The sequence below is a fragment of the Camponotus floridanus genome, unplaced genomic scaffold (genome assembly GCF_003227725.1).
Source record: "Camponotus floridanus strain SB8 unplaced genomic scaffold, Cflo_v7.5 scaffold235, whole genome shotgun sequence".
Classification (NCBI taxonomy): Eukaryota; Metazoa; Arthropoda; class Insecta; order Hymenoptera; family Formicidae; genus Camponotus; species Camponotus floridanus.
This window is the reverse complement of record NW_020229365.1, coordinates 115812-178032: the sequence shown is the minus strand read 5'-3', so window position 1 is coordinate 178032 and position 62221 is coordinate 115812. Positions and strand designations below refer to the sequence as shown.

The 62221-nt window shown below is 44.6% G+C and overlaps 5 protein-coding genes across 5 annotated transcripts; 2 read left to right on the top strand and 3 right to left on the bottom strand.

Moving 5' to 3' along the window:
- Positions 1 to 10826: 10826 nt before the first annotated feature.
- Positions 10827 to 11852, bottom strand: LOC112638008. The gene is made up of 3 exons (XM_025408855.1): positions 11629 to 11852; positions 11439 to 11544; positions 10827 to 11367 (listed from the first exon to the last, which is right to left on the bottom strand). Exons 1-3 carry the CDS (start codon positions 11772 to 11774, stop codon positions 11278 to 11280), a joined length of 342 nt encoding a protein of 113 aa, XP_025264640.1. The 5' UTR covers positions 11775 to 11852; the 3' UTR covers positions 10827 to 11277.
- Positions 11853 to 20608: 8756 nt separating this feature from the next.
- On the top strand, positions 20609 to 22133 carry LOC112638004. Its single transcript, XM_025408853.1, has 3 exons — positions 20609 to 21049; positions 21229 to 21810; positions 22107 to 22133. The coding sequence occupies exons 1-3, from the start codon at positions 20609 to 20611 to the stop codon at positions 22131 to 22133; spliced, it is 1050 nt and encodes a 349-aa protein (XP_025264638.1).
- A 4456-nt stretch (positions 22134 to 26589) lies between these two features.
- On the bottom strand, positions 26590 to 28233 carry LOC105258697. Its single transcript, XM_011270135.2, has one exon. It carries the CDS (start codon positions 28231 to 28233, stop codon positions 26590 to 26592), a length of 1644 nt encoding a protein of 547 aa, XP_011268437.2.
- Positions 28234 to 29120: 887 nt separating this feature from the next.
- On the bottom strand, positions 29121 to 29489 carry LOC112638003. The gene has a single exon (XM_025408852.1). The coding sequence runs from the start codon at positions 29487 to 29489 to the stop codon at positions 29121 to 29123; it is 369 nt and encodes a 122-aa protein (XP_025264637.1).
- An 8050-nt stretch (positions 29490 to 37539) lies between these two features.
- Positions 37540 to 41685, top strand: LOC112638002. The gene is made up of 3 exons (XM_025408851.1): positions 37540 to 37677; positions 38072 to 39015; positions 39084 to 41685. Exons 1-3 carry the CDS (start codon positions 37540 to 37542, stop codon positions 41683 to 41685), a joined length of 3684 nt encoding a protein of 1227 aa, XP_025264636.1.
- Positions 41686 to 62221: the final 20536 nt, after the last annotated feature.

Here is a 62221-nt window from a genome sequence, read left to right as displayed (position 1 = left end):
GACAGTTGTTTTAAAATTTCTTCAAACGATCAATTTAAAGCCTGACAATCCATCGTCATGACTCAGTATTCGTTCGACATGTCACTGACACTTACGTTGACTGGCAGAAGCAGCGTTCTCGCTGTAAACTATTTCCCCATTATAGATTTGACCGATGCCGATGAGCTCGGATTAACGGATTTTGAAACTTATCATACGATCCGAACGTAAATTTTTCGAATAATAAATTTTATTTTGGCAACGACGACAAGGAAATTACGATTCCCGAAGGATCGTACGAATTGCACGCCATAATGACTATTTCAAACGCGCAATTTTGCGAGATGAACACCTATCCAGAGATGTTGAAAACGATTATGATGAGGAATATCCAATAGTGCTCCGCGCCAATCACAGTACGCTAAAGAGCGAAATCAAATGCACCTACAGAATAAACTTACCAAATCAGACAATGTAGGATCCTTGCTTGGATTCTCGTCGAATCGTATATTGCAACCTCGCAAGTGATATGAATCGGACGAACCTGTTAATATTATAAACGTAAATATTATTCGTATAGAATGCAACGTGACTACTGGTGCGTACAGCAACGATGCGCGTACACACGATACATGAATTTTCACCGAGCATAACGCGAGGATATAAGATATCGGAAACGCCGGCACAGATCATTTATCTGCCGATCGTCGTACGGAGCATTACGGATTTAACGATACGTATTGTGGATCAAAGAGGTCGATTGCTAGATTTTCGAGGAGAGGAAATTATCATAAGATTGCATATACGGCGGCGACAAACATACTCGTAGTATGCTCGTGCTGAATGAAACGGAGCACGCGAGAGACAATACTTTTACGCGGGACAATACTATTGCAGTAAGGCGAGCGGTATCGGGTGACAATAATAAGATTGCCGTTGAAAAGAAGCTGCGCGCGTTGAATCGTGAATTTTTGAAATTATTGGATTCATCGTACGAAAAGAATAATTGATGTTTTGAATATCGGAAGTGAGCCAGTCTTTGACGATCGCATCGTCAAGATTGAGACTCATACGTACAATCCGTACGCCAATACGACGCTTGGATACCAGCGATGAGATACGAATACCTATACAACATCAGGATTTGTACACGTTACCGTGCGAAAGCTTTCTTTACATCGAGGGAAGGTTTAATGTGCGTAAAGCGAATGATGAAATGAAGGTCGTATTGGGAAACAATTGCGTCGCATTAATGTTTGATGAGCTTCGATACGAACTCGACGGAATAGAGATTGATCGCAACAGAAATGTTGGAATAACATCGACGCTCAAAAATTATGTCTCTCTAACGCACCAGAAAAGTATAAACTTGAAGAACGCTGCGTGGGATTTGACGTACAACGGTGACAAAAATTATTTCAACTTTTGCGTGCCGCTCAACATGTTGCTGAGATTTTCCGAAGATTATAAACGCGTTTGATTAACGCTCGTCATGAATTGATTTTGATACGTTCGCGCAACGATAATAATTGTCTATTCGGACATCCGTCGTCGGAAGCGGAGATTGAATTATTCAAGATACAGTGGCGTATGCCTCATGTAATATTGAACTAGATTAATAAATTATTCAATGTTGCGAATGTTGGTAAGCGGACGATACTTGAACATGAGTTTCCGATCTTAAGATTTGTACGAATTTCCTCTGCTACATAACACGACCAAACATTCGTGCACCGTGAAAGCCGCCTCCCAGCTAGAGAAACCGCGATACGTGATCTTGGCATTGCTGGTAAAAAGAATTCCAGTGTCACAAGATGTTACATTGTTCAATGACTGCAAATTGACCAACGTTACAGTCTATTTAAACTCGGAATTTTATCTCTACGATGATTTAAATTTAGATTTTGAAAAAAATAGATTCGCCGTCCTATTCGACATGTACTCTCGTTTTCGCAAATCTTATTACGGATGCGATAATAGTACCGCGCTATTAACCATTCCAAAGTTTCTACATTGCGGTCAAAACTGCTGCCGTGGACGTGAGAATAGAGTTTGAGTGCAGGGAAAATATACCGGCGAATACTACCGCCTATTGTCTCATCTTGCACGATCGGGTTGTCGAATATAATCCATTGACTAATGTAGTCCGCAAAATTACATAGGTCAGCAAATATCCCCTCCATTGCACATGAAGAAAAATATAAAAGATTCAGATGCTTGACGGTCGACATCAGTCTGCGATCGGATCTTGTCATCATGGCTGCGCCAACGTTTGTGGATCTGCAAGGATTTATCGTTGGGAAAAATTTTGTCGTGAAGGAAGCTGCGGTTTTGAGAAAAGGATCCGTACTTTCTCATTACATTTTTACATGTCCGGTACCATGGCACACGCTCACAAAATCTGAGAGATGCCAGGTTTTATGGCTGATTAAAAACTACTATGGATTATTGGAATGATGGACACGTTTTCATATTGGAAGTCGAAACGTTTAATCACAACGGCGGTGATAGGTGCAACGGAGGAGAATGATGCGTCACCTCTCGTGTACGTAAAGGACACGAAAAACGGCAATGATTGGCCGATATACTGGACGATGATGCGAGAAACGATGTGATTATTGAAACTTGGATGCAGATTATGAGGAGCTATGAGTAGCTTCTTTAAATAAGTTAGATGTTAAGAATACTATGCGTTGTGAAAATCATGTAAAAAATTACGCTTTACAAAATGTATTTAAGATTTATAATTGGTGGTTGAAACATCATCATGATGATTTCTTCGAATCCATATTTATAATAAATTGATTAATTAAAGTGATCAGTCAGGCGTAGAGAGCTAACCAAATCAATAATGTAGAAATGTTAATCAAAATATATATTAATAAATCATAATTACAAGCTTCAAGTAAGATAGTTATAATATATAAAGATGTTGAAGATGTGTGCGGACGTTTCGACTTACTTTTAAGTCATCTTCAGCGCAAAAAATTGTAACGGAGACAGAGCATATTGTAAAAGTCCATATAGAGGGAGAACATTAAAAAATATACGCAGAAAGAGCTAGTGAAAATCTTATAGGAGATGCAACTCCATACGCAACGGTAATACATGGTTGATTATCAACAGCTTACTGATTTTTTAAAAAAGAGATGACTCCAAACGTAGCGGTAAAACTAGATAGTTGTAAGCGGCCTCCAAATATTTCCATATGGAATAATACGACTCTAATTTGGGTTGATAGGCCCAAAATTGAGCACGATACCCTGGAAAATCTGTGATACCGCATAACAAAAAAAGAGAAAAAAAAAATAATAAATAGACAAAAAAATATATAAAACAATGTAAGTGTATATGAGGAGTTAAAATAAATACATAACGGTTGAGATTGAATACTAGGTTTAAAAAATGGATAATAAAAAATAAAAAAGAAAAAGAAAAATAATAAGTCAAAAGTATAAAACAATGATTGTCATTGGTATAAAAAACAAAAAATAAAAAACAAACAAGTATGCGGTCCATTAGTAATTAGTTAATTAAAATTAAATAAAGAAAATTCTAAGAGAACATAATAAGAATGTGCGAAAAAAGTAATTATTATATTATCAAATTTGTGCGGAAATTAACCGTTAATATGAACATAAAAATAATATTATGATAAAATTAACTTACATCGCCATGAGGAACAAGTGAGAAAGTGTGTCGCTAACTCGTTTGGTGAACAATTAAAGTTGACAATTTTAAAAAATATATAAGAATTATAAAAGTAAAAAATCTCCGTCTGTATTACTTTCTATCTTGATGACAAGAATAAAAGTGACAAGAGTAACGAACAACTAGTCGTATAAATTTTCTGTGTATGACCCTCAAACGTTAGGAAGTTTATTTATTATATCGTTGTAAATGTCAGGAAAACATTCCGTATCCGTCTGTAAATTCAAACCGTTAAGTTGTCGTTTAATGCACAGCATTTCGGAAAACAACCTTTTATTATAATATGGTTCTTTATCTAAAATTTTAGATAAAGAACCATATTATAATAAAGGAGGCCGCTTACAACTATCTATGTTTACCGCTACGTTTGGAGTCATCTCTTTTTTTAAAAAATCAGTAAGCTGTTGATAATCAACCATGTATTACCGTTGCGTATGGAGTTGCATCTCCTATAAGATTTTCACTAGCTCTTTCTGCGTATATTTTTTAATGTTCTCCCTCTATATGGACTTTTACAATATGCTCTGTCTCCGTTACAATTTTTTGCGCTGAAGATGACTTAAAAGTAAGTCGAAACGTCCGCACACATCTTCAACATCTTTATATATTATAACTATCTTACTTGAAGCTTGTAATTATGATTTATTAATATATATTTTGATTAACATTTCTACATTATTGATTTGTTAGCTCTCTACGCCTGACTGATCACTTTAATTATTGAATTTTACAGAGAGCTTTATTATTATTTTTGTTAATAAATTGATGTTGCAATATATTTTTATCGTCTTTCTTATTCTCTCCTTTCTTTCCCCATCCCTATCTATGTATGTGCGCAGTATCGTATTTCCGTACGTGACACAGCTGCCACATATATTATATTTCGATACTACATTGTGATACATTGTAATACATTTAAATAATTGTTTGATAATTGAATATAATTTTACGTTTGATTTCCGTTCAACGGACATTGATTTTCGTTCAATGACTGTTCAATTACCATTCATTTCCGTTCAAAGTGCGTTCGACGGTCGTTCATTTCCGTTCGATGATCGTTCGTTTCCGTTCGATAATCGTTCAATGGGCATTCGTTTCCGTTCAACGGAGCGTTTGATAGCCGTTCAACGGGCGTTCGACGACCGTTCAATTACCGTTCGTTTCTGTTCGATGACCGTTCAATTACCGTTCGTTTCCGTTCGATGACCGTTCATTTCCGTTTGATGACTGTTCAATTACCGTTCGTTTCCGTTCGAAAAGCGTTCAATTATCGTTCGACGGTCGTTCATTTCCGTTCGACGGTGTTTGACAACCATTCGTTTCCGTTCGATGGCCGTTCAATTACCGTTCATTTCCGTTCGAAGAGCGTTCAATTACTGTTCGACGAGCGTTCGTTTCCGTTCGAAGAGCGTTCAATTACCGTTCGACGATCGTTCGTTTCCGTTCAAAGAGCGTTCAATTACTATTCATTTCCGTTTGATGACCGTTCATTACCGTTTGATGGTCGTTCATTTCCGTTCGATGACTGTTCGAAGAGCGTTCGAAGAGCATTTGATAGCCGTTCAACGTGTGTTCGATGATCATTCATTTCCGTTTGATCAGTTGACGCATTACATTATATCGTGCTAATTTGCATGGGAACATGTATAGTTTTGTCTTACGACGTGTTTTTGGCAAAGCGATAATGATACGTCCCTATTCTAAAGTTTCGTACCGAGAAGTTTGTCTGCTCACAAAGTCGCGATATTAATATTATATTATACCGCGCTGAGTTGCATGGGACCGGGTGTACTTTTGTCTTACGACGCGTTTTTGGCATGGTGATAATGCGGCATCTCTACTATAAAACCTCGTGCCGGGACTTCGTTGCCGCATCATACAGTTTCAGAGAGTGCGCGAGTAAAGGTGAAAGTTGAAATACATATATAAAATGGAGTATATTTTCGAAAACTGCCCAGGATGGAAGCAGACCTTTTCGGACCTGCTCGCGGTCCTGCTAGTGAAGCTGGCATTTCATTGGAATGTAAGTATTGATTTTGTGATTATTTTATAAAAATTTGTACATCTATAATAATTATATTTTTTATATTTTTACAGTCCCAGGATGAAATCGAAATACCGGGGTCATCAATATCAGACGCCGGCAGTGGGTGCGGGTGGAACGGCGGTGGAGGAGACAGGACCTCTTTTTCATGTGGGGTGACGCTCCGGAGAGTCTCCCGGATGAAGAGGACATCTTTGACCTTCGGCGGTTCTTCGGAGAAGAGCCCTACATGGAGGAGAAGATTTGGGTGCCCGGGGAGATTCGGGCACCCAATGGCATGTGTAATGGGGAGCACAGATATAAGTATTTTTTATAAATCTTATTATAACTATATATTTTTACTATATATATTATAACTATATATTTTTTCTGTTACAGGAGCGATCATCTCTCTGATCCGGCTCCCCTGACCCCCCACCCTCGCACCCCCGCACTCTCCAAATATATATTTTTTAATTTTATATTATTACATTTTTAATTTTATTATAATCATAATTTAAGCACACACACACACACACAAATATGTATAAAACACATACATATTTTAAAATAAATTTATATCTTATATTTTAATTTAAAAAATCTAATTATTTACGCGCGTATCATTATGCGTTCCCATCTCTGCGTCTCTCTTGCGCTAGTTTTAAGTATCGTTATCTCTCATGTGTTAATCTCGATATTATCGTTCTCTCTTTCGCGCGCACTAATTGTAAGTCTCGCGGTATTATCGTTCTCTCTCGCACGCGTCGTTTTCGCGGTATTATCGTTCTCTCTCACACGTGTTGTCTTTGCGCTATCGTTCTCTCTCGCACGCGTTGTCTTAAAATATTATCATTCTCTCTCTCTTTCATATACTCGTTGTTCACTTATCTTTGCGTCGTCCTTCTTCCACCTATATGTCGTCCTTGTCCTACGTTATCAAGTATTAAGAAAATACTTGACTGTGATTGGTTAATTTTTTTACCTTGCGCATGCGCACTACGATTATAAAATTATTTATCGCAAATAATTAAGAAATTATTAACTCACAAACAATTATATTGATATATTTATAAATCACAAACGATTTTCTATCAATTACAATTATCAGTTATTAGAAAATCTATTTATTACTAAAATGTGTCGGCTAACATCATGCTTAAAATTAAATTGTTAATTACAAAAAATCTAATTTGTCACAAACGTTAAAAACAGACTCACAATCAATCACGAACGATTTACAAACGAAATATATTCAGAAAAATTAAAAATGATCATATTTAATAATTTCGGTCGGCTAGCTTCATATAGGTAGTCTATTCTATAAGTCTATGGCCCTAAGGCTCTACTAGAGCTCTAAAGCCTGGAGCATATAAAAAAACTTAGACAGTAAACTTAAGACTTAAATGAATCGACCAATCACAGTCGAGCAATAAGGCAGCTACTGCGATTGGTCGATTCGTTTAAGTCTTAAGTTTACTGTCTAAGTTTTTTTATGTGCTCCAGGCTTCAAGCGGCGTCTACAATGAGATTTTAAGGAGGCTTAAGGCCGTGGCACATAAAAAAAATAAGCAATAAGACTTAAGCATAAGCAAATCGACCAATCACAGTCGAGCAATAAAGCAGCCATTTTAAAACTTAAAACTCAGAACGTAAGGTTGAAATATTCCACAAGGATGAAATTCTAAGTTTTAAGTTTTACGGTGAACCAATCATAAAGAAGTTACTAGACTCGGTGATTACGCAGCACTTCGATTTTCTATCTCCCGAAGAAATTGAATATTATTTATATAATATTATTTTATGTATTCCTAAGAAATTTTCCTGAAGAAATTATTATTAAACAAAAAAGTAAGTTTTGTTTTATATAAAATACAGTAATTATATAGATAGTTTAGATATCTCATTGTGTTAATGAAAGTTATAGGTTACAGAGGTTTAATAACAAGAAAATGGAACACGCATATTATTCTCAAAATTTCCCGGATGATATGAATGATCAAATCGATGAGGATGATGAAGTCCCTCAATTTGATGAAGGAAACGATAAAACAAACGATGAATTATTAATCGATGCAGTTAGAGGATATCCTCATTTGTATGACACTTCTTTAAAAGAATATAAAGATACAAAAATAAAAGAGAATTCATGGAGGGAAATCGCATCACTTATGAATATGTCAGATAATATTTTATTATTTATTTTAATAATTTTCTGAATTTATATTTATTACATTTATATGTATGTTTGTTCATTGTGGTTGATAATTGTCAGACTCGTTGGCTACGTTTGCGTGAAAGGTTTAGGAAAGAACAACGTCTTCAAGAGATAGAAAATCGAAGTGGCAGTGCAGCTAGTCGCCGACCAATATTTATTCTTTATAACAACATGATGTTCCTAAAAAAATTTATTAGACGGAGAAAGTAAGTTTTTTAAGTCATTATAATACAGGTATATATAAACATCACATTGTTTTATACATATATGTGTATTATACAGTGCATAAACATAGTCAGTACAATATATACCAACAAACAGATATATAATTGTTATACATATGTAATATAATATGTTCGTTACATGCAACGTATATGTTAATTGTAACTACAATGCAACATATTATATTACAAATGTTCCATTTATGAGTGGGAAATTAACCTTTGCGTTGCATGTAACATACATATTATATTATGTATTATATAACAGTTATATATATTTATGTTTGCTAGGTACATTGTTATATAAACATATTGTTATATATATGTATATGTACATTAATTTTAAATTTCAGATCATATACCAATGTGGTTAATTCGGTTATTAAAAAAAAAAGCAGTTGATATATCAAATGTTTGTACCGATAAGCACAATTTTAGTAAAAATACTTTATTGCATGCACATGTAGACTCTTATTCAAATCTTTCTCTTATTTCTGACATTGTGCCCGAAGAAACACCGAAAACAAACTTTTCTCGTAATCGGCATTTTCAAGAAATAAATCAATTACAAACTGCACAGAATGCGGTAGATCGTTCTAGCACTTTACAAGAGATCAATGCTATTGAAACAGGCTCATCTGATCGATCATTACCACCATTCCGAAGATTTCAAACTGTACAGAATGCGGTAGATCGTTCTAGCACTTTACAAGAGATCAATGCTATTGAAACAGGCTCATCTGATCGATCATTACCACCATTCCGAAAATTTCAAACTGTACAGAATGCGGTAGATCCGCCTAACACCTCACAAGAGATCAATGCAATTGAAACAGTCTCATCTGATCGATCATCATCACTCCGAAGCGAATCTCGCAATTCTTTAGGTAAAATAAAAAATAAAAATATCTCACACTTGGAATCGTCCATTGTATCTCTGAGTAATACTCTTCAAAACCGGCTTGTTAATCCACCGTGTCCTACTAACAATAATCACACTGATTGGAATTTAAATAATTTAACACCAGAGAAAAGCTTTGGTTTACTAGTAGCAATAGAATTAGAAAAAATACCTGAGCCGGAAAAATGTAAACGAAAACAAGCAATTGCAGAGATTTTATGGAAACCATGTATACAATAATTTCAGTTATTTGAATGTTATGTTTAATGTGATACTTGTTTTTTTTCATGATTTATTATGTGATAATTTGGCGCCTAAGATAAATTTTTGTTTCACGTCTTTTATAATTCATATATTTTATTTCATTACATTTAGCGTCTAAGACATTTATGTTTTAAATGTAAGATATTTATATTTTATTTTTTTCATGATTTATTATGTGATAATTTGGCGCCCAAGATAAATTTTTTGTTTCACGTCTTTTATAATTCATATATTTTATTTCATTACATTTAGCGTCTAAGACATTTATGTTTTAAATGTAAGATATTTATATTTTATTTTTTTCATGATTTATTATGTGATAATTTGGCGCCCAAGATAAATTTTTTGTTTCACGTCTTTTATAATTCATATATTTTATTTCATTACATTTAGCGTCTAAGACATTTATGTTTTAAATGTAAGATATTTATATTTTATTTTTTTCATGATTTATTATGTGATAATTTGGCGCCCAAGATAAATTTTTTGTTTCATGTCTTTTATAATTCGTATATTTTTTTACTTTCATTACATTTAGCGTCTAGATAAGATAATTATGTAAGATATTTATGTTTTAAATGTAAGATATTTATGTTTTATTTGTTGAGATTGAAGACTCATCCTTATGTATATCTATCTATTACTTAGAAGAGTTAAATCAAGTTATAAAAATAAATTATATGGAAATTTATTAAAAAGGTATTTTTTATTTCAAAGCGCATTTATATATATTTATGTATTTTATTTATAATTAAATATATTATAATTAAATTCTATTACAATCCGTAAATAATTTGGTAACATAAAATATTTTTGGTACATTTTCGAATAATATTCTAACTATTAAATCATATTCAATCGTATTCAATCGTACTTGTACTATGAAGAATTAATTGAAAAGTGGTAAACTCTGTGTAAATTCTACATACAGTAAGTGTATGATATTCTTCTATTATACAAACCAAACATATGTAAAAGTTAAAATATTTAAGATTAATTTTACATTTTTTTCTAAAATATATAATTGGGTCAGAAACAAAATTGTTAGCAAATATAATTAATATTTTAAATTTCTGCGAATTATTTAGAATATGATTCATAACATTAATTAATATTCTCTATTTTAAGAACTTGAAAAAAGCGCCAAGGATTATAAAAATAGTAAAAAATATTAATACATATATATGAAAAATTTTCCTTATTCTAAATAAAAAAAACAAACATAATATTAATTCTTTACTCCATATCGGGACAATGTAAGCCTCTACGAATGTAAGAGTACTGCCATGGAACTTCACCAACAGCACTCAAAAAATAATCTGCAATAATATCCCGTTGTTTATATGCTTCAATCGTCGATCGGTGAGCTGTACTCGATCTGATACACTGAACAGCTGTACTATATTCATTTCGCCATGCTCCAGAAACAATACTTCCATCTTCTTGCTCTGTGTCTACGAAGTTGGGTGGACAGTATATTCTGTTTTTCATTGACGTTAAATCATTTATTGTTTTCAAAAAATTATGCAAACATATTGTCGCCATTACTATTGTGTCTACAGTTTTTGGGTGCATACAAATGGGTTTTCTAAATATTCGCCATCTTGATACCAGAATTCCAAAACTATTTTCGATAACTCTTCGGGCTCGTGATAATCTGTAGTTGAAGATTCTTTTTTTTGATTCCAAATTTCGTCCAGAATATGGTCTCATTAGATTTGTAGATAAATGGAATGCTTCATCCGCGACAAAAAAACATGGTGACTTTTTATCACTTCCGGGTAAGATGCTTTCGCCTCGTGGTAGATGTAAATTGCCATTGACTAAAGCTTTATTAAAATCGGACCTTGAAAATATCCCTGCATCATTACTACTACCATATGATCCGCAGTCTATCAACGTAAATTTGTAGTCACTATCACATGCTGCCATCAAAACAATACTAAATGTTTTCTTATAATTATAAAACAGACTTCCAGAATTTGGCGGTGCTTGTATTTGAATATGTTTCCCGTCTATTGCTCCGCAGCAATTTGGAAAGTTCCATTTCCTATAAAAGCCTTCAATTATTTTTAGCCATTGTTCTTCGGTAGGGGCTTGGAGATATATCGGTGACAATACTTTTATGATCATAGCACAAGTTTCCTTAATTACATTTCTCGCTGTAGATTCTCCAATTCTGTATGCTAACGCAATAGACAAGATTTGATTTCCTGTGGCGAGATATCTATAATAATGAACACAGATCGACTAAATCAGTATGTTAACACTTCTTTTAATATACATTATAGTTATTAAAAGAGATACAAACCTTAAAGTTAAAGCAAGACGTTGCTCTGGTACTAAGGCACGATGACTCTTTTTGGTTAAGAATGGTTTCATTATTTCTAATAAGTGATTGAAAACATTTACGGACATTCTGGTATATCTGAAGAACATATAAGGATCAGTTTTCATTTCTTGTAATAAATGATCAAAATCTCCTTGAATGGGACGTCTTATATTAATTGGTCGCACCCAATATTTTCTATTAATCCAACGAAAAGATGTTTGTCTTTTTAATATATATGTACCAATCATTAGTACAACTAATACATACGCTAGATTTCTTCGTTATCCATTGTCTGTAAAACAAACATTACAAATTGTAGCAATTTTGAATATCTTTGAGAACAATGATATTATATTTCTATTTCAAATTGTTAATATCATCAAAATATACACACACATTTCTAATTAAATATAGATAAATGCTTAGAATTAATCTATACTATATAATATTTTCTTTCTTTTTATATATTGTCATCCCGATAAATATATAATTATTTTCCTTTCATTTAGGTTAGACACTTTAAAATATTTTTTATGCTATCGCATAAAGTGTGTTCTAAAACTCATCGAAAAGCATTGCAATACTGTGATTGGTAGAAAGTAACATATTAAGTTTACTGTGTGCCTTGATTCTACTGCTTACGGATTACTGCTTAAGTCTTACTGCTTATTTTTTTTTATGTGCCACGGCCTTTAAGGCGTAAGACTTAAAAAATTGATCAATCACAGTCAAGTATGAAGAGAATACTTGACTGTGATTGGTCAATTTCTTAAGACTTATGGCCTTCACACATAAAATTCCATAAGCACGTAAGACGTAAGCAGTAAGAAAATCAACAAATCGAAATTCTTAAGGCCTTTGCACGTACAAAAATTTTAGTCGTAACCGTAAGGTCGTAAGAAAACTGACCAATCATAGTTGATTATTCTTTTATCGCAGAAAGAACACTCGACTATAATTTGTCAGTTTTCTTACGACCTTATGGTTACGACTAAAATTTTTGTACGTGCAAAGGCCTTTACGTTTTAATATGGCTGCCTTACTGCTCGACTGTGATTGGTAGATTTTCTTACGCTTACGTCTTACGTACTTATGGAATTTTATGTGTGAAAGTCATTTAAATTACCTAAATTGTAGACTCGGCCTAATATAACCTAAAAAACGCCTACAACGCGCATTGCGTTCGACACATAGGTGTGTTCTAAAATTTACTGCTAGTTCACGTTATGTATAGATTTCCCTAGTGACAGTAAATTTTGAAACAGCCGTAATAGCAAAGTTCTACAATAATAAAGGCCTTCGCACAAGATGTTCCGTATCGCATTACGTTACGTTAAATATAGATCGTAAATTTAACTCCGTACGTAAACTTAAATTTCAGTCAACGCACAGAAAAAATCGTAACGTAAAGGTAAGTCTTTACGTTACGATTTTTTTTGTGCGTTGACTGAAGTTTAAGTTTACGTACGGAGTTAAATTTATGATCAATACTTAACGTAACGTAATGCGATACGGAACACCTTGTGCGGAGGCTTTAAGAGTAAACATACAGTATATTTAAAAGTAATGAAAAAAGATATTCGAATATTTGAATGTTTAAAAAGAATTACATATATTTTATGTTTGTCCTAGAAAATACCATTATTCATAGAATTTTTCCAGGACAGTCCTGGAAATCACCATTGTCCTGAAAACTGCTATTATGCAAGTGTCTTGAAAAATTTTTTAAATGTAATATTTCAAAAACGGAAAAAAATATCTAATTTTTTAAGATCAAAATGAGTTTGAATCTTAATGCTTTATTAAAATTCAGTAAAAAAATATCAGATTTCTAAATGTACCGGAACAAACCCTTTGACATATATATATATATATATATATATATATATATATATATATACAATATACAATGTGGGGAAAAAGTATGGAAGCAAACAATTATTTCCGAAACTATTCATTTTTCGACAAAATGTCTTAGACATAATTTTTATGGTATGAAAAGATGTATTATGTGGCATAGACGGCATGATCTTGAAATGACCCTTACGAGCTGCATACAAATAACGTAAAAAATTTCAAATGGAACTCGTCAGTTTTTGTTACAGATTCTTGTAGCTGATGTCGAAACGTTTACAAAACATTGCATATGAGCCCCATTCCCTTAAAAACACTCCCAGTTACGAAACAATTGTGATAATTCGTATCGACGAAATTGAAAATAGACAGCGTACGTGTGATTACATGAATGTGTGTAACGCGACTGAACGTCATTATGAGAGATCAGTACAACGGTAGCGATTACTGCAACAAATGGAGAATAACCCGCTTCGATCATTTCTGCCGATACGAAAGACACGCGAAGTTCGTAGAATCAGTTAAGGCGTACATCGAACCGTACTCAAGGAAAGAGATTGCGTGATTCATCCAACCAGTTAAGGTAAGATAAGTGCGATTCATCCAACCAGTTAAGGTAAGATAAGTGCGATTCATCCAACCAGTTAAGACAAGATAAGTGCGATTCATCCAACCAGTTAAGGTAAGATAAGTGCGATTCATCCAACCAATTAAGGCAAGATAAGTGTGATTCATCCAACCAGTTAAGGCAAGATAAGTGCGATTCATCCAACCAGTTAAGGATGTTATTAGTGGACGCAACTGAACGTCATGATGCGAAATCAGTAAGCAATGTCAATGTGCATACAAATTGTTTGTATCACAATTGTTTCGTAACTGGGAGTGTTTTTAAGGGAATGGGGCTCATATGCAGTGTTTTGTAAACGTTTCGACATCAGCTACAAGAATCTGTAACAAAAACTGACGAGTTCCATTTGAAATTTTTTACGTTATTTGTATGCAGCTCGTAAGGGTCATTTCAAGGTCATGCCGTCTATGCCACATAATACATCTTTTCATACCATAAAAATTATGTCTAAGACATTTTGTCGAAAAATGAATAGTTTCGGAAATAATTGTTTGTTTCCATACTTTTTCCCCACCCTGTATATATATATATTTCTTTTTAATATTTAATATTGATTATTAATATTTTTATTATAAAACAATTAATCCGAATAACGCACGCCTATGCGACGTACTAACGTGAATTAAACGCTTTTTTTCAAAATAGCATGCGATGATGAGAACTACTGAACTAAGCAGAAATGAATACTTTTAATTCGGACAACGCACGCCAATGCGACGTACTAAAGTGAATTAAACGCTTTTTTTCAAGATAACATGCGATGATGCAAAGTTCTGAACTATGTAGAAATGAATGCTTTTAGTTCGGATAAAACACGCCTATGCGACGTACTAACGTGAATTAAACGCTTTTTCTCAAGATAGCATACGATGATGCGAAGTACTGAACTATGTAGAAATGAATGCTTTTAGTTCGGATAAAGCACGCCTATGCGACGTACTAACGTGAATTAAACGCTTTTTTTCAAGATAGCATGCAATGATGCGAACTACTGAACTAACCAGAAATGAATGCTTTTAATCCGAATAACGCACGCCTATACGACGTACTAACGTGAATTAAACGCTTTTTTTCAAGATAGCATGCGATGATAAGAACTACTGAACTAACCAGAAATGAATACTTTTAATTCGGACAACGCACGCCTATGTGACGTACTAACTTGAATTAAACGCTATTTTTCAAGATAGCATGCGATGATGCGAACTACTGAACTAACCAGAAATGAATGCTTTTAATTCGGATAACGCACGCCTATGCGACGTACTAACGTGAATTAAACGCTTTCTTTCAAGATAGCATGCGATGATGAGAACTACTGAACTAAGCAGAAATGAATACTTTTAATCCGAATAACGCACCCCTATGCGACGTACTAACGTGAATTAAACGCTTTTTTTCAAGATAGCATGCGATGATGCGAAGTACTGAACTATGTAGAAATGAATGCTTTTAGTTCGGATAAAGCACGTCTATGCGACGTACTAACGTGAATTAAACGCTTTTTTTCAAGATAACATGCGATGATGCGAAGTTCTGAACTAAGTAGAAATGAATTGTTTTAATTCGGATAACGCACGCCTATGCGACGTATTAACGTGAATTAAACGCTTTTTTTCAAGATAGCATGCGATGATGAGAGCTACTGAACTAACCAGAAATAAATACTTTTAATCCGAATAACGCACGCTTATGTGACGTACTAACGTGAATTAAACGCTTTTTTTCAAGATAGCATGCGATGATGCGAAGTACTGAACTATGTAGAAATGAATGCTTTTAGTTCGGATAAAGCACGCCTATGCGACGTACTAACGTGAATTAAACGCTTTTTTTCAAGATAACATGCGATGATGCGAAGTTCTGAACTAAGTAGAAATGAATTGTTTTAATTCGGATAACGCACGCCTATGCGACGTACTAACGTGAATAAAACGCTTTTTTTCAAGATACCATGCGATGATGCGAAGTACTGAACTAAGTAGAAATGAATGCTTTTAATCCGAATTACGTACGCCTATGCGACGTACGAACTTGAATTAAACACTTTTTTTCAAGATAGCATGCGTTGATGCGAACTACTGAACTAACCTGAAATGAATGCTTTTAATCCGGATAACTCACGCCTATGCGACGTACTAACGTGAATTAAACGCTTTTTTTCAAGATAGCATGCGATGATGCGAACTACTGAACTAAGTAGAAATGAATGCTTTTAATCCGAATTACGTACGCCTATGCGACGTACGAACTTGAATTAAACACTTTTTTTCAAGATAGCATGCGTTGATGCGAACTACTGAACTAACCTGAAATGAATGCTTTTAATCCGGATAACTCACGCCTATGCGACGTACTAACGTGAATTAAACGCTTTTTTTCAAGATAGCATGCGATGATGCGAAGTACTGAACTATGTAGAAATGAATGCTTTTAGTTCGGATAAAGCACGCCTATGCGACGTACTAACGTGAATTAAACGCTTTTTTTCAAGATAACATGCGATGATGCGAAGTTCTGAACTAAGTAGAAATGAATTGTTTTAATTCGGATAACGCACGCCTATGCGACGTACTAACGTGAATTAAACCCTTTTTTTCAAGATACTATGTAATGATGCGAAGTACTGAACTAAGTAGAAATGAATGCTTTTAATCCGAATTATGTATGCCTATGCGACGTACTAACGTGAATAAAACGCTTTTTTTCAAGATACCATGCGATGATGCGAAGTACTGAACTAAGTAGAAATGAATGCTTTTAATCCGAATTACGTACGCCTATGCGACGTACGAACTTGAATTAAACACTTTTTTTCAAGATAGCATGCGTTGATGCGAACTACTGAACTAACCTGAAATGAATGCTTTTAATCCGGATAACTCACGCCTATGCGACGTAGTAACGTGAATTAAACGCTTTTTTTCAAGATAGCATGCGATGATGCGAACTACTGAACTAAGTAGAAATGAATGCTTTTAAACCGAATTACGTACGCCTATGCGACGTACGAACTTGAATTAAACACTTTTTTTCAAGATAGCATGCGTTGATGCGAACTACTGAACTAACCTGAAATGAATGCTTTTAATTCGGATAACTCACGCCTATGCGACGTACTAACGTGAATTAAACGCTTTTTTTCAAGATAGCATGCGATGATGCGAACTACTGAACTAAGTAGAAATGAATGCTTTTAATTCGTATAACGCACGCCTATGAGACGTTGTTCAAAACGCCCTCGCTAAAGAGAGCGAGGGTCCGAGCGATCATTCGGCGACCCTGGCAGCCGTTAGCGCGATATCGGCTTTGTCAGCGCAATTTAAAAACAGCGCTTGCCCTTCTCGAAAGATCCAAGGAAAATAAATAAATTCTTAACCGTTCGTTTTGAACATTTATATTGGTTCACGAAAAATCGGGATCTTTCGAGAAGTGCTCCACTATAAATTGACGCGCTCGCGGAACATGGCGCTTCTTGGCTGAAAAGTACTCGACGCGCACACTTATCTCTCGATCACGAAAAAACGTTCTTCCGTCGCTCGCGGATTGAATCAGTCGTCTCCGTTGCTCGCGGATTCTGAAATCGCTTTCGCATAATTAATTTAAGACTGTGTAATTAGTGTTATAATTGTTATAATAAACTGACTATTATTGTTAAAAGACTTAGATTTATCGTCGGATTAATTTCTCTTCTTTCTTTTTCCTCGCGGATTCTTATCCTCCGGTTTCGCGCTTGCTTCCCGCGTCAATCTCGCAAAAACTCTATCATTTGCTGGTCCTTCGAGCCGGAGATTTAGTGACCGGTTTTTTCTACGACGCGGAGTGAGTGCGAAATGTTGTGGTTCTCTGTGCTCTGAAGACCAGTCACCTGAAATTCAGTCATCATGAGTCGCAAGGCCGAGTTGACAATCACCGCCGCAACGGATCTCTACGGCAAAATTGCCCGTACTCACGAGAACCTGATGAAGCTGGGCGCTGCCAAGATCACGGTGGGCGCAGTGGAGGCGCGATTGCAGTCCTTGGAAAGGTACTGGACGAAGTTCGACGCGCACAACGATGAGCTCTTGAATTATCTCGACCAAGTGGCCGATTCAGAGTACATAAGACTCGACATACCTGCTCTGGCTGAAGAGGCCTACCTCGCCAATAAAGGTCTGCTGTTGGACCTCCTGCGTAACCTCAAGACGGAAGAAAAGGAAGCTGGCACGAAAGGGTTAGAGCCGTCCTCACAAGCACCCCGCACGACTCTTCCGAGGATCCAGCTGCCCCATTTCTCCGGGAAGTACGAGGATTGGCCAGCCTTCCGTGATCTCTTCCAATCGCTAATCGGAAGGGACACTCTCACGTCCTCAGTCGAGAAGCTCCATTACCTGAAGACATGCCTGAAAGGAGAAGCAGAATTATTGATTCGAAGCCTGCCCACGACAAGCGAGAATTTCGAACGCGCATGGGATGTTCTCGTTGCTTACTATGAGAACAAGCGGCTCCTGGTGCGCAGTTACATCTCCCAGTTTACGTCACTCCAGAAGCTGAAGAGCGAGTCCGTGGTGAAAACTTGCGCAAACTTCGCCACAGCGTGAAGAGCACGGTAGGATCACTGGAGAGCATTGGGCGCCCGATCACGAAGGGTGAAGATCTTTTTGTGCACCTCGTCGTTGACCTGCTCGATCCTCGATCTCGCCGCGAGTGGGAGAATTTCATTAGTGATTCCAACGATCCACCCTCGTACGACAAACTGCAGCTCTTCTTGGATCGTCGGCTGCACACTTTAGAATCGTTGCAGCCTGTCAAGGTCGAGGCCATTTCTTCTAAACCGCATCCGAGTCCGACACAGAAGACTCGCACTCTTCACACACGTAAGCAGGACAGTAAGCGAGGTCGCTGCTCCCTATGTGGTCAGGATCACTATATTATGTTCTGTGACCTTTACCAGAGCAAGACGGCGGAGGAAAGGAAGCGTCACGTCGAGGCGAACGACTTGTGCCTGAACTGCCTAGGAAGGCACAAGGTAAGCGAGTGTGCTTCTTAAAAGACTTGTTCGTCGTGTCGCGCGCGTCACCACACGACCCTCCACGAGGCATGTCCGTCCGTCGAGAGCACTAAGACGTCACACTTAGCGCAACACAAAGTCGAGGTGACGACGACAGTTCTCCTCGCTACCGCGCGCGTTCGCGTCCTGGACCGGTTCGGCCACGCTCACACAGCACGCACACTAGTTGACCAGGGCTCGGAGTCCTCGCTAGTTTCCGAAGCTTTGGCCCAACCTCTTCGCCTGGGTCGGTCTCCTACCTCCGTCGCCGTGTATGGAATCGGCGGCAAGCAGACGGGCCTCGCCCGCGGTCAAGTCACTCTTCAGATCCGCTCCCTGCGCGACGGGCCCTTAATAAGCGTGGCCGCCTTGGTTTTCCCCCGGCTCACACTTTATGAAGGCGGAATCAAGGCCGATCGTCGAGCGTGGACGCACATCCATGGGCTGGAACTCGCCGATCCGGACTTCTTGGCGACGGACCCCATAGACATCCTTCTAGGAGCAGACGTCTACGCCATGATCCTCCAGGCTGGACTTCGACGAGGGAAATCGCGGGAACCTGTGGCACAAAAGACGGCGCTGGGCTGGATATTGTCTGGGGCCGTCGGTACGACGTCCACATCGCGCCATGCGTCAGCACATCACTGCCTGGTCGAGGAAGACCTAGGCGCTCTCGTACAAAGGTTCTGGCAGCAAGAAGAACTACCCGACGCCGCGGTAGCTCTCTCGCCCGCGGATCAACAGTGCGAGAACTTTTTCCGCCAGACACATTCGCGGTCCGCGGACGGTCGGTACGTCGTACGTCTGCCGGTCGTTACCCCGCTGCCAGACTTCTCGGCGACGCGCTCCACGGCTTTACGAGTTCTCTTCAGCATGGAGAGACGTTTCGCTTGGGATCCTCCTTTTCGAGCTCTCTATGCTGACTTCATGCGGCAGTATGAGGACCTGCGTCATATGTCTCGCGTGACTCCGGACGCCACGTCGCGCAGACCGGTGCATTACTTGCCGCATCACGGCGTGCTGCGAAAGAACAGTGTCACCACGAAGCTGCGCGTAGTTTTTAACGGCTCCACGCCAACTACTTCGAGAAGAACCCTCAACGACCACTTGATGGTGGGTCCGAACTTGCTACCTCCGCTCGCCGACGTGCTACTCCGTTGGCGACGGCACCGCTTCGGTCTAGTCACCGACGTCGAAAAGATGTTCCGACAGATCTTGGTACACCCGGATGACAAGGATCTGCAAAGGATCCTGTGGCGTGATTCCCCGCAAGACAGCCCTGCCGAGTACCAGCTGAGCACAGTGACCTACGGCTTAGCGTGTGCTCTGTTTCTAGCGATGCGCGCTCTCAGGCAATTAGCTGAGGACGAGGGTAAGCAGTACCCTCTAGGAGCGGCCGTTCTCCTGCGAGATGCTACATGGACGACATCTTGACCGGAGCAGCGACGATGGCGGAGATCCAGGAGATGTGCAAACAGCTGTCCAGTATCTGCATGGCGGGCGGCTTTCCTCTCCGGAAGTGGTCAGCCAGCGACTCAGCGGTGATCTGGGACATCCCGCCGGAGCACCGGTTGCAGCGCGAGACCCGTGACTGGCGACCACACGAGGCTCACTCCACCTTAGGACTGCAGTGGCACCCCGCCACGGACGATTTCTCTTTCGCCACCCGGCACATCGCACTGCCATCCGTCACCAAGAGATCTGTGCTGTCTCTGGTGGCGCAGCTATTCGACCCTCTCGGCTGGCTAGCACCGGTCGTGGTCCGCGCCAAGATTGCCTTTCAATCGACTTGGCTTCAAGGACTTGAGTGGGACGCCCCGCTCGACGACACCTCCGCGTCAGCCTGGGTCACCTTTCACGCTCAGATACCAGTACTCGAGCAAATCCGAGTACCTCGCTGGATTAATCTGGGTCCTTCTTGCACCCGCATCGAGGTCCATGGCTTCTCCGACGCCTCAGAACGAGCATATTCCGCCGTCGTGTACCTAAAAACATGGTCAAACGACTCGTGGATTGTCCGCCTAATCACCGCGAAAACAAATAATAAAAGGTCACACCGCTCAAACAGGTGTCCTTACCTCGTTTGGAATTAAGCGCCGCCGTCCTTCTCTGCCGACTAGCCAAACACGCCTTGGCAATCCTCGACCTGACTGCGCCACTTCACCTGTGGACGGACTCCACCGTCACGCTGGGCTGGATCCGCGGCCACCCGTCCAGGTGGCAAACCTACGTCGCGAACCGCGTCTCAGAGATTCAGAGGACCACTCCGCAGGCTGCGTGGCATCACGTTCCAGGCCAGGACAACCCAGCCGACTGCGCTTCCCGAGGTCTCTCCCCCAAGGAACTGCAGAGCCATCCGCTGTGGTGGCAAGGTCCGCCTTGGCTAAGCTTAGACGCCACCGCATGGCCGACCGCCGTCGGCCACATCACCGAAGAGCACCTGCCGGAGAAGCGCACCCGAGTCCATGTCAAAGCCACAGCAGCGCCGATGAGCGAGGCCGCCGAGCTGGTGCGGTTCTCCTCCCTGAAGAGGCTCCTACGCGTGACAGCCTGGTGTCGGTGGTGGCTGAGAGTAAGGGAGGATCGGGCCACTGGCACTCAACAGCGCTTCCCCAGTACTCTGTCCACAGAGGAGATAGAGAGAGCTCGAGTTTGTTGGATCCGGCGAGTACAATCTGAAAAATTCAGGGCCGAGTTAAAATTAATAAGTCAGGGCCTTGCCCTAAATAAATCAAACTCACTTGCTCGCTTTAGTCCCTTTTTAGATACCGAGGGTCTCCTGCGAGTTGGGGATCGACTCAAGCACTCCACTTATGATAAAGTATTTTTCATTCAGAATTTTTCGAGTTATGAGACTTGAAAGTTGTAGTATTTTGACATAAAATACATAATATCTCGTAAAATATTTATTTCTTGATAATCTCATCTTAATACTTTTATATGCAGAATAATGAGGAGAATCAATTAGTGTAAAGAAAACACACAGTCGTCTTAAATAAAAAATACGTAACTACTCGTTGCAAATTTATATTATTTATTTAAGACAACTGTGTGTTTTCTTTTCAAGTGATTCTTCTCATTATTCTGTACATAAAAGTATTAAGGTGAGATTATCGAGAAATAAATATTTTACGATATTATGTATTTTATTTCCAAATACTACAACATTCAAGTCTCATAACTCGAAAAATATTTAATGAAAAATACTTTATCATAAGTGTTTTGGAAAGCTCTCGAGGTCAGCTACAAGAATATACAATAAAAAATAGGGGGTGCAATTTAAAAAAATTTAAGTGATCTTCACGTGATCTTCAAATGACTCTTTAAGGTCAAACCAATGGTACCATCTTATGGCCCCCTCGAAACCATACAACTTTTGTCAAACATTATATAATATATATACAGGTTGAATTTTATTTCGTGTGTCAATCTTTTTATCATGTGGGAGATTCTCGACTGCATAATTAATTGATCGGTACATAAATATCAATTCTTTTTAACGACCGTATCAAAGGTTAGAATATAATGTGTCTAATAATAATATAAAAATAAATTTGTAGCTTTAATAATAATGATAAATCCATATTTCAGCTTTTAATTTAATTAAATTTTACACATTATATTATTAATATGTATATGATTAAAGAAATATTATTTAGAAGTTAAACATAAATTTATACACACACAGTCATATAAGTATAATAGCCATATCTGATTAAAGAAACATTATTCAGAAGTTAAACATAAATTTATACACACACAGTCATATAAGTACAATAGCGTATATATTAACATTTAATATCTTTCGTTATAAAGTAAAATAATCTTTAAATATCAATATTTTAAATATGCATTTTGTAAGTTTTCGTTTAAAGTCAAACCAAGATTGTAAACATTGATAAATATGTACTTTTTGGAAATTTTCGAAAAAGATTTTATATAAAAAAATATGGTTATAAGTATAGTTGTATGGTTTAAGTATTCCATTCTTGATAATATTGATAAAAATATGGTTATAAGTATTACATTATTGATAATATTTTGTCAATTTCAGTAATATTTATTTATTATAAATAAATCATTAATGCATGATCTTATATATGTAAGATATTTCATATTTTGAAAAGCTATGTATATAGAATAATATACATAGTTTTGCGAAATTAAACGTAGCTTACTAATTATATGTATTGAATAATCGCAAAATCTGAAAAATAATAGCTTGTTAATTAAATGTATTGAAAAATAGCAAAATCTACAAAAAAATAGCTTCCTAATTAAATATATTGAGCAATAATCAAATCTGTCAAAAAATAAAAATAAAAAATAAAAAGTAAATATACAAATTATAATTAACACATATGATTCAAAGATATTAATCCAATTTAATTTTTCTGCTGAATGTTTGTATATGTATGCTGACTTATAAAGAAGTGAAATTATTGTTTTTAAATTTTTAAGCGGGTTATCACATTAATTTTTGCGACATTAAACTTTACATGAAATATCTTGCATATAAAAGCATATGCATTTTTTAATATGCATTTTTTATTGATTTATTTATCATAAATAGATACTATTTAAATTAATATCTAGATTAGATGTGTAAAAAATATATTGTAGGATGATTACTTTTTTGAAATATCTAGAAATATTATTCAAAAGTTAAACGTATATTTATTTGTATACACACACACAATTAGTCATATGTACAATTAGCGTATATATTAGCATTTAACATCTTTTTTTAAAAAATGAAATAATTTTTAATCAATATTTTAAATATACATTATATATATTATATTTTGCACTTTTTATAAGTTTTAGAAAAATCATATATAAAAAAGTGTGGTTATAAGTATAGTTCTACTTTGGATAATATTTTGGTATAGTTCAAAGATACTTTTTATATTTCTATATTTACTTTTTTTACATTTTACTTTGTAAATTATTGATGATTATTATAGATTATTGTATATTTTTATTCCAGATTATTTCAGTGGTAGTGACGAAGAGCTCGGGAAGTAGGTTAATTTTTTTTTTATTTTTTAAAGGCTGCTGTGCCTGTAAAAAACGGCTGCTGCGCGCCGATATAAGGCGCTGTGCGCCTGTAAAAAGCGACTGCTGTGCGTCGACAGAAGGCTGCTGTGCACCTATACGGACCTATTGTATATAAAATATTTATATAAAAAAATATATATAAAATATAAAATATAATATATATATATATATAAAATGTTTGTAAAAACAAAGACTCATATAGTTATGCTACCTGTTCGCGAGCGAGTCCGGCGGTGAAAAGTGGAAAGTGAAAGGTCGTCAGTGAAAGATCGGTTGACTCCGATAGACAAAGACAGACTTTATTAAAGTCAAAAATAAAAGTTACAAGTGTCCAGTGCAGAGATGACAACACAGAGTGAAGAGACGAGCGGTGCAATGAAGCGAAGCGGTTATCGTGCGCGATTTCGCGAGCGGCGTAGCGCATTGAGCGTTGGAAACGCGCGAAAAAGCAAAGTCCGAAAGAGATAGCGGTCGTCGTGTGCGGTTTAATCTGTGAATTTGCCGAGAAAATAGCGTATGTCCAAGAGAAATAGCGGTCGTTTTAGAATGTAGCGGTAGAGCAAAGCGGTCGAATAATCGGAACTGAGAGCGTAAAGTGCGAGACTTTTTTTTTCGGGTCCACGCGCGGTGCCCCTTATATTGCGAGCGAGATTTTGGGCCCGCTGCGACGTGGACCAATTAATTTCGGTTTTTAGCGGTGATCTCAGGGCGTCGCGCATTATTGGCCGCCGATGAAGTCAAAAGTTAAGATTTTCGCACTTGTCATGCGCACGGTCTTTTTTTGATCAGCTGATTGGCGATCAGCTGATTGGCGATCAGCTGATTGGCGATCAGCTGATCGTGACGTATGGGCGCGCATGCCCTTTTGTAGCTTAGCTATTGTCGACGGTTGACAATGTTATTGTCAATTGTTTATACCGAGTGTTTCTTTGGTATCGAAAAAAACGAAAGATAACTCGAACGGTCGGGTTTTTGCCGAAAATAGATTTTTCGAGAAGTTTCTCGATGCCCGTTGAATTCGAATTTTCGGGTTTTATAATAGAAAAATGCGGATTCTGTTGGTTCGAATTTTCAGATCGCGACAATAATTACGGATTTCGAACACTACCTAAAGAAAAAGATATAATTATTCGAGGCGAATGGTTAACTGATATTCATATGGACCATTTCAACCATCTTTTAAAAAATTGTTCAGATTATAGACCTGTTGAAACATGGCGAATACGTCTTGATACAATTCAACCTGTCCCAAAAGATAAAAAACATATACAAATATTACATAGTTCGTCACGTTTATATGATGGACATTGAGTGTGCAGTTATTATAACACAAAAAAATATGTATTTATAATTCGTTAAATACTAAAAAATTACATAAGCATCATGAAGAATTCTTGACAAGATTATTTCCAACATATGCTTTCGAAAAATACACTGTCAAATTTCCAACTGTGCAACATCAACCAAATGGTAATGATTGTGGGGTTTACGCAATAGCTTTGCAATTTCATTATCATTTAATATTAAACCTGAGAAAATAAAATATAATCATAGTTTAATGCGTTTACATTTAATAAAGATTTTTGAGTCTAATGTTATTGAGCATTTTCCACAAGATCCTCAATAAACTTTTCAGAAGATACTTCCCTTAGCAGTAATAAAAGCAAATGAAGTTGAAGCCGATATATAGATTGCCGAAAATAGATTTTTCGAGAAGTTTCTCGATGCCCGTTGAATTCGAATTTTCGGGTTTTATAATAGAAAAATGCGGATTCTGTTGGTTCGAATTTTCAGATCGCGACAATAATTACGGATTTCGAACATCCCGCCCGCCTCGTCATTACACGAAATTTGTGAGTGAGTGCGGATGCGGACAGGTGCCGTGTACTGTTCCATTGATGAGCTATTGATCGTGATGTATGGATGAAATGTGTGACGTAATGAGAAGACACGTGTTGAACAGTTTCGATTAATCTTTCGCGAGAATAAGTAATGCGGTATGGAGTGAAATTTTTACAGTGATGAAAAAGAATGGAAAATCGTACAATGTGAAGCGCAATGATCGACGAAGGCTTCCATAACGATAGTGAGTGAGTGATAGTGAGTGAGTGATAGTGAAAGCACACGGTGAATTCGCGGAACGTGTGACAGACAGCTGACATAGAAAATATACATTATATACAAGCGAAGGGAAGTGCATTATATTACAATATGTACAGAGAAGCGCGAAAACGCTACGCGAAAGAATACGGGAAGAATAACGCTCGAGTATGCTACTCGTCCGCGGGCGTGTGGGCCTCCTTGACTCCCGGCAGAAGGACGAGCTTTACAATCGGCCGGACGAGTTCCGAAGTGGATGTTCGGACGGTCACAACGCGGACCGTGCCGTCGCTTTCTGGGTGTAACCGGATGATACGCGCGAGAGGCATCGGATAGGTGGAGTAGACTCCAAGCGCACGAGGCACAAAGCTCCGATCTCCGGAGCGAGCTCGGCCTTGAGCCATTTTGGTCGGGGTGCCAAGGCGTGGATGTACTCCTGGGACCATCGCTGCCAGAAGTGGTCGCGCATTCGCTGGAGTAATTGCCACCGCGACAACGTACTTGGTGACCGTTCGGCCGATGAAGGCTCTGGAACTGCCAGTAGAGGGGCGCCTATGAGGAGATGCCCTGGAGTCAGTGCGGACAAGTCGTCTGGATCGTCAGATAAGGCCTGCAATGGACGAGAATTCAGACACGCTTCGATTTGAGCCAGAAGAGTACTCATCTCCTCGAAGGTAAGCGTAGCCTCTCCTATCACCCGTCGCAGGTGATGTTTCGTCGACTTCACCGCCGCCTCCCAGAGTCCTCCAAAGTGTGGTGCGCTAGGCGGGTTGAAGCGCCAGGATATACCCTCCTTGGTGACTGCCTGAGAGATGCGACGGCCGTCGGAAGAAGATGCTCGGAAAAGTTCTCGGAGTTGTCTGTCCGCTCCGATAAAGTTTGTCCCGCAGTCTGAGTACATTTCCTCGCACAATCCTCGGCGGGAAACGAACCTGCGGAGGGCGGCGAGGAAAGCGTCTGAGGAGTAGTCAGACACTACTTCAAGGTGGATCGCTCTGGAACAAAGGCAAACGAATACAACTATGAACGCCTTGTGTGCTCGACGCCCTTTGGATGTGCGGATGAATATCGGGCCAGCGTAATCGACTCCTGTTCTCAGGAAGGGACGAGCAGGAGTAACTCGCTCACGAGGGAGGTCGCCCATGAGAGGCTGCGGAGTGTTGGCTCGCCAGCGGGTGCAAGTCACGCATCGGTGCAGGATCCGCTTGACCACGGCTCGACCTTGCGGAACCCAGAAGCGGAGGTGGAGGAGCCCCAGAGTGAGCTGCGTGCCTCCATGCAGCGTCCGACGGTGACAGGACTCCACCATGAGCTTGGTGAGCCATGAAGTGGGCGGTGCTATCATGGGGTGCCGTTCATCGAAGATCAGTATAGCGTGTTTCAGGCGACCACCGACACGCAGGACTCCCTTGTCGTCGATGAAGGGATGCAGCCTGGACAGGTGACTGCCGTGAGGCATTGGGCGAGACTCCCGCACGGCGGCGAACTCAGCAGAGTAGTGGACTCCCTGGACGATCCTAAGCCAACGGAGTAGAGCGGAGTCGAGTTCGTCCGGGAGCAGTACAGTGCTGAGAGAATTGCGAGAAGTTCGGCGCCAACGAAGGCACCAGGCAGAGACATGTAAGAGTCTATGCAGCGTTGAGAACTGGAGGAGGATTTCCGGCTCCGGTCTGTCCTTGCTGATGGCGACTAATACAGTCGTTCTCGTTTCAGGAACGTTTTCTATCGTCTGGTCGTTGCTGTCCGGCCATAGCGACTGACCCTTGAGCAGCCAGGCCGGGCCGTTCCACCAGAGGGGGTGGTTCAGCAGGTCCCTTGGTGCGATCCCTCTGGATGCACAATCGGCGGGATTCTCTTGGCCAGGAAAGTGCCTCCATTGAGCTTTGGGGAGCCGCTGCTGAATCAGCGACATTTATTTGCCGGAACATCTTTTCGATATCGGACACGAAGCGGTGCCGGCGCCAGCGGAGAAGGACGTCAGCTAGTGCTGGCAGTAAGTTGGCGCCGATAAATAGATGCTTGTTGAGGGAGTCTCCGGAGTTGGTGCGTTGTAACCCGTTGAAGACAACGCGGAGCTTAATACTGGAGCTGGACTGGCGGAAGACTCCATGGTGAGGTAAGTAACATCCAGCGGTGCCGACCGTATTTACAGGACTCATATGTTTCAGGTCCTCATACTCCTTTTTTTTTTTTGATATCGATGGGGAAATGCTTGATGCATACCCGCGGCCCTCGGGTTATGTGGGACTCCCCTATTTAACGGGTATACCCACTAAAACTCCACCGGGTGCCTCTCGGATATATGGGGAAGGACCGGTAATTGCCGTAGGCATTCGTTCGGACATCCTCCCCCTTCCACCCGACCGTCGCCTGTGGGCACTCCCCTAGAGGTGGGGAGTGCCGCACGCGCCGCTTTTGGATGGCGGCTCTTCTCCATGTGCGGTTCCAAGGGGCACCTCCTCGGAACTGCGTCCCCTCGTGGTGCTCGGGGGGCGGGACCAGGGTCGGAGTCTCCCGCTCGGACCCTGGCCCTCCGAACCTCGGACGGGTTTTGTGCGGAGTTCATCTATGTGTCCCCTCGAAGGTGTACCTTTGGTGGTAACACCTTCTGAGGGGAGCCTCTCGCCGGTGTGGCGGGTGCCGCCTTTGGGAGCTGAATAACGGCTCCCTTTGGCGGCACCCCCGTCTCTCCTCGGCGAATGGGCAGGGGGTCAACCAGTGGTGTCAGCCCTTCGCCCCAGGCGAGGTCATCCCACTCCAATACGTGGGATGGGAGGGTGGGGACTGTGGCGCCTCCCCCTACGTGGGCGGAGGCATAGCTCCTCCGTCTCGCGGCGGGTGTTGGGTGGCTCTATGGCGGCCACCCTCGCCTCGCCGGACTCTTTCCGCGTCCTTCTTCCGGGCCATAACCTTGCCACAGAAGGAGGACACGGCCCTCCATGCCTCAACTCTCTCGGTCATGGCCGTTATTACGGCCGAGAGGGTGAGGTCCTGGCCGACCTCGGCTATCAGGTCCGCGCGCTCGGCCGCCCACGCTGGACAGATCTCCAGCGTGTGCTGCGCCGAGTCGCGCGGACAGGCGCAGTGGTGGCACCTTTCGGTGCGCTCTTTCCCTATCCTGCACAGGTACTCACCGAAACAGCCATGTCCGGTGAGCACCTGTGTCATCCGGTAGCATATACCCTCTCGTCAAACCCCGTCCACCCAATCTGGTAGACGGGGTCCTATGGCCTCGACGGTCCGTTTTCCCGCAGTTTGCGGGTCCAGCAGTGACTGCTGCCACCGCTGGAGAAGCGACCGTCGAGCCTGGTCCTTAATTATGCGACAGACCCTGCCGGTTATTGGCACCCCCATCTCACGGACCTCGCGTACCCTCCTATACATTTGATTGTACATTTGGGCCGCGAGGTCGAACGGGGGCATGCCGGACAGGACCGTCGCCGCCGCGTGGCTAACTGTTCGGTAGCCCCTCGCCGCTCGTATTGCCACCCGCCTCTGCATTCTGCACAGGAGATCGCGCAGGCGACGGATAGCGGCAACATTTTCCGCCCAAACTGGGGCACCATATAGGGCCATCGAACTAACCACCGCAGCATATGCGCGGCGAACCCTTCCGCCCGGTCCCCCGAAGTTTAGGAGGAGTCGACAGAGGGCCATTGAGACCCTTTCCACTCTCGGGGCCAGACGGCGGAAGTGGTCACCGAAGGACCAGGTCGCATCCAGCTGTAGACCTAAGTATTTAATACTTTCGCTTAGCTGGACACGAGCCTCACCTACTCGGATGAAAGCTGGAGGCGGCGGACCGTGCGATCCGTCGTGAAAAAGGACCGCTTCGGTCTTCTGGGCCGCCACCTCCAGCCCCAGGGCGCAAATGGAGCGCACCACGCATGCCACAGCCAAATTCGCCGTGGCATTGGCTTCCCCCCAGCTCTTTCCCCCGGCCAGCACCAACATATCGTCTGCGTAGCAGATGGGGGGGAGGACGTGGTCATATGCGAGGTTCCACAGAAGCGGGCCCAACACTGAGCCCTGTGGAACCCCGCAACCAACGCCTCTTCTGCACCGACCCATCTCGGTCCACATACTCCAGGACCCTGTCCCGAAAGTAGTCTCTTATCACCGCGGACAGATATCGCGGGACCCCATGATGTTCTAGGGCCGCCGCTATCCATTTCCACGGTAGGGTGTTGAAGGCGTTCTTAATGTCTAATAAGACTGCCAACAACACTCCACCATCCTTGATTGTGGCCTCCGAAACGGATCTCACGCGCAAGATTGCGTCTATAGTCGAGCGACCGCCTCGGAAGTCATACTGATCCGCACTTAAATCGGGACCCCTCCGGGACAAATGCCGGACGAGGCGATTGGCGACAATTCTTTCGAGTATTTTACCCGCCTCGTCCAGCAGGCAGATGGGTCGGTAGGACGACGGTGAGTCCCCCGGCTTACCCTTCTTCGGGAGAAGGACAAGCTTTGTCCTCCTCCATTCCGGGGGGAAACTACCTCGCTTGAGGCATTCCTCGAAGACGCGCCGCATGTCTTCGGCCATCACGTTAAAGGCCAGGACCCAGATTTTGCCATGGACGCCGTCCGGTCCAGGGGCCTTATTGGGCTTGATTCCGGTAAGGGCGTCCTTAAGCTCACCCTGGGTTATCCCCAGTTTGCCGTCATCCCATTCTGGGATGTCTCCCAGAGGGGGCAAACTTTCGACTCCCTCCCCTACGGGAAAGAGAGTCGTCACCACTGCGTCAACGAACTGGGGATCCAAAGTCTCTGTGACCCGGGCCGCCCCACCTTTTAGCTTCTTCAAAACTATTCTATATGGGCGACCCCAAGGGTCATCATCCAGGATGAGCAGTAATTCTTCCCAGGCCCTGGCCTTCTCCTTTTTAATGGCTTTACGAAAAGCCATCCGCGCGGCATTATATGCTTCAATTTTCTCCTCGATCCTCGCAGCCAGATTTCCAATGCTCCTGGATCTACGAGTCCGAGAGAAGGTCCTATAAGCGTGAACGGAGGAGCGCCGTAACTCGGCGATTTCCTCCGTCCACCAATACGAGGCTTTCTTAGGGGAGCGGTGGACCCGGGGCATCGAGGCATCACATGCCTCGGAGATGGTGCGTCGGACCCACGCAACCTCCCTTCCCAAATCGATATCGCCGCCGTTCTCTCGGTCACCTCTAGCCCACAATGCTGCGAGGATCGAGGAGGAAAATGCCTCCTCATCGAGCTTTTTAAGGGCCCATCGCCGTGATCTTTTCCTGGCCGCCTGGCGGCGGGCGAGCACTTCTCTGGAGGTGGCGGACATGTAAATGTATCGATGGTCCGACAATGTTTCACTATCCACCAACACCCTCCATTCGTCTATTAGCCGCCAGGTCGAGGGGGTAGCCCATGTTATGTCCACAATGGACTCCCCCTGCGACCTGACGCACGTGCTTATGGCCTCGGTGTTAACCAGGCACAGATTAAGCCCCGCCGTCCACGCTTCAAGTGCTCCACCTTTTGGGTCCAGCCGTGGGGACCCCCATGTTGGAGATTTCGCATTGAAATCCTCTGCGGCAAGGACTGGACTCGGCTCGCATTCCCTAATGCATTCGCCGATCTCATCCAGCCTTCCTCGAAATTGGGTGAGGTCCAATCTAGGCGTCAGGTATATGCTGATCACGACAATGAGCCCCCATCGTACAGCTACATAACCCTCCCCTGCCATCAAAGTGGTGCAGGGGGGATAGTCTGCAGTTGTCCTCCATGTAGTCGCGGCTCTGCCGCAATGAGATACCGCCCACAGGGGATGATTGGGCGGAACTCCATATGGCTCCGCGATTATGCCTAAAGCGCAACCGCGCTCTGCCAGGCTGTGAAGGAATAGATCCTATGCCTGACGAGCGTGGTTCAAATTGGCTTGTAGGATGCCTATCATTCTACAGGTCCTTTGTCTCCATCTCGAGTTTTGTCTCCATCTCGAGTTCCGTCTCGCTTTTTTCCGCCGCCTTGAGTCCCAGGTCACTATGGGACTTCCTCATTGTCCTTCTACTTTTAAGGACGCGTCTCGGCGTTTGCTCTTTGTCCGAGGCTTCCATATCGATTGTTTGCGTTTGCTTTCTCTTCTCAGCTACTCTTCTCCCCTCTGACGTTACAGTCATAATTGATGTGGCTGAGTCTCTCCTCTCCATTGCCATAGACGGCGGGTCTAGATGAGGTGTTACTACCTCTCGCTTCCCTCGTCGCTTCCTCTTCGCGATCTGACAGGCAGCGCTTCCTACTCGGTGCTTGGTTGGCAACTTATTCGTAGCACAGGCTACACAATAGACCTCTCTCGTGCAGGTACGAGAGATATGGCCTTCTTCGCCATACCGATAACATCGGCCGCTATGGTCCGTTTTATTTGGACATCTTTGTGCCACGTGACCACCCTCCAGGCATTTGAAGCACTGGAGGGGGCGCTCAATTAATCTTTCTACGCGCAGAGACGTCCATCCTATCTTAACTCGCCCGGCCGTTGTCATTTTATTGGCCGATACGAGCGGGCATTTAACCCACAGGGTACCCAATCCGTTAGGCACTCTTCGGATAGTGCCTACTTGTATAGCCATGGGATTGCATTGTCCTATGTTAGCCAGAGCATCCTGTATCTCACCAATAGATATAGATCTGTCAATGTCTCGTACCCGCAGTTCTGCCATCATTACCGGTCTAGAGATCTTGACTCCTTCTCGGTTGACCACTTCTCGGAGCTTGGATGCCAACAGGTCCGCTTTGGCATCTTTATCAGACCCAGCCACCTCTATCATAAAGCCACCGTTCATGGCTTCTCGTGTTCTGGTGTTATCGATGCCAAGATCACTCATCTTGATTTTAGTCTTGGCTTCCTTCAAGATCTCTGTTATTATGCCAGCCTGGCCTGATATAATCACCGCTGCTGTTTTCGGCGGTTTGCGCTTCTTAATCTTCTTCCCCGAAGGAGTATCCGTCGTCTTCGGTCTTAGTTTTAAATGTTCCACCCGTTACTTGGGGTGCTGATACCGCACCTTTCGGCCTTCTCTTTTTGATAACTGTTGCATACGTGTCCCCAGGATTTATTGATACCGCCGTAGGGACAAGAGCGGCATTTTCTGTTTCGATTTGATCCATCCCTGTGTTAGCGGGAATGTCGTCAACTATCGGAGCCTTACTCTTCTTAATTATCGGAGCCTTACTCTTACTACTTATTACTAGTAGTGGGCTTCATCGTTTGTTGGACTCGTGTTTGAGTCTTACTCTCCTTGGGGGTTACTGCTGTTGCTTGTTCCCCCTTCCGTAATTCCAACAGCATTTGGTTTTTTTCCTCCAATTGCTCTCGTAATTGGGAAATTTCCTTCTCGATTTTTTGCACTATCTTGGCTTTTGTCTTACTCATATCTGTGGGTCCAGCAATCATAACATTGCTGACTACCACAGGTTTTTGAGAGGTTGGCTTAGACTTTGCATTTGTTTTCAGAGTCATATTCCCATTCTCCTTTTTTTCCTTTTTAATGATCCTCTTTCCTTTCTGGAGACTTAGGACCTCTCTATCCTCGGATGGAAGTGAGGTTTTTCGTCTCCTATTCCCCTCGAGCGGCTCCCCACCTACAGGTGGAAGAGGGCTGCTTGGGTTTCCCATTTCCTCGTAATACAAGGTCTCCCCATCCACGAGTGGTTGTGAGATTTTGCGTGGCTTCCTCTGTTCCTTGAGTTCCTCGTCCCATGTTCCGGTAATGTTTAGTAAGGGTTCCCCCGTCTTAACACTCTCCCTTGCTTGTATACTGTCCAGTACATTCCGCATTCGTTTATTGTCCTCTTCTAGGCGACGAACTTGTCTAGAAAGTTTCTCTATCTGGTCGTAGGTTCCCGTTCCAGATGCTCTTTGATGCAGCGTCGTCACTGCACCTATCACAATTGCAGCAGCCTTTTTGAGGCACTCTTGATAGGTGTCTTTAAGTCTTCCGCATTGATCCACCATGCCGTACAACGCTCTCATTACTGTAATGACTTCTCCCACCGCATCCTCCATTGGGACAGATTTGTAATGCTCCATCTCTTCCTCCTCAATGGCTGCCCATTTCCGGCTGGTCTTAGTCTTGGGGAGGTTGAGGACTCCAATGCGTCTATCAAACGCTCCTATGAGTTCCTTATCTTTTTGCTCTTCTCGCGCAATGCGTTCTTTTTCCATTCTCTCTTTCTTTATACGGTACTCTCCCGTAGTTTCCTGTCGTCCGCGACGCCTCTTGGCCGGAAGTACCGCAGCCGCTTCCTCTCCTACCAACTCAATTTCAGATCCAATGTCTGACTCTGTCGTTTCGCCTCCCTCCGAACGTCTAGAGAGGTCCGAGGAAGAGGAGCGTCCCGAAAGCCTGCGCACGGGGACAAAACAGTCTCTAAGATAATAAGGGTTTTTCCCTTCTGGCGCTGTGCGGTGCTTTCCCTTTCTTTGTCTTTCCTCCACACCTGGTATTTCATTAGAGGGTCCAGCCCTATTGGATTCATCAGGGTGTTGCGATGAGTCCTCGTACATTTCCACTGTCTCAGTGAGAGATCCAGCCAGGTTCGACTCATCAGGATTTTGCGATGAGTTTACGTACGCCTTCAAAGGCTCAGTGTCCATGAGCTCATGATCGTCCTCAATCGTTTTAATTTTATTTTCTTTTTCTTTTTTTAGAGTAGGATTAGTATTAGTATTAGGATTCATTTTTAGTTAATCCCATTCCTCGTCGCGGCTCTGTTGACCGGATATATCCTCACCAGCCGGGGGAGTGCTCCGAAACATGACCGGCCACACTCCCCGATCGGGCCCCAAGTTCCCCCGGGGGGTCAACATATGCTTCAGGTCAGGAGAAACGCATTCCTGACACGGAGCTCCAGCCCCTTACTCCCCCGTGGGAGTTTTGACGCTCCCACGGGTTTTCAGGAGTCCCCAGCCTCCGACCTCTGGGGTACCAACGACAAGTGGCGCCACCCAGTGGGCCCCACGGACGGTTGGGACGGGGCAGCCGCTCCCCTACCCCGCCTTACCCGCCGTGGCGACCAGCATAAAGTCCCGTTCCGGGTCCTCTAGACCCGGGACAATGCGCCTTCCCGGTGATCACCGCTTCGGAAAGGGAAACGGTCACGGTGACCACCGGGTATCCTACTCTCGCCGCCAGACCCCGACCTCGGAAACGTCCGAGCGGCCCTGGCGGCTAGCAGCGGTGGGGGACCGCCAGTGGGGAAGACCCTCCACCGGGTACACCCAGCCGCTGCTTCCTCCGTCGCACCGACCCGAGCTCGGAATACGTCCGAGTGACCCGGTGCGATCCAGGTCGGCAGCCCGGGCAAGCTCGGTAGTAGGAAATATAGGGCGATTCTAACCCACTTTTTCCACGGGTGCGAGAGAGAGGTCTTGTAGAGCGAGAGAGATAGAAAGATATCCGAGGGGCAGGGTGACGGCGGCGCGGGTGAGCAGGGGGGGGGTAGGTAGGGCGAGGGGAGCCGCTCGCCGTCGGGTGGGTAAACGGAGGGTCGTGACATCGCGCGGAGGGGTGGGCGAGGGGGAGCGGGCGCGAGAGCGAGGGAGAGGGCGAGAGAGCGCGCGCGTCCCTGGATACGGCGCGTCGGAGCGTCTCTGGACGCGGCGCGCTAGGCGCGCGCGATAAGCGGCGATCCCCGGCGTCGGCGCGAAACGGAGATAAGGTCGCCGTTGACGGCAGAGCGGATGTATTCGACGTAAGCCTGAAAGAGATACGACGTACGATTCGTATAAAGTACGATTTATATAATATTTATATAATATTTATATAATATTTATATAATATTTCAATAAGATTAATGTAATGTTTATGTAACACATACGCGCCTCCGCAGGCTCGCGTCGTTTCGACGGAGCAACAAGCGGCCTCGAGCGTTTCCATCGCCTCTTACGCGTCGCTCGAATGTAAATTCGAATATTTTTTTTTTATTTCCGTTTGTAAAAAAGGCGCGCGATGTATCGGGAGAGCACGCGGAGCGCGGCGGTGTTTCTCGCCTCGTCTCGTCGTAGACGTCGGACGCGAGTTCACCGCGCACGAGCGCACCGCTCGAATTTTAACCTAAATGTGCGCGCGTTTCGTAAACGAGCGTACGATGTATCGGGAGAACACGTCGCGAGTAGAGGCGTTTCTCTCGTCGACGGAGGTCGTCGATCCTTCGTTCTGGAGGATCGACGGAGAGCGCGTCGATCGGACGAGGGCCTCGTCGCGCGCGCGCGCGATATCGCGTCTTCGCGCGATATCGCGGTCGTCGTGCGCGCGTTCTCGGACTCGCCGCTTATCTCTCCTTTTTAAACGCGATAACGAGAGAGGAGCGGGATTCCGTTAGAATTTACTCGCGCGCGCGCGTGGGATATTCGCGGTGACGCTTCCGTCGCCGTTCCTTCCTCTCGAGCGCGTCGCGCTAAGACGAGAGGGATATTCGCGGCGACGCTTCCGTCGCCGTTTCTTTCTCTCGGACGCGCAGCGATAACGCGCGCCGAATCCGGTCGAATGTGGTATTTCGACGGATTCGTCGTTTCCGAGGGCGAAAACCGCGCGACCGCGGAGAAATTTTTTCCCGCTCACGCGACGTCGTCGTCGTCGCTCGAACGAGCGAGTATAAAGACGCCGACGGGCGTTTCGAGGCGCGCACACGCCTCGCGATGGTCGCGATCGGTCTATCCGATCGTTTCTCGGGAAGATAGGTCGCGAACGACGAGGCGCGAGTTCCGCCGGAGTCGTCTCTACCGTCGACGGTAGGAAAAGGAAGAGGAGTTGGCGCGCTCGATAGACGACGACAACTTCGAGTTGAAGGAGAGCGCGCGATAGAACGTCGCGACGTATCATCTGAGAAGAGTCATTCAAACACACAGTCGGCGCGAGGAGTTGTGGGTCGAGACGGCTCTGGCCAACAGTCACAGAGCCCTCGTTTTCAGCGTTAAACTAGACAGGTGGTTTGACGCGAAGTATCCGAGGTCGAAGTACCCGAAAGGTTATCCGTATCCAGAGGGTCGGAAATTCCACTCGTTCGATTATCTCCAACCGGATGTTCGATATTTCTCGCCGCTCACGCGCTGCGAGATTCGCGTGCCCGAGGATAACGTGGGTAGAACTCTGCGATATACGTACGATCACGAGGACAACGGTCGCGAGTACCCGTTTCGCCGAAATATGTTCTGCGGCGTGGATTTGATACGCTTGAGGCGCGAGTTGTCATGAGCGAGGAGCGCGTCGATCCACCGATCGATCGCTACGTTCGAGTGTTGAAGAAGAGGATCGCGTGGAGCGTCGCGACGAGGCGGGCGATCGGTCTTCGAGACGCGCGCGAGGAGCTGTGGATCGAGATGGTCCTGGTGTGTAGCGGAAGAGCGGCGAGATTCGACGCCGGAGATACGCGGGCGACCGGGACGCGTCGCGGGTTTTCGCTGCCGGTGGATTCGCGAGGCGAGACGCTGTGGATAAGGCCTCGCGGGGAGGAGAGAGAGAGGACGACGAATCGCCGTAGGGAGAGAAGAGGACGCGACCATGCGGGAGGAAGAGCGCCGGACGCTGGAGAGCGCGCGCGACGTCGTCACGACGGACGACTATCGCGCGTGGACGCGACGGTGCGAGGAGTGTCTCGCGACTCTGCGCGAGAGGTGGCGCCTGGACGCGAGTCGCCGAATCTCCACGGGGGCGAGGACCTCTCTGGTCGCCCGAATCCTGCGAATGATCGGCGCGAGGAACGATCTACGGTGACGCTTCGAGCGGGAGAGCGCGGATGTCGCGAGACGCGAGGACGACGGCCGTAGCGGGGTCGAGTCGCGCGAGGAATTCTCGTGGTCCGAGGTCGAGACGGCTTTCAAGAGACGCGTGTTGACCGGCGCTGTGATAAATCTCGATTACATCGAACCTCTGAGATTTCTCGAGGACGCGAGGGACACCGTGCTCCGCCGCGTGCGCGACGTCATGGGCCGATATCGCAGCGTTAAGGTGAACACGACGTTCAACGGAGAATTCGTGTCGCGCGATAAAACCGCCGTTAAGACTATCGCTACGAGAAACCATCCCCTTCTATCCACGACGGATCTGCGGGAGTGGTATGATACTCGCGTCGTCGGCGATATCGTCGCGTCTTTGAAGGAGTTTCAAGAGCGCGACAGCGGATGGGCCCTATCGCGCATACTCGATCTAACGGTGAACGTGAACGTGTACAATCCCATGCGGGCGGGGTGTCACGTGCGAGTACCGCGAGAGATTCAAATGAAGAGAGCGGTGGTCAACGTGCGATCCGACGACGAAGCGTGTTTCGCGTGGTCGGTGGTCGCCGCTCTGTATCCCGCGGATAAGCACCGCGAGAGAAGCTCGCGATATCCACATTACTCCGAGGTGTTGAATCTGGAGGGCTCGAAGTTACCTATGACTCTGAACAGAATCGGACGGTTCGAGCGTCTGAACGATATATCGGTGAACGTGTACACCGTCGGAGAGAGACGACGCGGGAAGGACGGTGGCGACGGCGGCAGTGGGATTCGCATCGTACCTCTTCGTCTGACGGATCGAAAGAGGGAGAGACACGTCAATCTGCTGTATCTGAGCGATGCGACGCGCGAGGGTAACGCGGTCGGACATTTCGCCTGCATTCGAGATCTGTCTCGTCTGATCAGTTCGCAATTGAGCAAGCGGCAGCACAGGATGCACGTGTGCGATCGGTGAGTGCTCGATCTCGGCGAGCGAGAGCGAGATATCGAGCTAACGTTTGTTCCGTATTTTCTTTCAGATGCATGCATTACTTTCGCATGAGCGAGAAGCTGTCGGCGCACAGCGAGGATTGCGGCAAGCTGAACGATTGCGCGATCGTTCTTCCCGGCGAGGACGACAGGTGGCTAGAGTTCGATCATCATTCGAGAAAGGAGCGAATTCCGTTCGCGGTGTACGCCGATCTGGAGTGCGCGTTGGAGAAGGAGGGGGACGAGGGCGGAAGAACCAAGAATACGAGGATCGTTCAGCATCACAGAGTTCACAGCGTGGCCTATTACACGCGTTGCTCCTTCGATGACGCCGCGTCAGCGTACGGATCTTATCGCGGCGAGGATTGCGTCGCGTGGTTCGTGCGCGAACTGCGCGATCTGGCGCTTCGCGCGAAGGCCGCCCTCGACGCCGTGGTACCTATGACGTCCGACGAGCGGGAGATGTTCACGAACGCGTCGCGCTGTTACGCGTGCGAGAGACCGTTCGAGGCCGAAGACGCTCGCGTGCGCGATCACTGTCACTTGACCGGCCGCTTCAGAGGTCCGGCGCATTCCGCGTATAATTTGAATTACAAGGACCCATACGTCATACCCGTATTCTTTCACAATCTATCGGGTTACGACGCGCACTTCATTATCAAGGATGTGGCTAACGCGTATCCCGGCAGCGTCGAGTTGTTACCGGTGACGAAGGAATCGTACATAGCTTTCTCGAAGACCGTTCGAGATACCGCGACGGAGGGAGACGGGGAAAACGCCGCGCGTTCCAGATACGTCAAATTACGATTCGTGGACTCGTTCAAGTTTTTAGGCGCCGGTCTCGATAAGCTGGCGTCGTATCTCGACGAGAGCAAACTGACGATCGCGCGAGGCGAGTTTCGCGATCTCTCGGACGACGACTTCCGGCTTCTCACGCGCAAGGGCGTGTTTCCGTACGAGTACGTCGACAGCGTCGAGAGATTGCGGGAGACGCGTCTCCCGCCGCGCGAATCCTTCTACAGTTCTCTGACCGGCGACACCGTATCGGAGAGCGATTACGCGCACGCGACGCGCGTCTGGAAGCGATTTAGCGTCGAAAATCTAGGCGAGTACAGCGATCTCTATCTGAAGACCGACGTTCTTCTGCTCGCGGACGTGTTCGAAAATTTTCGCGCCGCTTGTTTGGAGAGTTACGGTTTAGATCCTGCGTACTACTTCACGCTGCCGGGATACACGTGGGACGCGATGCTCAAGTACACGGGAGTTCGTTTCGAGCTGCTCACCGATATCGATATGATGATGTTCGTGGAACGCGGAATACGCGGTGGTCTGAGTCAGTGCTCCAACAGATACGCTCGCGCTAACAACAAGTACATGAGCGCGTACGATCCGTCGCGACCGTCGATCTATCTGATGTATCTCGATATCAACAATCTGTACGGTTGGGCGATGTGTCAGCCGTTGCCGTACGAGCGGTTCGAGTGGGTCGACGATCTCGAGAGTCTCGACGTGATGTCCGTGCCGGAGGACTCGACCGTCGGCTACATTCTCGAGGTCGATCTCGACTATCCGGCCGATGCGCACGACGCCCACGCCGATCTACCGTTTTGTCCCACGCACGATAAGCCGCCGGGGAAGCGGCAGAGCAAACTCTTAGCCACGCTGTACGATAAGCGTCGATACGTCACGCACTATCGCAATCTGCAGCAGTGCGTTCGTCACGGTCTGCGTCTGACGAGGATTCATCGCGCGCTGTGCTTTTCGCAGTCGCCGTGGTTACGCGGATACATGGAACTTAACACGCGCTTACGCACTAACGCGAGTAACGATTTCGAGAAGAATCTGTACAAGTTGATGAACAACGCCGTCTTCGGCAAGACCATGGAGAACGTGCGCAATCGCGTGGACGTTCGACTCGCGACTCGATGGGACGGGCGATTCGGAGCCGAGGCGCTCATCTCCAAGCCGAATTTTCACAGTAGAAGCGTATTTTCGGAGAATCTCATGGCCGTGGAATTGCGCAAATTGGAGGCGAAGATCGACAAACCGATCTACGTAGGCATGTCGATTCTCGATATATCCAAGATTCGTCTGTACGCGTTTCACTACGAATACATGTCGCCGCTCTACGGCGATAAGTGTAAGATATTGTACACCGACACGGACAGTCTCATTTATAGCGTAGAATGCGAGGACGCGTACGAGCGAATAAAGCGTGACATCGATAGATTCGACACGAGCGATTACGCCGTCGACAATCCCTACGGCGCGCCACGCGCGCATAAGAAGGTTCTCGGTCTGATGAAGGACGAGAACAACGGCGCTCTCATGCTCGAGTTCGTCGGACTCAGAGCGAAGATGTACGCGTTGCGAGTCAAGGATAGGGGCGACACCAAGAAGAGCAAGGGCGTGAGGAGCAGCGTCGTCGCGAGAACGCTGACGTTCAACGATTACGAGCGCTGCCTGAGACGCGAGATCGAGATGACTCGCGAGCAGTCGTGCCTGAGATCCAAGTTACTGAGGTGTACACCGTGCGCGAGTCGAAGGTCGCGCTCAGTCCGTACGACGATAAGCGTTACGTCGTACCGGATTCGACCGACACTCTGCCGTGGGGGCACTACAGGATACCTCTGTGAGGAGAGGCGCGGATAGATCTTAAGCGCTATGCGATGTATTTTTTTACAGATATGCGTGATGTATTTTATTATCTTTAATGTTGTACAATATATATGTTTGTTGCGACGCGTTACAATGCGCGCGATGTATTTTCTTATCTTTAATATTACAAATATATATATATATTCGTTGCGACGCGTTACAATACGCGCGATGTATCTTTTTTCGTCCGTGATATCGCGCGAAAATATATGTATGTTCGTTACAATATGTCGGCTTTGTCTATCCACGAATTATGCGACCTGTCCATTCCCAGCCACTTCACGAGAACCGCGTCGCCCTTCCGGCGCAGCACTCTCTCCACGAGATACACGTCGGGATCGGAGACTCGCTGCAACTCGTGCTCGTAGAATCCGCCGGCTATCGGCTCGCCGCGCGAATCCTTCAGCAGATACGTCGCGGGATTCATCCTTCGCACCTCGGCTACGCGGAAGATCTCCGCGGTCCAATTTGGCGTGTATCCCTTCTCGAACAGCGTCTTGTACTTGCTCACGCGCACTGGATCGTTCGGTCGAAATTTTCCCGGAGCGGCGATCTTCGGGTGGCTGTACACCGTCGACAGGAGTCTCGACGCTCAAGCGGGCGTCACGTCGATCGGACGCATCCCGATGGTTCGATGTTTACGAGCGTTGTACTCGGATATTAGACGCGACAGCACGTCGAGCCACTTGTACGTTCCGTTCAGCGTGAAGTACTTCCACATCGAGTTCTTGAGCGTGCGATTGAAACGCTCGACGATGGACGCTTTCAGCACGGAATACATCGAGTAGTGATTGATGCCGTGTCTATCCACGAATCTTCGCACCTCGGCGTTGAACTCCTTTCCTTTGTCGGTCTGCAGATTTCTCGGGCGATGTCCGGAGGCGCGCGTCACGCTCGACAGAGCTCGAGCGACCTCGTCACCGCTCTTTCTCTTGAGCGGTACCGCCCACGCGTACTTGCTCAGAGCGTCGATGACGGTGAGTATGTAATTGTGGCCTCTATTCCGTCCGACGTAAGGACGCATCTCGACGACGTCCGCTTGCCACAGATCGTCGTATCCGCGCACCGCGGCGACGGGAGAAGTTCTTTCTCGCCGGCGCGTGCGGCTCGAGTCTCCGTTTCGCGGCGCTCATCTCGCCGTCTCTATTTTTTTCTACCCTCTCTTCGACTGTTGCTTATCGGGAGTTTTAGCGCCCAGTTGTATGATTACCTTATTCAGATCGATCGTCTTAGGAATCGCAGCCGCCGCCGCCGCTTTCGCCGCAGCCCTCGTCGCCGTCGTCGTCGTCGTGGCCGTTCTCTTCGCGAGTTCGTTCGCGTCTTTCCTCAGACGCGCCACCTCGGCGTCCAGTTCTCGCAATTTCGCGTTGGAAGTCAGCGCCTTCGCCGTCAACTCCTGCAGCGTTCTGTCGTGATCGCTCAACGCGGCTCGATTTCTCTCGTTATTCGCCGCTACGTTGTTCACGTGCGACAGAGATCTCTCCAAGGCGCGCATCCGCTTCTCCGTTTTCTCGCCGATCTCCTCGAGCCGCGCGACGTAGGTCCTCAGTTCGCGCGACAGTTTGCTCGACGCGTCCCCGTTCGCCCGATTCGTCTCGACGGAGCTCTCCAGATCGCCCAGTCGCTTGTCGACGATCGCGCGCGAGGTCGATCTCTCCGTCTCGACAGTCTCGATCCTCATCGCGGCGAGCTTCTGCAGATTCTCCAGCGTTTGCAGCCTATTCTCGAGAGCGCTCCCTCTCGCGCGAATCCGCGTAACGTCGGCTTCCAGAGCGCTCGATCTTTCAGTCTCGGCGCTTTCGAGGGCGCCGATCTTCTTGCTCAGAGCGACGATTTTCTTCGCCGTCGAGGCCGCGTTGTTATCCGCTCGCGTTCTCGCGCTCGCGATAAGCTGGTGATTATTCGCCACGTTCGCTCTCACCGCGTGTATAACGCTTTCGACGTAACTCTTGTTCGTCGCGTCGTCGTTGTTGGTCGGTCAGGCCACTCCTCGTATCTTGAGACGCCGCGCGTCGTAATGCGACGCGGAGGAAGAGACGTCGGAGACGGTCAGGCACAGCGCGTTATCGCGCACGTAATTTCGCAGAGATTCCACACTCGCGCGCAATCTAGCGCTCGTCGCGTCGCGACCGCGTCTTCTCCGCGTCGACACTCCGAACTTGCTCGCGAACATCGCGTCGTCGAATGAAGCGCGCGTCGCCGCGATCGTCTCACAGTATCTCGCCCGCCTCGCGGAGCTCCTCGATTATCGACAGGATCTCGTTGTCGTGAGCGTTGTTGCCGGCTTGACGAGAAGCGTCCAGCAATCTTAGACGATCCACCAATTTGTTCGGATCGTCCCAGTGAACGTAGTCCACGGTGTCGCGGGTCGCGCGCATAGCCCGCGGCACGCGACCCCCGCCGATCTTCTTCCTCGGACTGTCCGTCCGCAGGATCGGAGCTATGACGTGCTTGTACTTGTATCCCTTGTTTCCTAGTACGGGCATGCGAATATTGTGCTCGCGTCTGTGAGCGTTAGTTTGCAGAAGTATGCTCCTGTACGCGGCTTTGTCTCTCTCGGTGTACTTGAAATCGTCGAGAATTCTCTTGAAGATCAATTCGTACAGACTGGGAGTACCGGCGTATCTGACTCCGTCCACGAATATCGCGTCGTCGGCGCCTACGTCGAATCGCTTGTCCCCGAGCATAGTGCTCGAGTCGGCGAAGTAGACTCCGTAAACGTGATCGAAATCGCTCGGCGCGCCGCCGCCGAGAAGAGCGCCCACGTACTTTCGCGCCAACGGGCCCAATTGATCGCGCAGGATGTCTCGCCCTCGAGGAGTCCGCAGAGATTGTCTCACGGACGTTTCGAGCGGCGATCCGAGAAAGACGTCGTCGCTCGTCTCGAACGTCTCCTCGACGGACGGCTGCGCGAAGAGATCTCCGCTCGCGAATTCGCGCCGCTGCGCGGGAGACGCGTCCGACGCTCCCACGGGCGTGGAAGTCGTCGCGTTCAGACGGCGAGATCGCTTAGCTTTGAATCCTTTCGCGGACGGCGGCGGCGGTAACGCGCTCTCCTCGGCCTCTTCCTCGTCGTCCTTCTCCTCCTCCTCTTCCTCCTCCGACGCCACCGTTCTCTTGACGCCTCACGCGAACGTCTCGTCGATCTCGCTCTTCGCCGGTTCCCTCTCTCGCGCGCTCGCGCCTCGCGCGGAATCGTCTCCGACGCGCTCGGCGATACGTCGCAACGGTTCGATGATCGGTTTGAAACGCGTCTCCAGAGCGCTATCGCTCTCCATCCTTCCGGTCTTCAGTACTCTGTGCTTCCTGCGAATCGACGCGCGCGTTCTCGCTATCTCTATCGCGGTTTTCTCGCGTCTGTCGACGTCCGTCATCGCGCGCGTCGTTCCTCGACGTTTCGCCTTCTCTTATCTCTCTCCCCTCTACGATCGCCACCGTCTCGAGAAGACTGACTCATCCTCGACGACGACGACGACGACGACGACGACGCACGCGACGCTCTACAGCACGGCGTAATCGTTGAACCCTTGCCTGTATCTGCCGTTGCGCAGCGCGCTATCTTTGTCGATCACTCGAAAACCGTATCGATATTTCCAACACGCGTGACACAGCGCGTGAAAATCCTCGTACGGCATCGGTGTTCATGTGATCGCTGTGCACGTGTTTCAGATTAGTGCCATCCTGCTTAAGGCAGGATACCACCTTTGTACTTTCAAAAAATCGAAAATTTTTTTTTTTGGCTTACTCTTTCAAGTGTATAGAATCGAAATTCATTCATTAGAAAGGTGATTGAAACCTTTTTCTAGTGTTATAAACCGGTTTGGAGCGAGCGCTCTCGGCGCGTTTCTCGGGCTGCCGAGCGCGCACAGACAGACTACCTGTCTCATCCTACTACTTGTCAATTTACCGACCTAATTATTGTCCCTTTTAGTTCCAAATAGTGAAGTATATGTCGCTAGTTACTTTTTTCATTATAATATGACATATACTTCTATGTTTTATATAGTTCATAACGAATTAGTCGTGTAAACATTCACGTGTTGCTTGGTTTTGTCTTTCACGAGTTTCTTTCGAACGTTTATTCATTGTTCATCATGGGGAAGACAAAAGTAGTGGAGAAAAAAGGAACAAGAGGAGGAATTAGTCGTGCCTCGAAACCGAGAAGCAGTGGAAGGAAGCCGCTGAATCGATACATGTTAGAAATAGAAAGTGAGAGTGTCAGTACATCGGCAAAGAAACTGAAACTTAGTAAACATGAATATCATATTAATGTGGACGCAACTTTTGGTTATCGTGTGATCAATTTTGTAACTGTTTTTGCAGCAATTTCTGAATTTCTAGTGTGCAAAGAGTGTAAATCTCCCATAAAGTTTCAAGAAGCAAGTATCCGTGGATTGGGTTTTAAAATTGCAATTCTTTGTGAACAATGCACACCGAAATATATAAACTCGTGTCCCGTCATACAACAATCACGCATATGATATAAATCGTCGTATAGTTTTGGCTATGCGATTGCTCGGTGTTGGTGTAAATAGCATTAAAAAATTATGTGCATTCATGTGTTTACCAAATCCAGTATTCCAGTCATTTTATGACAAAATAGTTTCGACTATTTCTATTGCTACCGCAGCCGTACGAGAAAAATCAATGAAGAACGCAGCTGCTAAAGAGAAAGAATTGTCAGTACAGAAGGGACTCGCAGAAGGGATAGTAGTTTCCGGCGACGGTACATGGAAGAAGAGGGGATTCTCGTCTTTGTTAGGCGTTACATCATTGATAGGGTGGTGCACCGGAAAAGTCATTGATGTTAATGTAAAGTCGAAAATATGTAATCAATGCAATTATTGGAAAAAAAAAGAAGGAACGGCAGAATATGAAGAATGGGCTGAGACACACAAAAATAGCTGTCAAAAAAATCACGAGGAATCGGCAGGAAAAATGGAGGTTGACGCAGTAATTCAAATGTTCCAACAATCAGAAGAGCTCCACGGTTTGAAATATAGTCATTACGTAGGAGATGGAGACATTTAAAGTAAAACATTTAAAGGTATTTTAGATTCGAATCCATATGAAAATTTGGACGTCAAGAAAAAAGAATGTATCGACCACGTTCAAAAGAGGATGGGAACGTGACTTCGGAATTTGAAAAAAAATGTACGAGGTCTTGGTGGCAAAGGCAAATTAACCGGAAAATTAATTGATGATCTATCATTATATTTTGGTCTGGCAATACGTCGAAATCATAATTCAATTGTTGATATGAAGAAAGAAATATGGGCCACGCTTTATCACAAGATTTCCACGGACGACAACCCGCAGCACGATAGATGTCCAGATGGCGAAAATTCCTGGTGCTCGTGGAAAAAGGCTAAATCTCGTAACGAACTCGTCAATTATCAACACAAATCAGCAATGAAAGACGAAGTTTTCAATGCTGTTAAATCCATTTATGAAGAACTCAGCCAGGAACTATTAACACGGTGCTTGGGTGGGTTTACGCAGAACAGCAACGAGTGTTTCAATTCTGTTCTGTGGGCGCTCGCTCCTAAAACCATGTCCAGGCAAAAAAGTCATCGACATTGCTGCTGATATTGCAGTATGTAATTTTAATGATGGATTACAGAGCATTATGGACATTATGCAAACTTTGAACCTACCTATAAGTCAAAGTTGCTACGATTTTTGTATAAAAGCCGATAATTATCGTATTCAGAGAGCGGAGGTTTTGATTACTGAAGCTGCTCGAGAGGCTAGAAGAAGTGCTGTTTCTGCTCACAAGCTTGCTAATGAAGAAGAAATAGATGCTGAAGGTATCCTGTATGGCGCAGGTATTGCAGATTGACGGTTAGTTGAAAATATTTATTAGTTTCATGTATGTAAAACTTTAAACGCGTTTTTCTCGAAACGATATGTTTTAAATCTGCGTGTCAAATTAGTCTTCCAATTTTCATCGGATTGACTTAAAACTTTGCATAATTCTTCCCTATGGTATAATCTAAGGATGTACGTAGGATTTTTTCTGTAGCGTTGTTATTTTATTTTTGGTGCACAGTTTTATAAACTTTTTTACCCTGAAAAATTGAATTTTTTTTTTAAATGACCGTCATTTTCTTAAAAATCGAAATTTCGTAAAATCCCTACGTACAGACTTAAAAAATATTGTTATTAATAAGAAAAAATTTTGATTTTTGTTCTAGGAGCCACATAGAAGAAGGAATTTGACACGCAGACTGACGGTGTTTCTCAAAAGCCGTATACTTTGGCCCTACCTACAAGAGGCTATTTTTTACTTTTTCGACATTAAAAAATTTTTTATTGCAGCTTAAGGTTGTCTTAATAAATGGCTAAAACCGATTTTCTTTCTGCGCATTTTTTGTATGAAAAAAAAAATCATGAAAAACGCCTCCAAAATTGCAATCAAAGGTGGTATCCTGCCTTAAAGAGTATCAATAGATTCGCGTTGTCGCGTATCAGATGTTTGGGTATCTTAGCGTACGATTGGCACAGATAGAAGCAATCGACCTTCGCGTGACGTCCCATGGCGAAGTACTCTCTCACGACGTCCTGTTTGTCGCATGACACGTCGTCGAACACGAATATCGAATTCGGCGACGCCTCGCTAGGTGGGATGACGTCGACGTTGTTCGAATACGTGAAGTAACCGATATCCCTCATAGGTTTCAACAATTTCTCTAGATATCGATATTTAGGCTGATGCAACGATTTCGAGTAAACGTACACGTTCTCGAATCGCACGCCGTGCGGGTTCTCCAGAAGGCTTATCAGCACGTTCGTTTTACCGCAATTAGAGGGATCGCAGATTACGCAGCGGATCGCGGTCGGTAACAGATTACCGTGTCTTCGCGGTTCCTCGTTCATCGAGCGCGTCTTACCGTCGACGTTGGACACTCTTATCGCGATCGGTTGACGCACGAAACGCATCGTTTTCTCTCTATCTCTCTCTCCTCTCGCGATTCTTCCTCGTTGTCGCGAGCGAATCTGCGTCTCAGTGCGCAGACTCGCGTGCGTGAGCAACGAGCGCGGATTCGCCCTCGCGAGCGCATATATAGAGGGAGAATAAAAAACGATCGCGCAGTTAGGCGTGTCCGATCGACGGTGACGCAATAGAGTTACGCGCGCGACGCTTCGTCATGTTTTATTTTATTGGTGAAAGATTACGATATTCTCGGACTCAACGTCGGTCAGTTGCAGTACGTTCCGAAGAAGCTTCTGCTGGACAAGTACGGTGATTTCGTCGATCGATTGTGGGAGAGATTGCCTGTACATCTGCAGGACGATCTGGACGTGCAGCGTTATCGCCTCTGTCACAAGCATCACAATCAGCCGTGGCAACGAACGCACATCGACGGTCTGCCGCCGTGCGTCAAAGACTGCGGCATGTGCCGGGAGAAGGAAATGGCGTGATGATGAGCGCGTCGACGATCGAGGCGTATGAGATACGCCGAGGACGCCGCGACGGCAGTCGTCGGCGGTAGCGGTTTGCTCAATAGAACTATAAACGCTCTTCCGTTCGAACTACATATACCGGGATATCAGTTCTGCGGCCTCGGTACTCGTCTCGCTAAGCGGCTCGCGCGAGGCGATCGAGGCGTCAATCCGCTGGACGCGGCTTGTCGCGAGCACGACGTCGCCTATTCGCGAAGCGACGATCTCGCCGATCTCGCGGATCGGACGCTCGGAGCGAGAGCATTCGAGCGTATTCGGGCCGGGGATTCGACCCTCGGCGAGAGAGTGGCGGCGTCGGCCGTATGGGCAGCTATGAAGGCGAAGACGAAACTAGGAATGGGTATGGCTGAAGCGCGAAGAGGCGCGAGAAAGAGCGGCGGGGGCGGCAAGAGAAGAACGACCACGACGAGGAGAAGGACGACGAGAGGACGGGTTCTTCCCGCGGCGAAACGCGGCGGCTTCCTGCCGCTGTTGCCGGCGCTCGGAGCTTTAGGATCGCTGATCGGCGGAGCGGCCGGCGTGGCGAAGATGGTGGACGACGGTAAGGCCGCGCGTCGGCAATTGGAGGAGCTGCAGCGACACAATCGAGCGATGGAGGGTCGCGGTTTGTATCTCGCGCCTTACAAGCGCGGCGGAAGCATCGCGAGACGAGGCGGACGAACGGTTAGGAGGAAGAAGAAAAAAAAAAAGTCGCGTCTTCGCGCGCGTTAGACGACGTCGTAGCTCCGATCGGCGTCACGACGAACGAACAGTTGAACAGCGCGGCCAGACGCGCTCGCGTGCGTCACTTCAGAGGTGTGTTCATGCGCGACGCGTTGCCGGCGCGAGTTCGTCGCGACGAGAGTGGTATCGTGAACCTGGACGACGCCTCGGGGCCGGGCACGCATTTGGCGTACGCTAAAAGGGGAAAAGACGCTATCTACTTCGACGCTTTCGGTAATCTTCGGCCGCCTCGAGAACTCGTGCGTTATCTCGGACGCGACACGCGCGTACAATCGCGACTCCCAGCAGACGTACGATCAGAGCGTCTGCGGACAATTGTGCCTGCGCTTCCTTCGACGAGTCGATTGGGGAGGAGGAAGGAGGAAGGAGGAAGCCCTTCGGTCTCTAACGGCGATAGCGCGCGTCGTCATGTCGCTGATTCTCACGCTGACCGGAAGAAGCAACGTTCTCACGGCGAGTTACTTTCCGCCTCTCGATCTGAGCGACGACGATTACGAGCTCGGCCTGACCAATTTCGAGACCTACAACACGATTCCGAACGTGAATTCCTCGAACAATAAATTTTACTTCGACGACAACGACGAGACGATCGCGATCCCGATCGGATCCTACGAGCTGCGCGACATAAGCGCGTATCTGAGAGCCGCGATTCTTCGAAGACGGCGACGACCGCCGAGCGCGAGTACCGGAGGGAGAGACGACGGCGATGGCGCCAGCGCCAGCGACGACGACGACAACGAGGAATATCTGTACGACGTCGAGGACGAGAGCGGCGATCGCGTTCTCGCGCTACGCGGTAACGACAATACCATGAGAAGCGAAATCAAATGCGCGTACCGAATTAATTTCACCAAACCGAACAATATCGGATCGTTGTTAGGTTTCTCCCAGTCTCGCGTATTGCGGTCGAACAAATGGTACGCGTCCGACGAGCCTGTGAGCATTATCGCGGTTAACACGATTCGCGTGGAGTGCAACCTGACGACGGGCGTGAACGGGAGATCCGCCCACGCGATACATGAATTCGCGCCGAACGTCCCGCCGGGATACAAAGTGTCGGAGGTCCCGAGGCAGATCATTTATCTGCCGGTCATCGCCCGACTCGTGACCTGTATCGCTGCGCGTCGTCGATCAGGACGGTCGATTGATCGATTTCTGCGGCGAGGAGATCTCGATTCGACTGCACGTGCGACGCAGACGATAGAGAGCGCGCGGCGAGACGATAGTGAGCGCGCGGCGAGACGGGGGAGGGAACGGGGCGATGCTCGTCATGCGCGAATCTAGCGTCGCGACGTCGCGTCGCGGCGGCGACCGCGATCGCGTCGCGGGAACTCGAGTCGCGCGCTCGAGAGAGAGGAGCGTCGGGAGATTGTCCGCGGCCAACGTCGCTTTTCTGCGATCCATGGATTTCGTCGTACCGAGAGCCGCGCGATAGTTCGACGACGACATGAGGGACATTCTGAGCATCGGCGGGGAACCCGTCTTCGACGATCGCATCGTGAAGATCGAGAGTCACACGTACAATCCGTACGCCAACACCACTTTCGGATACAGCGACGAGATACGAATACCCATACAACAGCAGGACCTATACACGCTGCCGTGCGAGAGTTTTCTCTACGTCGAGGGTAAACTGCACGCGAAGAATAATCCGCCGCCCGCGTCGAGCGGCGAATCGGATAAGCCTGCCTCGGCCTCTAAGGAGCCGTCCGTGCCCTCGACGCGTGGCTCGTGAACAATTGCGTCGCCTTTATGTTCGAGGAGATACGTTACGAGCTCGACGGCGTGGAGATCGATCGTAATCGCAACGTCGGAATAACCAGCACGATCAAGAACTACGTCTCGCTGACGGCCGAACGAGGCAAGATCTTGAAGAACGCCGGATGGGATCTCGCGACTGGACCGAGCGGCGTCGCGTCGACGGGCGACTTCAACTTCTGCGTTCCTCTCAACACGCTGCTAGGTTTCTGCGAGGATTACAGGCGCGTCGTCATCAACGCGCGTCACGAGCTGATTCTAATAAGAGCGCGGAACGACAACAATTGTCTGGTATCGCGCGAGGAATTCGAGCCGAGAGTCGAGCTCGCGAAGATACAGTGGTGCGTGCCGCACGTGGTGCTGAATGACGTCAACAAATTATCGCTGTTGCGCACGTTGGACAGCGGCAGATATCTGAGCGCGCCCTTTCGCTCGTGGGATCTTTACGAGTTTCCGCTCCTGCAGAGCACGACCAAGCACTCGTGGGCCGTAAAAGCGGCAACGCAGCTCGAGAAACCGCGTTACGTCATCTTCGCGTTGCAGACCGGAAGGAAGAACGTCCTGTCGTAGGACGCCTCCAGATTCGACGCGTGCAATCTGACCAACGTAAAGTTGTATCTCAATTCGGACTTCTATCTGTACGACGATATGAATTTGGACTTCGATAAGAACAAGATCGCCGTACTGTACGACGCCTACGCGAGATTTCGACGAACGTATTACGGATCCGCGAACGACGAGACGCTTCTGACTATGAACAAATTTCTGCGGTCCGCTCGCGGTGATAGATTGTTCCCGCCAAAACGAAGCGATTAAGAGCGCCACTGTGGACGTTCGTCTAGAATTCGATTGCAAGGACAACGTTCCTTCTAACACCACGGCGTACTGCCTAATCATTCATGATCGCGTGATGGAGTACAATCCGTTGACGAACGTCGTGCGTAAGATTCTGTAAGACGACGCGTCGGACGGGAGGGGGAACTCGAAATCGCGAAGATATCGGGAGAGACGCGAATGAACGTCAGTGTCTCGCGACGATGACCGCGACGACGGTCGCGGACGATATCATCCCGCGGATCTTCGTCGATCTGCAGGGTTTCGTCGTCAACGAGCGATTCGTGACGAAGGAGATGGCGATACTCGCGAACGGCAGAAATCTGACGCATCACGTCTTTCGCGCGCCGATGTCGTGGAATCTGCTGACGAAGGGCGAGAAGTCGCAAGCCTGTTGACTTACTCTCAATCACCACGAATTTCACTGGACCGACGGACACGTGGAGTATAGACACGCGAAGCAGATCGTTCGCGACGTGATATATCGCGCGTCGAGGGATCTCGCGTCGAACGCCGCGGTGACGATCTACGTCAAGGGTCTCGAGAAGAAGAGGTGGCTGGCCGACATCGCGAGAGAGGTCGCAGAACAGCTCGACCTGATGGAGACGCCGATTACGAGGATATCGGACCCCTTCGAACGCTAGCCGCGACTCGCGTCTATCGCTGCGGTTATCACTCGAAGAATTGCGTCTTGGAAAACGTATGCAAGCTGCACAACTGGTGGTTGGAGAGACGCGATCAATTGCGCGACAGAAACGCGTTTTCCGCATCGTAGATTAGTTTTTGCGCGTACTCTTATCAACTTATTAGCGGTTAATTTATCGCGCCTCGCGCGTTTCCCGCATCGTAGATTAGTTTTACGCGTACTCTCGTCGACGTATTAACGACTAGTATTTTTTATCGCGCCGATTTATCGTCTACTTAGAAAAGTATCATTAATACTTAGTAAAAATAATATTAATAATAAGAAAATATTAATGCTAAGAAAAATTAATACTAAGAAAAAATTAATACTAAGAAAAAATTAATACTAAGAAAAAATAATATTAATGATAAAATATTATCATTAATATAATATTGAAATAATATTAAAATAATATTATTACTAAGAAAAAAATATTATTATTACTAAGAAAAAATAATACTAATAAAATATTATCATTAATATAATATTGAAATAATATTAAAATAATATTATCATTAACATAATATTGAAATAATATTAAAATAATATTAAAATAATATTAAAATAATATTAAAAAGAAAAAATATTAATAAACGAATAAACGTTAACTCGTATCGTGCGTACGCGGTTAAACGCATTTTCGCGCACTTCCTCCGAAGCAATCGAGAATTTATCGCGCCTTATTACTTCGTTATATTTCCGCGTTATTTTTTTCACGCCGCGTTAGAGTATCGCGCGAGCATTCGACGGCGTTATAACAAATTTGAGATAGTAATATCGCAGGTATAAATTAACGTCGGAAGACCGTTTTTTCCCCAGACCGAGTTTCACGATCGTGCTATAAGTATTATTTTGTGCGAACGATGGACGGCGAAATTTTGAAGTTACAAAAAATGCTCCAAGGAAGTACATTCGCGTGGATGACGGTCTGGAAAATAAGATATATCAGGAAACTCGTAAACGCTATCCTCAATATAGCAGTAACGTGGGACGTGAGTACCCTTTCATCGTCGTTTATTCTTTCGTTCTCCTTCGAGTAAATATACGACGGTCGCGCGACATTTTTTTACAGTTCGAGGAAGAAGTCGAGATCGGGGGATTCGTGAATATATATCGCCGGTGTTGGATACGGAGAAGAAGACGGGCGCACCGCATATACATGGATTTACTGTGGTGCGACAAACCGTCTCACAAGCTATGGGAGAAACACTCGCCCGACATCTTCATCGACATATTCCGTTTAAGAAGATTGTTCGGAATGGAGCCACTCGTTCCAGATAATAAGATCAAAACCGAACATCTCTTCGATAACGAATCCTTCATAGAAATGTGGTGCGAAGATATTAGTCCGATCGACGAAATGAGCTCCGCCCGCACGAGCGACGATGAGTTTTAATCGAGGTACGTACATATCTTTCTTCGTCTAACGCGTCACCCTTTCGCTCCGCGTATCTAGATACGATTTATTAATACTACGCTTTCTATATTTCAGACGTCTCGCCGGTTTCGACGCCGAAGGACTGCGCCTTTCCTCCGATCCGGCAACTTTCGTATGATTCGGCATATAACGAACGTTATCATTTCGCTTTCCGCATATGTAACATCGCTGCAACCGCTATACATAGATCGTTTTATAGATTTAGCATATAACGAACGTCGTCATTTTGCTTCCTGTATATGTAACATCGTCGCTTTCTCATCGCGTAAGATGAGAACAACTTTTATACGAATAAAAAATTATTTTTTAAAACAAACGTTCGCTCCTTCGATCGCCCTTCTCGCGCGTTCGAGCGTATCTCCCCTCCCCTCTCCTCCTCATTCTCTCCTCGTACGACGCTTTCTCGCGTTCTCGAGAGCGACGTATCGCTGAATGACTCGCGCGCGCGATAGTTCGCTACCGTCCCGACCCCCGCGCGATATCGCCTCGCGAGAGCCATGACGCGCGTCGCGTTATCGCTCGCGCTGACGATGTTCCTGCTCGCGGCCGTCGCGGCGACGCTGACCTACGATGACGTCGCGGAGGCGTCCCGTTATCTTCGAACCTACGGCTTTCTCGAGAACGAGGAGAATCATCAGCAGTCGTCGCTACTGGACAACGCGATCGCCCTGAGCGAAGCGCTATCGTTGTTTCAGGAATACTACGGCCTGCCGGGAAACGGCGTTCTGACCGTGGAAACGATTCGGGTCATGCGCAGGCCGCGATGCGGCGTCGCGGACATTCGCGCCTACAGCCCGTTGACGAGAAAGTGACCGAGGATGCATCTCACGTGGAACTTCAAACTAGCGAACAGAGATACTCTGCGCACGACTCAGAGCGCGTTCGCTCTGTGGTCCGAGCAATCCGCTCTGACGTTCTCACGCGACTCGCTGCGCCCCGATATACTGATATCCTATCAATCCGGCGCTCACGCGTACGAGAACAGCGACAACGGGGGCTCGTGCCCGTCGCCGTTCGCGGGACCGGGATCGGTCGTCGCTCACGCGTTCTTTCCGACGGGGGAGCCCGATCAGGTGACCGAGGTGCACGTCGACGAGACGGAGCCGTGGCATATCACGCTGACCAGATCCTCGTCGGACAGGCTGTATCTCCTTCAGACGCTGACGCACGAGATCGGTCACACTCTGGGTCTGACTCACAGTATGAGGGATGACTCGGTCATGTACGCGTACACGCCTTCGGAGGAAAGGCGATATCCGCTCAGGCTGAGCGTAGAGGACGTCGAAAACGTGCGAAATCTCTACGGATCGAGAGAGACGACGACTCCTAGGATCGTCGACGCTGCTCCTACGACGACGACGACGACCGCGAGGACGACGACGACGACGACCGCGAGGACGACGACGACGACGACCGCGAGGACGACGACGACGACGACCGCGAGGACGACGACGACGACGACCGCGAGGACGACGACGACGACGACCGCGAGGACGACGACGACGACGACCGCGAGGACGGTCGAGCCGCCGCTCCCTCCCTCCGATACCGCAGATCTATGCGCCTTGAAGCGCGTGGACGGAGTGCTAATCATAAATCGTCGCCTGTACGTTGTGCGTAAATGCAACGTGTGGTCCGTCGACATGAGGGAGAGACGCTACGGAGCGCCCTTCTCATTCGCCGACTACTTCAAGTTCCTCCCCCGCAATCTCACTCGCGTATCGGCCGTGTATCAGAGACCGTCGGGTGACATCGCGATATTCCGGCGATTACGTCTATCTCGCCGATTCGAATTTTCATCTTAAAGCGGGATGGCCTAGATACGTCGGATTTCCTCGCGACGCTAGGATAAACGCTGCGATAAACACACACGCCGGGCGCAGCTACGTCATATACAACGACGATAAAATAGCTGGGATAAACGACTGCGCGATGACCGTCGCGAGGCACGACGCTCTGCGGGATACGTTTTCCGGGATACCACCCGCGATAACGGCCGCCTTCCGCCACGTCGACGGTAATCTCTATTTTCTGAAGAAACGCGAGTATTACGCGTACAGCGAGTTCCTCGACGCGATAATCTCGGCCGGTTCCTTCGATCTTAGCATACTGGGAATAGAATGCCCAGCCGATGGCATTCTGCATCGATTGAGCGAACTCGTCTCCAAGCTGTATCGTCTGAAATACGCGTCCTTCGAAAGACCGCGCAACGACGACGACGATGATGATGACTAAGATCAGGAAATCCTGAAACCTAACGTTAAGATTACATTTAATATGCTGTTCCAAACCACTGTTTTAAACCGTTATTCTAAACCGCTTCCGCTACATTAATTAACGCGCATAACGCGCGCGTCAGGAATAAAGATATCGAGACGACGATCGAGATCGCATCGTATATATAAGGCGCGTCTCGATCATTGCGCGACATTTCCGACGATACTCGCGATTAACGCGCGTACGATTCTAAGCGGGCGTCTCCGACGAATCTCTCTCTCCTCGCGACGACCGACGCCGTCGCCACCGCAGTGTCTTCCCACGAACATCGAAGCCCTGTTCGCGAAACCGATCATGTTCGCCGGACTCGGGCAGGAGTATCGCAGAGTGTTTGGGGAGGGAGTGGTTCACTTGGACACAGTTCAAATGGACACAGTGCAAATGGACACAGTGCAAATGGACACAAAATTTTGTACACGGTTCAATTAGACACAGTGCAAGTGGACACAGTATAAATGAACACGAAATTCTCTACACAGAATATTAGACACTGTTCGGATGTACACCATTAATTTGTACACCGTTAATTTATACACTGTTCATTTGTACACCGAAATTTGTACACCGTTCATTTGTACACCGAAAGTTGTACATCGTTCATTTGTACACTGTTCATTTGTAAACCGTTTATTTGTACACCGTTTAGATGTACACCAAAATTTGTACACCGTTCTTTTGTACACCAAAATTTGTACACCGTTCATTTGTACACCGTTCATTTGTACACCGTTCATTTGTACACCGTTTATTTGTACACCGTTTAGATGTACACCGTTGATTTGTACACCGTTCATTTGTACACCGTGCATTTGTACACCGTGCATTTGTACACCGTGCATTTGTACACCGTGCATTTGTACACCGTGCATTTGTACACCGTGCATTTGTACACCGTGCATTTGTACACCGTGCATTTGTACACCGTGCATTTGTACACCGTGCATTTGTACACCGTGCATTTGTACACCGTGCATTTGTACACCGTGCATTTGTACACCGTGCATTTGTACACCGTGCATTTGTACACCGTGCATTTGTACACCGTGCATTTGTACACCGTGCATTTGTACACCGTGCATTTGTACACCGTGCATTTGTACACCGTTCATTTATACACCAAAATTTCTACACGGAAAGTTGTACGCTAAAAGTTTAACACCGAAAGTTGTATACCGAAATTTTTGGATGTTTTATTTTAATTATTTTGTGAAAGTTAATATTCATATTTGTTACATATTTTTCATTAATATGGATGAAAAGAAGATTCGATGTACAAGTATGAAAGAGATAAAGAGTGGACTACTGAGAGCATGGAACAGAATCAAGGCACAACAAATATTTTGAAAACTTACTATAAAAATAAGGGACAAATAGATAATGTAAGAAAAAGGATATAAATTCAAAAAATGTTTTTTATTTAACTTTCAAACAGAAACGGTACAAAAGTTTTTATTGCGTAATGTTTTTGGCACTGTTCATAACTTTTATAACTGTATTAAATATAATATGGAGCAGATCATTTGTTAAATTAGTATGTTTTATATTTTATTACTCAATATAAAATACATTTAATATTTTGTTATTTATATATTATATATTTATAATATGTATTATTTTATAAATTGTAACGTTATATCACAAAACTTAACATAGAATCGCAGTACACTAGACTTGGCACATTAAAGATAATGTTATAAGAAAAAGTTGTCAAAATCTATCTTTGGCGTTACATACATTTCTAAAAAATAAAATCTGTACGTAAAAACAAATTATGTATATTGATTAATAATTTACTTTGAAAACTTGTATTTCTTTAATCAAATGTCCTTCAAATGCTAATAATTGCGTGATGGCGCGTCATATTTTAACAAGGCAATTATTTCAACAATAACAGTAAATTTTTGTAATATTGCTACCTTAACTTAAACTTAAATTTGAAAAACATAATTCGCAATTTTACCACAAATGCAATATTATTACGACATATTATAAAAAGAAGTAGTCAAATCCATCTTCGGCGTTACATACATTGCTTGAAAATAAAATATGTACGTAAAAACAAATTAAGTATATTGATGGAAGAAAATTTACTGTGAGAACTTGTACTTCTGTAATCAAACATCTTAAATTCTTTTAAATTCTGATTAATGTAGAAAATAAAATATACTAGTAGTACAGTATATTGCGCAAGTGTCATCATTTGACTGTAACACAAAATTATTTAAACTTATGTAGTAATATTGCGTTTCATAATACGCGTCATTTTAGCGAGACAATTATTTTAACAATAACAGTAAATTTGTGTAATATTGCTATCTTACATACTTAAACAACTTAAACTCATATTTGGATAACACAATTTGCAATTTTATCACAGATGCAATACTATCACAACAATATTATAAGAAAAAGTAGTTAAATCTATTTTTGCCGTTAAATTATGTAATAATATTACTTTTTAAAGATATAATTTATAGAAAACAGTCTTTTTTACGAAATATTGCTTGGAATCGATCTTATGATCTTATAACTCGAAAATAATTTTTATAATTTACATTACATATCAAACACCGGTTAACTTCTAAACGTTTAATACATTGGAAACAACAAGCAAGATGACCACACGGTATGAAAACGTGTGTTCGTTCGTTATTATAACACAGAATACAAGTGTCCGAGGAAAATCTTTCTTTGGATGCATCTTGACTATCCTGCAGCGTCCAGTCCACAGCATATGGAACATCTACAGAGGCATTACTTTCATCTGTGTGTGTGGGCGAAATTAAATATTTGTTTATTTATCTTCCTGTGTATTATCTTCAGAGTAAAATTATCTTTCAAATTATTTTCCAAATATGTTAAAATATCTTTCAATGCAATGTATCATCTATAAAAAAAGAAGGATATTAAGACATATTTTTACAGATATGTTCTGCATATATGTGTTGTATATATGTATACATATATATAACACTTTTTGGAAAATTATTAATATTAGCAAAGTTACAGTCATGTCAATCCAAACATATCCTTAGATAGATAAATAATCTAATGTATTGTATAATAATAAATTTTCAATATAATAAAATCTTTTTTAACAATTTTCTATTTTTTCTATCTTTCAGGCAAAAACTCTTAACTATTATTTAATTATAAAGCATAAACTACTGTATTGAATTTACCTTGTAGAAATTAAATTCTGTGACGTTTTTTTATTGGTTCATCTATTTTGTGTAAAATCACAGATAATTTTTTTAACTTTTTAAAATCAATATTTTTTTTGTGTGGGTCTTTGTCTCCATAGGAATTTTCTGTCGATAAATACAAAGTAGTAGTTAGTAAAAAATATTCAAGCAACATAGTAATAATGATTTTTAAAAAAAGTAAAATATAAATTAGAAAATTATATGCAAATGTTTTTTTCAAAATGAATATATAATTAGTTTTATAATTTATTATAAACTTTAATAAACATACATCAAAATATCACAAATCAAATATGAAACTTAATTATATTTAATATTTAACTTAATTATATTTAATAATTAAAAGAATGTGACAAATATCATAACATTGAAATTTGCATATCCTTATCAATGTCTAACAGCTTTCTTTTTAGACGTATCATGTATGAACTATTTCTTTTTTCATGATCGGATAATTCTTTTAATGGCATTGTTTTTTTTTGCTCTATCAGTTTTAATATTATGCGATATGTTTTTTGTTGTATAAGGCACACACAGAGCATCTTTTTTGTTAAATGTCAAATTATGTATTCACAATTGTTACTTTCTGCAACAGAAAAGTGCATTATTAATATTTTGAATAATAGAAAGCAAATTATTAGAATATACTATAATCATATTAATAGAATATACTTCAATAAAAAAAAATCAAGAGAATATATTATATTAAAAAATATACCGTTATAAAGAAATGTAGCCTTCACAATGTTTTCACATCTATCGATGAACATACGTAAGAAATGTTCAAGATTTAACCTACGAGAAGTAGAAATTAGTTTTATTACGTGTAAGATGTGATACATAAGGAAATTTTAACAAACAATATATATACTATAATAATTAAACTTTAATTATTATTATAATTTAATTATTATAATTAAACTTTAATTATTATTATAATTAAAGTTTAATTATTAGTATATATAACAAAATAATAATATAATCAAATCTTAATATTATCAAATAAAAATATATAACACGTTTTTCATTATTAACTAACCTGCCAAACGTAAAGTCTATTTGAGCTTCCAGTATTTTATAATCTCGTTTTCTATTTTTAATACTTGCACGGCACCCACCTACTTTGATTGTTTGTAGACGTTTCAGTTTTATTCCTTCGTCAATTATCAATTTGCGTAGATTATCTATAAGAATATACTATTGTTATAATACTCAATAATTTGTTGACTATTTTTAAAATAGAAAAGTATATTAATCAACATACACAAAGGTATTTTACACTAATAATTTTTTGCAATTAAAATGTTTTGCTTTTATTTTATTTTGTTCAAAAAATTAGAAGTATAGCAATGTTACCTAAAAAATTCCAAACGTTTCCATGAACTTTGCCAAATTTTTTTCCTGCTATATTATGGAAACTTTCTACTATGTTATTTGTTCTTGCAGGACAATCATAAACACTAACTTTTGCTGCCAACGGTAACCAGGTTTTACGTACATAAGTTAAAAAATCATTAACAGCAGGATATTTGGAAGAAATTTTATTAACTTCAAGTTGTATGATGGAAAGTGCTTCTTCAAAACAATTAGATGGAACTAATGCCATAGTCATTGTCATAGATAAAATATCTCTTGGTGCATCCATTAATCCTAATCGCTGCCATTTACGCAAAAGTGCCTATAAGTATTTTAATGTTAGTTAGATTTATGTGGATTAATAATATTTTGAGATGCATTAATAATGTTCACAAATATTGCAGTTTACTTTATTAAAGCAAAAAACAACTTAATAATGTTATTTTTTAGATTATTGTATAAATAACAATGCAAACTACATCACTATACAATTAATACACATATTATCTTGAAAAGTATTGTATGTATCTATATATATTATTATTATAATTGCATTTTTATGTATTATCATTAAATTTATTTTATATTAAATAGTATAGAATATAAGTTACGAAATAAATGATTAATATTTAATTTTAAAAATATACTTGATTAAAATGAAACCAGCATCCATGAGCCTCTGCTGCTGGAAATTGTTCATTTATCACTTTCATGGCAGCTGTCTCATAATCGCTCATTATAAACTTCAAATTTTGTTGAAGAATTGGTACTAATTCTATAATTTTT

Bases quoted from the DNA above. Each gene is read 5' to 3' on its own strand.
- LOC112638008 (XM_025408855.1), bottom strand. From the start codon at position 11,774: ATGAAAACTGATCCTTATATGTTCTTCAGATATACCAGAATGTCCGTA. The intron at 11,545-11,628 runs GTTTGTATCTCT...TCATTATTATAG, and splicing joins CGTCTTGCTTTAACTTTAAG to ATATCTCGCCACAGGAAATC. The intron at 11,368-11,438 runs GTATTGTCACCG...AGGCTTTTATAG, and splicing joins CTTGTGCTATGATCATAAAA to GAAATGGAACTTTCCAAATT.
- LOC112638002 (XM_025408851.1), top strand. From the start codon at position 37,540: ATGAGCGAGGAGCGCGTCGATCCACCGATCGATCGCTACGTTCGAGTG. The intron at 37,678-38,071 runs GTGTGTAGCGGA...TGACGCTTCGAG, and splicing joins TGTGGATCGAGATGGTCCTG to CGGGAGAGCGCGGATGTCGC. The intron at 39,016-39,083 runs GTGAGTGCTCGA...ATTTTCTTTCAG, and splicing joins AGGATGCACGTGTGCGATCG to ATGCATGCATTACTTTCGCA.
- LOC112638004 (XM_025408853.1), top strand. From the start codon at position 20,609: ATGGCGGAGATCCAGGAGATGTGCAAACAGCTGTCCAGTATCTGCATG. The intron at 21,050-21,228 runs GTACCTCGCTGG...CCGCTCAAACAG, and splicing joins CAGTACTCGAGCAAATCCGA to GTGTCCTTACCTCGTTTGGA. The intron at 21,811-22,106 runs GTTTGTTGGATC...TTTTATATGCAG, and splicing joins AGGAGATAGAGAGAGCTCGA to AATAATGAGGAGAATCAATT.
- LOC105258697 (XM_011270135.2), bottom strand. From the start codon at position 28,233: ATGTCGCTGATTCAGCAGCGGCTCCCCAAAGCTCAATGGAGGCACTTT.
- LOC112638003 (XM_025408852.1), bottom strand. From the start codon at position 29,489: ATGACACAGGTGCTCACCGGACATGGCTGTTTCGGTGAGTACCTGTGC.